The 70,994-nt window shown below is 42.1% G+C and overlaps 4 protein-coding genes, 1 long non-coding RNA gene and 2 pseudogenes across 5 annotated transcripts; all 7 read right to left on the bottom strand.

Moving 5' to 3' along the window:
- Positions 1-9,476: 9,476 nt before the first annotated feature.
- Positions 9,477-10,037, bottom strand: LOC139184529 (interferon beta-like). Its single transcript, XM_070794468.1, has one exon. The coding sequence runs from the start codon at positions 10,035-10,037 to the stop codon at positions 9,477-9,479; it is 561 nt and encodes a 186-aa protein (XP_070650569.1).
- Positions 10,038-15,975: 5,938 nt separating this feature from the next.
- LOC139184526 (interferon alpha-2-like) lies at positions 15,976-35,464 on the bottom strand. The gene is made up of 2 exons (XM_070794464.1): positions 33,770-35,464; positions 15,976-21,011 (listed from the first exon to the last, which is right to left on the bottom strand). Exon 2 carries the CDS (start codon positions 16,803-16,805, stop codon positions 16,245-16,247), a length of 561 nt encoding a protein of 186 aa, XP_070650565.1. The 5' UTR covers positions 16,806-21,011; positions 33,770-35,464; the 3' UTR covers positions 15,976-16,244.
- A 1,788-nt stretch (positions 35,465-37,252) lies between these two features.
- On the bottom strand, positions 37,253-37,813 carry LOC139184528 (interferon beta-like). The gene has a single exon (XM_070794466.1). The coding sequence runs from the start codon at positions 37,811-37,813 to the stop codon at positions 37,253-37,255; it is 561 nt and encodes a 186-aa protein (XP_070650567.1).
- A 6,208-nt stretch (positions 37,814-44,021) lies between these two features.
- On the bottom strand, positions 44,022-45,453 carry LOC139184527 (interferon alpha-2-like; annotated as a pseudogene).
- Positions 45,454-55,867: 10,414 nt separating this feature from the next.
- On the bottom strand, positions 55,868-61,097 carry LOC139184530 (uncharacterized). Its single transcript, XR_011568018.1, has 2 exons — positions 59,565-61,097; positions 55,868-58,625 (listed from the first exon to the last, which is right to left on the bottom strand). It is a non-coding gene; the product is annotated as an uncharacterized lncRNA (long non-coding RNA).
- Positions 61,098-63,068: 1,971 nt separating this feature from the next.
- LOC109562853 (interferon beta) lies at positions 63,069-63,629 on the bottom strand. The gene has a single exon (XM_070794467.1). It carries the CDS (start codon positions 63,627-63,629, stop codon positions 63,069-63,071), a length of 561 nt encoding a protein of 186 aa, XP_070650568.1.
- A 6,042-nt stretch (positions 63,630-69,671) lies between these two features.
- LOC109562668 (interferon alpha-2-like) lies at positions 69,672-70,400 on the bottom strand (annotated as a pseudogene).
- Positions 70,401-70,994: the final 594 nt, after the last annotated feature.

Below are 70,994 nucleotides of genomic sequence, written 5' to 3'. Positions count from 1 at the left end.
TTCACTAGTGAGTGATGCATTCACGAACAAACAGGAACTGGAGTTACACTTCCATCTATGGGCTGTAGTCAAATACTGGCTTCAGTTCAGTTCAGTTCAGTGGCTCAGCTCAGTCGTATCCTGCTCTTTGCGATCCCATGGACTGCAGCATGCCAGGCTTCCCTGTCCATCACCAACTCCCGGAGTTTACGCAAACTCATGTCCATTGAGTTGGTGATGCCATCCAACCATCTCATCTTCTGTCGTCCCCTTCTCCTCCCTCCATAAATCTTTCCCAGCATCAAGGTCTTTTCAAATTAGTCAACTCTTCAAATCAAGTGGCCAAAGTATTTGCGTTTCAGCTTCAATGTCAGTCCTTCCAATGAACATTCAACTGATTTCCTTTAGGATGGACTGATTTCATCTCCTTGCAGCCCAAGGGACTCTCAAGAATCTTCTCCAACACCACAGTTCAAGCACATCAGTTCTTCAGCGCTCAGCTTTCTTTATAGTCCAACTCTCACATTCATACATGACTACTGGAAAAACCATAGCTTTGACTAGATGGACCATTGTTGCCAAAGTATGTCTCTACTTTTTAATATGCTGTCTAGGTTGGTCATAACTTTTCTTCCAAGGAGTAAGCTTTTTATTCCATGTCTGCAGGCACCATCTGCAGTGGTTTTGGAGCCCCAGAAAATAAAGTCTGCCACAGTTTCCACTGTTTCTCCACTATGTGCCATGAAGTGATGAGACTGGATGCCATGATCTTAGTTTTCTGAAAGTTGAGGTTTAAGCCGACTCTTTCCTTTTTCATGTTCTCAAGAGATTCTTTTGTTCTTCACTTTCTGCCTTAAGGGTGGTGTTATCTGCATATCTGAGGTTATTGATCTTTCTCCCGGCAATCTTGATTCCAGCTTGTGCTTCATCTGGCCCAGTGTTTCTCATAATGTACTCTATATATAAGTTAAATAAGCAGGGTGATAATATACAGCCTTCGCGTACTCCTTTGCCTATTTGGAACCTGTCTGTTGTTCCATGTCCAGTTCTAACTGTTGCTTCCTGACCTCCATACAGATTTCTCAAGAGGCAGTCAGGTGGTCTGGGATTCCCATCTCTTTCAGAAGTTTCCACAGTTTATTGTGGTCCACATAGTCAAAGGCTTTGGCATAGTCAATAAAGCAGAAATAGATGTTTTTCTGGAACTCTCTTGCTTTTTCGATGATCCAGCGGATGTTGCCAATTTATTCTCTGGTTCCTCTGTCTTTTCTAAAACCAGCTCGAACATCTGGAAGTTCACAGTTCATGTATTGTTGAAGCCTGGCTTCGAGAATTTTGAGCATTCCTTTGCTAGCGTGTAAGATGAATGCAATTGTGCGGTAGTTTGCGCATTTTTGGCATTGCCTTTCTTAGGGACTGGAATGAAAACTGAGCTTTTCCAGTCCCGTGGCCACTGCTGAGTTTTCCAAATTTCCTGGCATATTGAGTTTAGAGATTGGCTATATTGGTTTCCTCTGAACTCCAGCTGGGAAGAAGGCAGGAAATTAGAAATCAAAGAACAGTGAGCTGTCCTGCCAATTTAAACACAAAGTAGCAAATACAGAAGTGAAGAAAAAACAATTCGCATTCACACTAGTCATTCTAGTAATGTGAAATGTATGTTCCTAGACGCACATATTCATCTTCTTTTTCAATAATGGGAAAAAATGGATTTTCATTATTACATGCATTAGCCATTTTCCCTCTATTTTTATATCCTTACCATGGACATTTTATGACCATATCATTTTTTTCCAGAGTATCAATTTCATACATTAAACCTATCCATTTTTTCACTTCCATAAAGTGAATTACATAGTTTTCTATTGTTTTATTATTTTTCTTGATGAAACATACGTGACTCATATATTTGTTTTTGATGAGCTACAAATGATGTACAATTTAAAAAATAAGGTAAGGTACTTTTCTCATGGTCTTGATATTATTTCAGATCTAACATGGTTTCCAAGGAGGATTATAAATTTTTTGAATTTTATTACACATATGAGACATGCTGGGCTGGAAAAAGCACAAGCTGGAATCAAGATTGCCAGGAGAAATATCAGTAACCTCAGATATGCAGATGACACCACCCTTATGACAGAAAGTGAAGAGGAGCTAAAAAGCCTCTTGATGAAAGTAAAAGAGGAGAGTGAAAAAGTTGGCTTTGAGTTCAACATTCAGAAAACAAAGATCATGGCATCTGGTCCCATCACTTCATGGCAAACAGATGGGGAAACAGTGGAAACAGTGTCAGAGTTTATTTTTGGGGGCTCCAAAATCACTGCAGATGGTGACTGCAACCATGAAATTAAAAGATGCTTACTCCTTGGAAGAAAAGTTATGACCGGCCTAGATAGCATATTCCAAAGCAGAGACATTACTTTGTCAACAAAGGTCCGTCTAGTCAAGGCTATGGTTTTTCCATTGGTCATTATGGATGTGAGAGTAGGATTGTGAAGGAAGCTGAGCACCAAAGAATTGATGCTTTTGAACTGTAGTGTTGGAGAAGACTCCTGAGAGTCCCCTGGACTGCAGGGAGATGCAACCAGTCCATTCTGAAGGAGATCAGCCCTGGGAGTTCTTTGGAGGGAATGATGCTAACGCTGAAACTCCAGTACTTTGGCCACCTCATTTGAAGTGTTGACTCATTGGAAAAGACTGTGATGCAGGATGGATTGGGGGCAGGAGGAGAAGGGGACAACATAGGATGAGACGGCTGGATGGCATCACTGACTTGATGGAGGTGATTTTAGTGAACTCCGCGGGATTTGGTGATGGACAGCGAGGCCTGGTGTGCGGCAGTTCATGGGTTTGTATAGAGTCAGAGACGACTGAGAGACTGAACTGTAGTCGGACACGAGTGAGCGACTGAACTGAACTGAACACATATAAGACACTGAATCATTTTCATTATTATATTTTAACTAAATGTAGAAACATTCCAGCATTGGGACTTCCAGTGATAACTTGCGAACTCCAGAGGTATATTGTTTTCTTATGTGAACCATGATAACATCGAAAATCACACACAAACTTTCCTTTGTGTTTCTCTAGTTTTATACTTTTCTGCATGGTTGTTGTTGTTTGGTCCATCAGTCGCTTCTGACTCTTTGTGTCCCCGTGAACAGTAGCCTGCCAGGGTCCTCTGACAAGAATACTGGAGTGGGTTGTCATTTCCTTATAGAGGGGATCTTCCCACCCTAGGGACGGAACCCGCATCGCCTGTCTCCTGCAGTGGCAGGCAGATTCTTTACCACTAGTGCCATCTCATCTGTTAAATTGTAAGTTCACATAGAGTTTCATTAATTTTAACTTAGAAAAGCTAAGGATTTCACATGGAACTGTTGTAGTCACAAATTCTATTTAAATGTTCTAATTGTTGAAACATTTCTTTTGTATTTACAATATTTCATTCTGTGTATCACAATTCAGATTGCATGCATGGAAAACAAAACAGAGAGGATTTTTTGGAATGAATTTGCCAATCGCAGTACATAAATTTTCCACCATAATAGCAATTTCAAAAATTCAAATTTTGAAAGTCTTCAGCCATCATGTAAAACAGAATCTCTATAACATCTATGGTTTCCCTGACCTAAATTAACCACATTTCTAGAGAACCAGTTTGAGGTACAGCTAAATCAGACCCCCCCAAAAAATACCTATACATATATAGTTGTATCAACATTCAAAAAATGAGGATCATGGCATAGAGTCCCTTCACTTCATGGCAAATAGATGGGGAAAAAGTGGCAACACTGTCAGATTTTATTTTCTTGGGGTCCAAAATTACTACGGACGGACAGTGAATGCAGCCACAAAATTAAAAGACTCTTTCTCCTTGGAAGAAATTTTATGAGAAATATAGACAGTGTGTTAAAAAGCAGAGATACCATGTTGCCAACAAACGTCCACGTAGTCAAAGTTATGGTTTTTCCAGTAGTCATGTATGGATGTCATTTGGACCAAAAAGAAAGCTGAGCGCCGAAGAATTCATGTTTTTGAACTGTGGTACTGAAGAAGATTCTTGAGAGTCTCTTGGACTGCAAGGACATCAAACCAGTCAATCCTAAAAGAGATCAACCCTGAATATGCATTGAAAGCACGGGTGCTGAAGCTGCAGCTCTAATGCTTTGGCCACCTGCTGAGAAGAAACCGACCCTTTGAAAATGACCCTGATGCTGTGGAAGATTGAGGGCAGGAGGAGAAGGGGGTGACAGAGGATGAGTTGGTTGCTTGGCATCACTGACTCAATGGACATGAGTTTGAGCAAACTTGGGAGATAGTGAAGGACAGGGAAGCCTGGCATGCTACAGTTCATGGGGTCACAGACAGTCAGATATAACTAAGCGACTGAACAAAAATACATACACATATATAAATACACACACTTGTACAATATATATTAAATAAGTATACACATGTGTCTTGCTACTTTAACATAAAAGGGTGAACAGCAAATGTTTACTTGAATTGCTATCTTATCCTCTATTATTTATTCTCCTGCACCATAAATGTTACCTCATCAGCAGGATAACAGCAAGACTAATTAGGTGACTGGTAGTGGTATTAATAGGCTAAGCATAGTAATGTGTCAAATATTTTATAAAGTTGTTCATCAATTGCAATTAATTTTATCTCTTAACTCTTTGTGGACACAAAAATTTGTTTTGTTTTGTTTTGTTTTTGTACTCTGCACACAGCATATGTGAGATATTTTTTGAAGCTCATTTTTAGGAAGACTGTCTTCAACTTTCCATTTCCAATATTTAGAAGATCAGGATGAGGCTCTTGGGCCTGGACCCAAATGGAAGACTCACTCATCACGTTTTCTTCAGTCATCCTCAAGTAGTTGCAAGGAACTGCCTGATTCTTCTTTTCTTGTCTCCCTCAGGTAGTAAGGAAACAGCCCGTAATGTGTCTACACTGTGGATATTTTCCAGTAGGCAATGACTTTGGGGATCAGCTTGAATGTTTCTTTCAAACAGTGGATGATACTGTGAACTATGACTGGCATTCTTGTCGTTCTCCCCAAAGCTGAACTTGGAGAAAAAGCATTTGGGTCAGATTGTATTTTAACGAAGTGTGTGGAAGCAACAACAATACTTATTCCCCTCGACCCCCATCAGAACTTCATTTGAACAAACAGTGCAAACGTGAACATGGTCTCATGCCCTGTCAAGTACAAACTAGCACGTGCCATTGGCACTTGCCATCTACCTACAAGGATTCAATCACGTGTTCTTGCAGCTGCTGATTTTTAACACCCCTGGAAAGGAATCTAAGGTGGAAAGCAGAAGTGAGGCATGCTGTGTGCAGCGAAAACTGACAGAACAAATCTTCAGAAGGTTAGCGATTTTCAGGAGCCCATTTTAAGAACTCAATTGTTCCTCTATCTCCTCATATCTAGAAAAGCATGGAAATCCTTCATGGTGATGACTGCTTCTTGTGACTCCAGGAAACCTTCATGACACTGGCAGAAAACTTCCACAAAAAAATAGGCACATGATTACATGTATTGCCCCTTCACCAAAATCACATGTATCCCTCTGTGTGTCTTTGGAACAGCTTCTCAGAGCTATCTGATGCGCTGTCTCCTGGGCTGCAGTCCTCATTTTGCCCCCCAGACACTTAACTTTCAACTATCATGTTGTGCATTTTTCAAAGTCAGCACCCTGAACTTATCTTTTCATCCATTCATCACCCAATAGTTTCCCAACTTGCTTGCAATGAGATTCCCATGAGGATAAATCCAGGCCATGGAACGTGAGAGGAAGTGCTGTCACCCTGTGTAGTCCTGGCACTTGGAAACATCCCCTGTGAGCCACCAGACTTCATCCCTTTACTGCCGGGTGTATTAGATCCAAGTACCACAGACAAACTTGGAGTCACATATTGATGATGGAAAAAGCCACAAAACAGAAGGCACCCATGTCCCTGAATCACCCTTTGAATGTGAGCAAACCAGAAGACTCACCTGATCCAGAAGGTGCTCTTCAGGAAGAAAAGATAAGTTTCTATTATGAGGAAAATCCACACAGTTTATTCTTTATCTCCATAGCACCTAGAATTAACTGAGAAAGATTTTTAAGAACAGAGGATCCTGAAGACCTGTCCATGAGAAAGAAACTCTGAACTCTGAGTATAGAAAATACTAGTCCCACAGACATCAAGAGATCTTTTAAAGGATGATCAAAAGATCTTTACAGAAGAAAAGACATTCTCTTCTGCTGTCCACACCTGTTTCTGAAAAATCATGATTTTCATTTCAGTTTTCAGTGCCTGAGGAAATAGGAGCTGCAATTGCTTTAGAACAGGAAGAAACGAAATGGAATTCATTAGCGAGAGTTACAAATATAAACACTTGCATTGTTGCCATTTCTTTGAGGATTCTTACATGAGGGAAAAGCACTTTTAATTTCCACTGTGACAGCGTCTCAGGCAAAGTGGCTGTATTCCAGCTCCCTGAGGTAGAGATGGATGTCATGGAAATACTCCCGGGCACCAAGTTCCAATGAGAACGGCACAGAATGTCTCCTTGCAGCTGCTCCAGTTGTTTCAGACTCTGATCCGGGCTACAGAGTAGCACGGCTGTCCTCCGTGGTGAAGAATTGGAAGCTCTGCTGGAGCCTCAGATAGTGGTTGCTGGGGCCCTGAGTCGTCTGCATTGGAGTGATCATCTCTCTTTTCCAAGGAAATCTGAAGTCGGCTTTGTCCTTTAGGCGCGACTGATGGCGGATCCTTTGCATCTATTTCAAGTGTTTGAAGATTTCCTTGTCTTTCTGGCAGTGGATCCCAGTCCAGCGAAGAGAGCAAGCAGGGATGCAGCAGAGTATCACTCCTTCCACCAGCAAGTGGATGTGGGCCCTAGAGAATGTCAGTGATTCTGCAGATGGCCGGAGGGGGCGCGCGAGCACCGCGAAACGAAGAGCAAAGAGCGCTGAGATGGAACCGCAGACAGCCTGTTTCTCCCGGCCACCGCGAGAGCGCGCACGCTGTGGTTCCATCGTTTTTGCTTTCGAATCGCAGTCTTGAGAATTAGCAGATGACTCTCGTGGTGGCGCTGGAGAGACAGAACGCAGTTTCCACAGAGCTTTTTATAGGAGCACTGATTCAAGGGTGCGCATATCATTAGCCCTTTGATGGAAAAGGGCTGGTTTCCGCTGTCCTGAGTAGGGAGCCAGAATATTGCATGTTCGGAAAGATCGCCTGAGTAGTGGGCTTTCTTTCCACACGTCAACCCGAACTGGCCATGTTTGAAGAAAAGAACCCCCAAGGCGGGGTTTCTGAGAGAGATGAGGCGCTGAGAAGTTGGAGGGCTTGAGGCAAGTGTAAAACAGCGCAGGCGATAATATTGGCGAGAGGACGCTGGGACAGAGTCCTGCACCACGTGAAATCCGGCGGGGTTGGCGGGTGGGTGAGGCTGGTGCGGTTAAGACGGTTGCAAAGTGCTGCGGACACAGTGAAAGCCGATGTCGCCACGACCAGAGGCTGTGGGGCACTGGGGGCGGTGTTGCGCTCACTCTAGATGCCGCGGTGGCTAAGATTATTCGCTGTCGGACGATGGGCCGGCTTGGTGCTCAAAGTGAAGCACAGCGGAAGCAAGGAGACTCTTGGCTATGGGGTGATGGGAGGGCGTTTCTCATACTGGGAACCTGCTTGGCTTTGAGACGCTGAGTCCGCGTTGCGGACACAGTGAAACGTGACGGTGGCGAAAAACTACTGGTGGTGGGACGATTGGACAGCTTTGCGACAAAGTTAAACCCGGCGAAGGGATGAGACTGCCGGACGATGGATGGGTGTGGTCCACACAGGGGAACCTGGAAGTGGCGACGAGACTATTCGCTGTGGCAAGACGGTAAGGCGTTGGGCACAAAATGAAACACGGTGGCAGAGCTGAGGCTTTTGGCTTAGAGTTGATGGGACGGCTTTGCGGACAGAGTGAAAGCGCGCATAGGTGATGAGACAATCGTCTTGGGGTGGTGGCACCGCGGTGTGGACCAAGAAAACCCGGCGTTGGGGGTGAGACTGTGAGAGATGGGACGGTGGGAGGACCTTGAGCACAAAGCGGAGCCAGGTGGAGTCAGTGAAACCACAGGCTTGGAGCTATTTTGGACAACGTGAGAAACAGCCAAGGCGACGAGACTGGCTAGGGGACCCTGGGAGTGCGTTGCAGACAGAGGAGAACTCAGCGGTGGCCAGGGGACAAATAACCATGGGACGGTTTGGGGGACTTTCTGGGGGTGAGACGGAACGCGGCCACCACCTGGGTCAGGGAGCAAAGAACTGTGCGCCCCTGGAATGCTCTGGAATTTTCAGGGTCTTTCAAGGATTCGGCCTTGAAGTGGGGGGAGTAAGTGTGGAATAGCTGAAAACTAGGAATATTTTAAAAAGCACACAGCACTTTCTTTTTTCGAATTTTATATTGAATTATATACTTATTTTAAATGAAATATCTCACGTTTCCAATTTTATAATAAATTTATAGAAAGTATTGTAAATACTAAGCATAGAATATTAAAATATATTTTGTATATAACAGTAGCATTTTATTAAACTTTATTTAAACTATATTTTCTGTGTACTAAAACAAGTATTTAATATCATTTTACTTTTCTATCTTTCATGGATGTAAACTTAATATTTTCAAGATGACCTTTCACTTATTTTTAATGGAGTGACTTAGCATTTTTTACAATTTCTAATGACCCCCAAAGACAGTCTTAAGTAATTCGACTCATGTTCCTGAAACCTCTTTGTCAGGACTACGTTGTTGGAAATAAGCGCTGGAGTGTACAAGCAACTGAGAACATTTAGAAGGTCTGAATTTTTCATTTACTTGAGTAAGAATTTTATAAATTAAGTGGCATTTGCCCAAATTTTATTGGCATAAAGAAGGCTTACTTTGTAAGACTCTCAAATGTAACGTGGTCTACATTTTCCCCAAAATGAAGGAAAAAAGAGAGAGGAAATAACCCCCACATCATATAGAGGGGCCCTCTGGCATGAGCTATCTGGTACATTTAAAGAAGTGAACAAGACAAGCGCAGGTAGACTGAATGGGTACATGGAGAGCATGCGTATAACTTGGACATTCCACACAGCTTCCTTGTATTTTAAATGCCTCAAAGGCAGGGCCAGAAACTCTACTACTCTGCAGGCTTGTTCTGCAATGAATGTCTCCAAGGTGCTCTGCAATTTTTAATATGTGTTGTCACATAAATCAAGTTGAGATTGAAACTGCCACGTTGACTTTTGTTTCATAAATAATTTATTTCTCATATAAAAGTTTAAATAAATAAATAATGCATAAATCAATTTAAAATAGCTTAGTCTTTAACTGTCCATTGAAATCCAGTGCATTCCATTGTCAGTTACTTTAAGAGCCTCTGCTGGCTGAAGAGTCTCACCTCAAAGTCACATTGTCCCTTCCCAGAGCCACAGGTGGGAGATGTTCAGTCACGGACGTAACCTGTTAGTCTCATCAGGAAAGAAAAGTTCGTGAGTATTTGCACTTGCACGACTGTCCAGGCACACCTGTCGTACTCCTTGGACTCCAGGTACTGCATGAGGTTGAAGTAATATTTCCCTAGGTGGGGAACGATTGTGTCTCCCGCTGTGGTGTTTTGCTTCTGCATTATTTCCTTCTGGATTGGCTGCAGACGATTCATCTGCCAATAGAGTTCCTTAAGGAGGTCCTCGATGATGGTCTCAGACCAGCCAGTGCTGGAGAAGTCTCTGGTGAGAATGCCGAAGATGTGCTGGAGCATCTCATACATGACCAATATGGCATCTTCCTTCTGGAACTGCTGTTCTTGCTTCATCTCCTCAGGCATCTGGAAGTCCATCCTGGCCTCGAGGCAATGTTGAGGAGTTGAAGGTAACTGCCCCAGGAGTTTCTGACACTCTTTAAGACTCTGACTTTGTTGGAATCGAAGCAAGCTGTAGCTCCTGGAAAGAGCTGTGGTGGAGAAACACAGCAGGAGAACCATCTGGAGGAGGCATCGGTAGGTCATGATGAAATCAGGCACAGGGCTACCTGTTCTGCTAGTAGGTGCTGAAGCTGAGTCTTCAAGGGTTTGCAGAGTGAATGTCCTTCGTCCTTGAGTGTGGTCTACTTATACAGCATGGCCCTCCATTCTTTCTATTTGAGAGGAATTTCCCACTTTCAGTTCTCCCTTTCATTTTCCCCATGTCATTTAAATTATTAGTTGCCTATAAAACTCTTTTCTTTAAGCTCCTTGCTATTTTAATGTATATATACCATGGGGAAAAAAGATATAGAAACCGAGAATATCTAATGTTTTGTAAAATTTCAATGAATTGCTGAATCTTAAAGAAAAATATAAGCCAAATAACTAGATTATTACAGGATTCTTTCATTTTGAAAAGATTGTTCTTTTTTTCTTTTCATATTATGAGATTTGGGGAGAGGGGGCCTTGTTTGTAAGACTTTTCTTTTTCATAAGAATTAGGTTTAATTCAGAAATCTGCTATTACCAAACAATAATACTTGCAGTTTGTGATTTTCAAAAAGATACCTATTTTTTTCTATCTAAAATAGAGTGATGTTCCTAGAGGCGGGGGTGGGGGCAGGGAGGTTCCAGAGGGAGGGGATATACGTATACCTATGGCTGATTCATGTTGATATATGGCAGAAACCAACACAATATTGTAAAGCAATTATCATTCAACTAAAAATAAATATATTTAAGTAAAAGAAAAAATAATGTATATAGAAAACAAAATAGAATGCCGTTGAACTAAGTTGTTCTGAATTTTTTTGGAGGCCTTAGCCATAAGGAGCAAGACATCACATAACTTTATCAACCTTGTTGTTGTTTTTCAGTTGCTAGGTCAGGTCCGACTTTTTGCGACCCCATGGAAGGCAGAATGCCAGGCTTCCCTGTCCTTCAGTACCTCCCGGAGTTTGTTCAAACTCATTATCACTTCATGGTAAATAGATGGGGAAACAATGGAAACAGTGACAGACTTTATTTGCTAGGGCTGCCAAACCAGTGCAGATGGTGACTGCAGCTAGGAAATTAAAAGACCACTTCTTTTTATATGAATGTGCAATTTAAATTTTTCTGAAGGCCACATCAAAAGAGTAAAAAGAAAAAAGTTAATTTGAACAGTATATTTTCTTTAACAATATATCTAAATGTTATCATTTCAACATAAAACAATACAAAACTAGCAATGAGATAGTTACATTCTTCTTTTTCATAGTGCCTTCAAAATACAGTGCATGCTGTTAGTCACAGTACAGCTCAGGCTGGACTAGGCAAGCGCTCAGTTGGCCACATGGGGTTGTCGGCTCCATGGTGACCAACACAGCTCAAGATGGAGGGAGCAGTAGGAAAACAAGATCAATATTAAAAATCAACCACTTCGTTTTATATGAGCTTAAAATTGGAAAACGACATTTAAAAATGATACCATTGACAATAACATAAAATGTCTACTACTGAGAAACTGTCATAGCCAGAGGTGCCTAAGAAGACATGGCAATTAAAGGTAATGGGGCATCCTAAATGACATCCCAGAACAGAAAAAGAACATTAGGTAAAAAAACGAAGGAGATCTGGGAATTCCCCGGAGATCTAGTGGTTGGGACTCTATGCTTTCAGGGCAGCAGGCCCGAGTTCCAGCCCTGGTCAGAGAACTAAGATCCCACAAGTCTCACAACCAAAAATAAGAAAATAAATAAAAAGTTGCTCCAACCAGACTGTGTGTGTGAGGGGGTGGGGGATGGGGGAGAGGCATTAAGGAGTTCTTAATAAAGTCTAGACTAGGTAATTTTTAATTAATTAATTTATGACTGGACTGGTTCTTTGTTGCAGCAGGTGGGCTTTCTCTAGTTGGAGCAAGCGTGGGCTGATCTCTAGTTGAGGTGCTCAGGCTTCTCACTGTGGAGCTTTCTCTTGCTGCAGAGCACAGACTCTAGGGCACGGGCTCAGTAGTTGGGGTGCACAGGCTTAGTTGCCTCACAGCACAGGTAATCCTCCCTGGCCGGGGGTGGAACCCATGTCCCCTGCATTGGCAGGTGGATTCCTAACCACTGGCCCACCAGGGAAGTCCCAGACTTTAATCCTTTGAATGTGGCATTGACAGGCACAATTACCTTCACTTTTGGCCTCTAAGTACAAGTCTATAATTGAAATTTGATTCAAATTAGATGGCCAGAAACTAATGAAGAATAGAAGCTTTTTCTGTTACATTCAGATTGTCTTATTTTTTCAATCTTGATGATCAATAAACATTAAGCAACTTGTCCAACTAATTCTTTTCTGAGAGAGCAAAAGATATGTAAGCATGTGATGAGGTGGTCAGCATCAGTGAGAAGGGAATACAGAGTCTACAATAGGAGACTGCCAAGGCCACCTCCTACTGAGACTCACACTGTCATTTAATGAGCAAATATTTATTTAGAAATGTTTCTTAACCACTTCATAAAAGAAGCAAATGCTGCCAACTTATTGGACTATTTTTAAAATGTCTCTCAATAAACCTTAACTAATGGCTGGATTATATATTTTTCACATTCTTTCTGGGGTGTTTTTTTTTCCCAACATATTTATTATTTAGTGTTTTTGCAAGAATGAATGAAACAGTTTTTTCATTATTTTCGACTTTTTAATGGACTGGGTTTTCCTTGCATTTTCATACACAAACACATAACAAAATAATTTTGGTTTTTAATCTGGCTAAGTTTACAAATGCTATATCTAAAAGTATTTGGTTGGATTTTCAAATGTTTAAATGAATGTATATTGTCTGCAAATAAAAATTTTAAAGGATTGAAAATGTCAAGGGTGATGTTCATATAGAGCAACTGCTACTTGGTGTATAAATCATAAATTAAAAACATTTTGTAGCATAGTTGAAATATGCATAGCCTATGATCTAGTAACTGCAGCAATCAGCCTGGAAAAAAAATCAAGTGCATATGCATCAGGATATAAGTAAAGAATACCTATACCAGCACTATTGATAACAGTACCAAACACGAAATGACGTAAAATCCCTTAAAATGACATAAATAAAGAAGTTGTTGTCTAGGCTTATAATAGGGTTGTTAATAACAAGATGTAAGAAGCACAATAAACCCAGAAACATAGTAGTGAGTAAGAGAAACTCAACTCAAAAGAAAACCAACCATTTGTATAAGTGTATACAAAATTAAAAATGGGCCAACCTAACTGGAGACATTTTGCTTGGCAACCTAGAGAGCTCCTGTGAAGCTTCAGGACCACAATGGAGAGTCTGTCTCCAGCTTGAGGGAAGAGCGTGTCTTCCCACCTTCCAGCTGCGGCCTCGCTCTCGCCCTCTCTCAGCGCCTGAGGCTGACTCTGCCCAGGCTGGGGTTGCCCTGTGCTCACAGCCAACAACTGGTGGTAGGCCCAGAGCCCCTGCTCAGGCCTCCCACCTGGTGTGGAGAGGGACAATATGCAGAGAGATCTAAGTGCCCCTGGTTGCAGTCTTCTTTCTTCCCTTTTCTCACACCCTGCACGTCTTGTCACAGGCCTTGGATAGACTCATTGTGCACTTTTTTTCTAGCTCACTTCAGGACGCAGCTGGAACTAGGTACTTGGCTGAAGGCCTCTCTGGCTAGCTCTCCTAACTCCTCCAGAACATACCCAACCAGAGGATCCCACACTGTGCTCCCCTGTCACTCTCAGAATGCGCCCATCAGAGGGTCGATGGCCCAGGAACAGGCAGGAGCAGCCCAGGCCTTGTTGTCACTGTTTGCTGCCAGGACCCGCTGCTGCTGCCCTTTCAGAACGTGCCCGTCAGCATCAAGCCTGCTTTTACTTCAGATCCCAGGCCGTTCTCTCAGCTGGACTTTAATTCTCAGAATCACTGTCGGGAGTGCAGTGAGTCAGGCTAACCCAAGGTTGAGAAAACGGTTAAAAGGGACAACACATTGGCTGCAGCTGCTGAACAAGCCTCAGAGGCCCCCCTCTGCTGACAGGTTAGCAGGTCCCACTGTGTGGGTTCTGGGTTAGTTTCCTGTCTCTGAGGCAGTTTCTGAATCTTCCTTAAAGTGAAACAGCCCAAAGCAAAGCCATCTACATACTCAAATCCGACAAGTGACTTGAGTTTTGTTACATCATCAGAGATTGCATAATGAACCCCAGAAGGCAAAAATAGCAACGAAGTTGATGCAACAAGTGAAAAGGAAATTTAATGCAAGCTGCCAAACGGGATTTCAGGATCCAGCCTGGGAATCCCCTCTGGCCTGGCCTCCTGACTGAGTTGAGTGTACAGAGCAGAGGATCCTCCTGACTGCCTGCCAGATGCCTGTGGCTTCCTGGCTGAAACTCTGAGCTCCTAAACTCCAGGGAAAACAAAAGAATCCAGTGAGGGTGGAGGTGAGTCCTTGTAGTAAGCTGGCCTGTGTGCCAGGTAGGAATGTTTCCGTCTAGAACTCTGGGTATTGTTGCAACAGGCTTGGCCTCGTCATCACAGTGAATGGCTATTTCCCCTCTCACTGAGTGGTGGGTGAGCTGCAGGAATCTGTCTCTGAACAGCTCTCTGCGAACTGCCTCATCTTCCTGAGCACAGACCCAGAACATCAGGAAATAATCTTCTAACCAGATTCAAACCCAAAAGTTATTACGTCTGGAGCACTTAGGAAGTGTCTGGTACCATTGTGAGCATGTGCTATAAATTAAGGCAATTAATCTTATCACACTTTCAAGATAAGCCTTTATGATTATCTTAGTTTTGCAGTTAAGACATAATGCAGCAATTTATAACTAGGCAATCTATTTTTATGTATAAATGAAGAAAAATCTCAAAGATCTATTTGCAAGGAAATATAAATAAATGAGAATCTGAAATATATGAAAAATGGATATTTATGTGATATACATTAGTCCATATCTGTCCATATGTACAGATTTATTAACTACATATGAAAATGTCTAGAAGGATACCCATTAAATTGTTAACAGTATAGGATCATGATGCATCCTCCAAGAAGTCAAGGGTAGGCATTCCTTTGTATGAGTTATTTAAAAGTTTAGCGATGACATGTGTGTGTTTAATATATATAAATAAGCTTAAGAAACCCTCTTTACTTCTTTAGAGTCACATTTATCATGACAGCTACTGGTTCTCACATCTCTTAGCTGTCTCTGCAATCCCCAGGCTGCCTTGTTCTTCTTGCCTCCATTTGAACAATTTAGGAAGACTCTTTTCTCAGGAGTGACCAAGTATAGAAAACTTACTGTCCCTTCCACATCCTACTCCAGGACCCTAGATTCCACATATGCAGATTGACCTCCCATGATGGATGTGCTGCTGCTGCTAAGTTGCTTCAGTCGTGTCCGACTCCGTGTGACCCCATACACGGCAGGCCACCAGGCTCCCCCGTCACTGGGATTCTTCAGGCAAGAACAATGGAGTGGGTTGCCATTTCCTTCTTCAATGCATGAAAATGAAAAATGAAAGTGAAGTCACTCAGTCGTGTCCAACTCCTAGAGACCCCATGGACTGCACCTACCAGGCTCCCCCATTACTGGGATTCTCCAGGCAAGAGTCCTGGAGTGGGTCGCCAGTGCCTTCTCCACATGATGTATATGGTTCTCCACTAATCCTTGAAGGCGCTCCAATTCTTACAGGCCCCCAGCAGGAAACTGTGTCCATGACCTGGGCTTTTCTCCACTCATCTCCCTCCCACTTCTAATCTATGTCTCAAGAATCACATTCATCCCTCCTCACATTGTCCATTGTTCTTTCTATGACCCTAGGTGGGTAACCCCATTCCCTTTTTATTCAGGTGACTTCAGTATAGGTTTATCTTGTAGGATCAGGCTTTGGGTTAGATTTTATTCAAAGATGTGTGCTAGTCCATTTGTTTTTTTCAAATTACTTTTATTTTCTCTACTGAAAAACAAGAGTAGTCTTATACAAAATATAAACAAAGCAAATGTGAATGATAAAGTTTAAATGCTATGAATGGCGTAAATATTTCCGATAATTTAAATAAATAAATAAACATTACAACTTTTTAAGATATGGAAAATGGATACTTACATCTGTTTTGAAAAGTTATGGTAACAAAACATTTAACATACATTTAAATAATCCCATATATTAGCTATTACTTATATGTCATCTGACACAAAACTAGAGTTAAAGGTTGCACTTTGAGTCTTAGAAAATAGCCATTTAGTTGACCAGATGAACTGTTTTCACATTCAACACCTTCTTTATTTCCTGAGTTTTCCAATGAGCTCATTGGCAAAGACCAAGCACCTTCTGATTTCCACACTGACAACCTCCCAGGCACAGTGGCTGTATTCTTTCTCTTTGAGATACACACTGATTCGCTGGAAGTAACTCTTCACAGCCAATCTGGAGTTCTCACTCCCAGGAGGTGACTGTTCCGGTGTCCTTCCCTCCCTCAGACACGTGTCCAGGTCCTCCAACTGCTGATCAAGTCCCACGAGGAATCTGTCCAGGAGGCTCTTGTCCCGACCTGCAGAAGAGCCTGTGGTGCTGAAGAGCTGGAAGGTCTGCTGGAGCAACTCGTGCACAACAGCTGTGGCTTCTGTCTCCTCAAGCCTGGTCCCATGCACCAGGGTCTGAGGAAATCTGAAGTCAGTCCTGTCCCTCAGACAGGACACAATGGGCACTCTCTCCATCTGACTCCAACGTGTGAAGCTTTCCAGATTGCTGTGGTGGCTCGCAGGCAGCTCACAGCCCAGGGAGCACATGGGGCTGGAGCAGAGCATCACCAGGGCCAGCAGCACAGTGACAGGGAGGGCCATTGGGACGCTGGGGGCTCGCAGGACTGCCTGCAGGGGAGGTCTAGGCAAATTCTGAGGGCTTGGGGTGATGGGTGGCTCTTAAAGAGTGAGTAGAGAAACTTTCATTTTCTGGGTTTTTCCACAGTTTGCCCTTTCCTTTCTTTTCCTACTCTTTGTAATGAAATCAATAAAAGTGCTAATTTTTGCCATGAATGCCTAGGTGGGGGACATCAAATCATGCGTGCCACTGTGGTTCATAGCTACACAGCCGTATGTTATGCTTTTTATACCTCCTTAGTTGTTCCTGGGAGAAGAGTCTGGTCAAAGTCAGAGAAGGAAGAAATATTCATACAAAACGTGGCTTTTCCAGGTCACCAAGAAATGCTCAGTACGAAAAGAGCTTATGAGAGAAGCTATTGATTTTTCTCATGTTTTCCTCATTTACCCTTTTCTCCCTTCTTTAAAAAATTTCAGTTGTGATTGTACCTTTACGACATCACCTGAGTAGGCCTTAAGCTCCCTGGAGACATTATAGGGAACACTATCACTAATATCATTTGTTAAAAATGAGTTATTTTGCAACTATAATCCACAAGTCACCTTTTAAGGTGTTGGTTGTCCTAAAACATTCATGTTTGCCTGTGCTTATTTCTCTTTCTCCTCTACCACTACAATATTTCACAGGATACTTTGCTTCAGTCTTTGTGAGATAGTACAGATAATCTCATCTCCTTAAATATTTCACTAGGAAGTGAACTAAGTAATCCCTTTAATTATGTAACATTTGACTGCCCTGATAGATTGTAAGCTCCCTAAAGGCAGTAATGGCACATGTGGGGAATCCAGGAAGGTGTCTGTCCCAGAGGAAGTGCACCAAGGGGTCTCTGTCCCATTGTTGTTGGTCACTAAGGCGTGTCCACTCTCTTTGATCCCATGGACTACAGCACGCCAGGCTTCCCTGTCCTTCTCTATCTCTCAGAGATTGTTAAAATTCATGTTCATTGAGTCGATCCAATGCAATCGAAACATCTCATCCTCTGATGACTCCTTCTCGTCCTGCCCTCAATCTTTCCCAGCATCAGGGTCTTTTCCAGTGAGTGGGCTCTTCCCATCAGGCGGCTGAAGTATTGGAGCTTCAGCTCTGTCCCAGAAGTAGTTCTAAGAGAACTATACACACCAAAGTTTGAGTAGACCTAGTATTTGAAGACTGTTTCAGAAAATGATAATCTGCAAACAGAGTAAGAGTAAATTTAAATGGATTTTTTAACTTTCTGGATAATTTCTCAAAATATTATCTCAGGTGGAAGCAGAGACTCTCAGAGTTGTTGTTTAATTGCCATAATCTGCCAGGCTCCTCTGTAGATCTCAACGTAACACCACTTGAAATATAGGATTGGAACTTATGAGGTGCAAAGGGAACTGTGTACTCAGCTGTCATCTACTGACTGTCATGTCCCTGGAATGAGCGAATGGCACTTTTGTGACAATGACGAATAGGAACTGGAAAGGAAGACCTTACTAAGTGTTCCTCTAAAATAGGAAGCACATTGTCAGAGCAGACAGCTCGGTCCGGTGCATGAGACAGTGGACATGGGGGCAAGACTCCTGGGTTGATGTCACAGCTGCAGCCTGCGCTGCCTGTGTGACCTTCGGCACTACGGTTGCCTCCTCTTATATGGAACTGATAATCATATAAGTTTCTCTGGATTTTTCTGAAGATTGTAGGACAGAACGTACTTCTGACAATGCTTGGACACATAAGATTTCAGTATCTGTTTACTGTTCCCACGAGGCAGAAAATATACACATCCAACTATGGAAACGGGATAGAATTTCCCTGAGATGACCTGCTTCCCTCCCCTTAATGCTCAGCTCACTGGTCAGCATTATAACATCTAATCTCATCTCTTGTGGGAACATGATGTGCTGTCCAAACACTACATCTAGTAGCTTCCAGCTAACAGCTGACCCCTCACACATGAATAAAATGACCGTCCAGTCTGTACCCCAGTCTCTTTTCAGGGTGAGTTAATAGGTTTACATCCTCAGAATCCAATACCATCCACGAAGAGTGAGAAATGTAAACAGACAAATAAAGATAAATAGACACTGGGAGTCAGCAAAGCTGTCCACTATCCTTTTAGGTAACACTGTGCCTAAGAGCCTGCTACCCTCCCCTGGCTCTGTCTGCAGCTAAGCCATTTCACATAAGCTGGTCTGAAATCTGTCACTCTGTAGAGCTCTTCATCCCTGTTTGTGTAGTTAAGTGACATTTGTCATTTGGACAGAGACGTCACTATAGTTTTTTCATTACATCATTTATTTGACCTTTGTGGGTTACTTCTTCACTCACTGCTTCCTTTTACTTTCTAGGAATGTTCATTGAGTGGAAAGTTTTGATCTCTTGAAATCGCGAAGGAAATACATTAACTATTCTATTCATTTACATTTCTGTTCCTTTTTTTGCCATAAACGTCAAAGTGGAAATTGAAAAGATTGTAGGAGCATTAGCACAGCTTTTACAAACTGAAATACACATGACAAAGAAGAGGTAGCAATATGAAAACCGTATAAAAGGACCTAATAAAAAAGTGGGTTGCTTGGACATGGCAAGGACAAGGACCTGGGATAAAAAAAGGGACATTCTCACCACTTGAACACTTGGACAGGAGCGGTGGTTACACTTTACTTTCATGAGAGTGACTTTGGAGGATTCATCATCTTGGTTATAGGCTTAGTTTGTAACCAGGAAGGGTCAATTTTGAATTTACACTGGATCTGCTTCTGTGACTTCAATTGTTTTTGTCCCAGAAATTCACATTTGGGAAGGCCAGAATCACAGATCGATACGACATCTTTGTTTGTTGACATGACATGAGATATTCCATTTCACACCACCCATGAAATGACTATCAGGAAGTACAACTAACACATCCGCCTACCTGAGGCTTGCTGGCTGTTCTGGGAGATATTTTCAGGAATTAAACCTCCTTTACTTTGTTTCCTCACCTCCCCCCATATCTGATTCATAAAAGAGTCTGATACCCAGGACCCCCACAAGACGGTTATTTTGAGGCACTAGCCTTTCCTCTTCTCAGTCAGCCAGTTCCCGAATAAAGCCCTTTCCTGCTCCCAACACCTCGTCTTGGATTCATTGATTTACCCAGCTGCAAGCAGAGCAACTTGGACTCTGTAACAAGCTCAGCATTTTGACTGGCACATAATAAATGTTTAGTAATTTCCTCAGTTATGGAGAGTAAATAAAACCAAAATTGACAAATTAAAAGTTCTGCTGAGGAGAATAAGGTGAGATCCATGCATATAAAGCTCAGATATTTTTCACGTCTGATCAAGTCTTTCAAGAGGAATATGCAGAGGCAGCAAAAGAAGATTTGAAAAAGAAGTCTAACAAAGTTTCCTTAAAAGTTGATCTTAGCATCAGGGAGAAAGATCCAATAGCTCTTAATATATCATTAGTTCCAAGTTACTGACATAGTAAGCATTCCATGGAATTAGAACATCTACGTTTTTAATGAATACATTTTACTTCAATGTAAGGATACAGAAGAGCAGAAACTCATGACAGATTTCCAGGCTGTTGAAGTGAAAGGCAAGCCCAAAATGAGGTAGTACATGTATCTGGGTAAACTCAGAATATGAACATTTTGGACTTAATATTTAAGAGGCACACAACAGAAGATCCTTAGATGAAGATGAAGCAATGCTCACAATTGCTCATCTCAACTGGAATGCTTCCTTGAGGAATTGACCAATGGTTCTTCATCTCCTCAATGATGATACTGATGATGCTCATCTCTAACCCCATCTCTTCCTCTGAATCCACGAACTGCCTCAGAGCCTTGACTTGGAAAAGCAGGAGACCTTCACATTTGCATCAAATAAACACAATCTCTCTCTTTCCTGTCTGGGCTACAGGAAAGACTTCAGATTCCCTCAGGAGCAGGTGAGTGGCGGCCAGCTCCAGAGGCCCAGGCCTTTTCTGTGCTCCACGAGATGCTCCAGCAGAGCTTCAACCTCTTCCACACAGAGCACGCCTCTGCTGCCTGGGACACCACCCTCCTGGAGCAGCTCTGCACTGGACTCCATCAGCAGCTGGACGACCTTGACGCCTGCCTGGGGCAGGTGATGGAAGAGGAAGACCCTGCCCTGGGAAGGACGGGCCCCACACTGGCCGTGAAGAGGTACTTCCAGGGCATTCATGTCTACCTGAAAGAGAACGAACACAGTGACTGGGGCTGGGAAACTGTCAGAGTGGAAATCACGAGGCGCTTTCTGTGTTAACTGTTTCCTAAGAAAACTCAGGAAGTAAGAAGGAACCTGATTCTCAGTGACTCGTGTCCTAGCACAGACTCTTCATTTTCAGTCATTTCCAAAACTCTGATTTCTGCCTTAGCTATGAAATAGTTTGAGTGACATTTGATATTGGCATTAATATTGAGAATATCAATATCCATCTGCTTTTAGAATTAGAGGAAATATATCTGATGCCCTGTGGCTGAATGTTATGGAATAACATGTTTTTCTATGAATGTACCTCATTTATTGGAGAAGGGGACCGACAGAGGATGAGATGGCTGGATGGCATCACTGACTCGATGGAGGTGAGTCTGAGTGAACTTCGGGAGTTGGTGATGGACAGGGAGGCCTGGCATGCTGCGATTCATGGGATTGCAAAGAGTCGGTCACGACTGAGCGACTGAACTGAACTGACTGAACTCATTTATTTATATTAATTTATTTACTTTTATGGTACTTGCATTTATGTTATATTTATTACATGCACGCGTGCTATTCATGCTAAGTCACTTCAGTCGTGTCCGACTCTATGCGATCCTATGGACAGCAGCCCCCCAGGCTCCTCTGTCCACAGGATTCTTGAGGCAAGAATACTGGAGTGGGTTGCCATTTCCTTCTCCAATTTATTCCATAAGAATATAGAATTTTCTTTAATACAAACGTACCTTTTATTTACTCATGAAATGTATTTGAAGACATGTTTCTTCCTCTTCCTTTTGAATCTTTTCCCAGAGGCCTAATGCTGTAAAACTACATATAGAAAGATGTTGTGCAGTGTGTTCCTTTATTTGCTGGCCTTGTGGAGAGTTTTCAGTATGAGAGGCAGAGGTCCTGACCTTACAGAGCTCACACTGAAGCAAGGACATTGCCACGAAAGAAGTAGTTATAAGATAATTAGGTATTTACATTTGGGCCCTGGGCTACACAGAAGTATCAGATGCTGATGGCAGTGAGTATCCTGGGAAGCTCATTTAGACCACCTTTAAATGACTTAGCAGCAGCAGCAGCAGTCTCCCCAGGGAAGTAATCCGATGTATGAGACTTGAAGAATGAGCATGAAATTTGTTAAGTAACTCATGAAGAGCAAAATTTACCAGAATAAAAAAAAAACTAATAATACAAAACAAAGCATAGCATATAGAGTGTCCCTGCACAGGAATGGTTCTGGTACTTTTAGAGACGTGAACAAGACCGAAGTCGGTAGACTGTATTCATGCATGTAGGGGCTATCATGACATGAGCCTGGAGATATGGAAAAGGGCCCAGAGATAGACTTTTGAATGATGTTAGATTTTATCTTAAGAACCAAGGAAATTACTTGCGAATTTAAAGCTACAGAGCCACTCGGACCAAAGCAGATGCAGGGAAATTCATGAAACCAGCAGTTCTCAAAGTGTGGTCTGTGGGCCCCTGCAGATCCCCAGGACACTCTACAGGGATTCATGAGGAAAAATAATTACTATAGTGATATCAAGATCTTATCTGTCTTTTCCACCACAGTAACAACTTCTGCTGGTGGTGCAAATACAGCGCTGGGCAAGACTACAGAGCTGCAGTGTGGATCTGAGCAGGGGCACCTCAGTGCCTAGTCATTGTCATGCTTTTACGTATCATATACTTGAAGTTCGAAAAAAGGACAGTTTTACGTAAGAAGATCCTTCGTGAAACAGCAAGATGAGGAATTTTATGAAATCTTAACTTTGGAGTACACATTTACAAATATTCTCCGTTGTAGTCTTTTTAACATGTTGTGTGACAGGCACGTCTGCTGCATGCCTGGTGATTGTTCTAAGGAGAAGCACTTGGATGATGATTATGTGACTTATGAGCTAGACTACCACTCTCTTGAGAAGATCAAGCTTTACTCCACAGAATGACAGTCAAATCATGGTCACTCAGAAGTGCACATTTGACAGATACTTTCTTATACTATTTCTATTAATGTTATATGAATATTCTTGTTGACTTTAATGAATGAGGCCAATCTATTTTCTATTCATGTCTCCAGGATATGAATTCATCTCAGTGTGTATCTTTGCTTCTGAAAATTTGACACGTAGTGATTTAATTTCCATTACTTACAAAATTTCTAATTCTATGGTTTAATTTTGACCTGACATAATTTATCAGGATGATGTTACATCTTTAAATGATGCTTTAAAATAATATTAAAATTAATTGTAGGCATTGTGATCTGGGCACACAACTTAAAACAATATTTTTCCCCTGGAGGAATTATGGATATTTTCTGTGAAGTCTAATGTATGATAATTTTCATGGATGGTTTATAGATATTTGAAAGAAGTTATATTTCCTATTGTAGGTTAAGGGCCCAAGAGTGTTAATTGCTAATTTCCTCCTCTAAATGATAGTTTCCATTCTTCTCTTTACTACTTTATGTATGGTGTTTTACAGACTAGTAGCATTGTACTGTGGAGAAGGTACTGGCACCCCACTCCAGTACTCTTGCCTGGAAAATCCCATGGACAGAGGAGTCTAGTAGGCTGCAGTCCATGGGGTCAGTAAGAGTCGTGTCACTTTCCCTTTTCCCTTTCATGCATTGGAGAAGGAAATGGCAACCCACTCCAGTGTTCTTGCCTAGAGAATCCCAGGGATGGGGGAGCCTGGTGGGCTGCCGTCTATGGGGTCGCACAGAGTTGGACACGAATGAAGTGACTTAGCAGCAGCAGCATTCTACTGGGCTTCCCAGGTGGAGCTAATGGTAGAGAACCTGCCTGCCAATTCAGGAGACAAGAGGAGACACCAGTTTGATGCCTGGGTCAGGAAGATCCCCTGGAGGAGGGCATGGCAACCCACTCCAGTATTCTTGCCTGGAGAATCCCATGGACAGAAGAGCCTGGCACCCTATGGTCCACAGAGTCACAGAGAGTCAGACACGACTGAAGCAACTGGGCTCGCAGGCACAGCATTGAGGTAAAACTTCAGTGCTCCAGTGTTTCTGTTCACATTGCTATATAACGTTATATTTTTTACTCATTGTTTTATACTATTTGAAATTTAGCTCAAGCATTTTTAAAATTTAATTATAGATTCAATGTGTTTCCTATGTATATTGAACTTCTTTCTCACAAAGAATAATTTCTTTCTCACGTGATTGTTTCTGGAATTCTCAAATGTATGAATATTGATATGAATGACAAAGATCTCATTGATGTTAACATTGCCACCTCTAATTATTTCCTACATTGTATTTTCGGGCTGTGTATTGGCCCCCTTCTGTGTTGCCCCTGTTTTGGTATTAAGTATTTAGTATTATTGCCAAATTCAGACATAAATTGAAGAAAGTAGGGAAAACCACTAGACCATTCAGGTATGACCTAAATCAAATCTCTTATGATTATACAGTGGAAATAAGAAATAGATTTAAGAGCCTAGATCTGATAGATAGAATGCCTGATGAACTATGGAATGAGGTTCGTGACATTGTACAGGAGACAGGGATGAAGACCATTCCCATAGAAAAGAAATGCAAAAAAGCAAAAAGCCTGTCTGGGGAGGCCTTACAAATAGCTGTGAAAAGAAGAGAAGCGAAAAGCAAAGGAGAAAAGGAAAGATATAAACATCTGTGTTCAGAGTTCCAAAGAACAGCAGGAGGAGATTAGAAAGCTTTCTTCAGCGATCAATGCAAAGAAATAGAGGAAAACAACAGAATGGGAAAGACTAGGGATCTCTTCAAGAAAATCAGAGATGCCAAAGGAACATTTCATGCAAAGATGAGCTCAATAAAGGACAGAAATGGTATGGACCTAATAGAAGCAGAAGATATTAAGAAGAGATGGCAAGAATACACAGAAGAACTGTACAAAAAAGATCTTCACGACCCAGATAATCACGATGGTGTGATCACTGACCTAGAGCCAGACATCCTGGAATGTGAAGTCATGTAGGCCTTAGAAAGCATCACTACAAACAAACCTAGTGAAGGTGATGGAATTCCAGTTGAGCTATTCCAAATCCTGAAAGATGATGCTCTGAAAGTGCTGCACTCAATATGCCAGCAAATTTGGAAAACTCAGCAGTGGCCACAGGACTGGAAAAGCTCAGTTTTCATTCCAATCCCAAACAAAGGCAATGCCAAAGAATGCTCAAACTACCGCACAATTGCATTCATCTCACATGCTAGTAAAGTAATGCTCAAAATTCTCCAAGCCAGGCTTTAGCAATATGTGAACCGTGAACTTTCTGATGTTCAAGCTGGTTTTAGAAAAGGCAGAGGAACCAGAGACCAAATTGCCAACATCCGCTGGATCATGGAAAAAGCAAGAGAGTTCCAGAAAAACATCTATTTCTGCTTCATTGACTATGCCAAAGCCTTTGACTATGTGGATAACAATAAACTTGGAAAATTCTGAAAAAGATGGGAATCCCAGACCACCTGATCTGCCTCTTGAGAAATTTGTATGCAGGTCAGGAAGGAACAGTTAGAACTGGACATGGAACAACAGACTGGTTCCAAACAGGAAAAGGAGTATGTCAAGGCTGTATATTGTCACCCTGTTTATTTAACTAATATGAAGAGTACATCATGAGAAACGCTGGACTGGAAGAAACACAAACTGGAATCAAGATTGCCGGGAGAAATATCAATAACCTCAGGTATGCAGCTGACACCACCCTTATGGCAGAAAGTGAAGAAGAATTCAAAGCCTCTTGATGAAAGTGAAAGTGGAGAGTGAAAAAGTTGGCTTAAAGCTGAACATTCAGAAAACGAAGATCATGGCATCCGGTCCCATTACTTCATGGGAAATAGATGGGGAAACAGTGGAAACAGTGTCAGACTTTATTTTTCTCGGCTCCAAAATCACTACAGATGGTGACTGCAGCCATGAAATTCAAAGACGCTTACTCCTTGGAAGGAAAGTTATGACCAAGCTAGATAGCATATTCCAAAGCAGAGACATTACTTTGCCAACAAATGTTCGTCTAGTCAAGGCTATGGTTTTTCCTGTGGTCATGTATGGATGTGAGAGTTGGACTGTGAAGAAAGCTGAGCGCCAAAGAATTGATGCTTTTGAACTGTGGTGTTGGAGAAGACTCTTGAGAGTCCCTTGGACTGCAAGGAGATCCAACCAGTCCATCCTAAAGGAGACCAGTCCTGGGTGTTCATCAGAAGGAATGATGCTAAAGCTGAAACTCCAGTACTTTGGCCACCTCATGTGAAGAGTTGACTCATTGGAAAAGGCTCTGATGCTGGGAGGGCTTGGGGGCATGAGGAGAAGAGGAAGACAGAGGATGAGATGGCTGGATGGCATCACTGACTCGATGGACGTGAGTCTGAGTGAACTCCGGGAGTTGGTGATGGACAGGGAGGCCTGGCGTGCTTCGATTCATGGGGTCGCAAAGAGTCGGACACGACTGAGCGACTGATCTGATCTGATCTGATTATTTGATTTTAGGTTTTTCTTCCTCTTCCAAGTAATAATGGAGTTTGTGTATTAAATCAATCGATAGCATCTTTAACGTGTAAGCAGATTCTATGAATTTTTTATTATTTTAACCTTTTTTATCATTTTGTGTCTCAAATGTGTTGGATTTATGCTTTACTTTTAACATGACTTTTACATGGGTTTTGACTCTTGTCATACGCCATTCAGTTCTCCAACAGTCATTTATTTTAGTAAATATGTAATGGTAAAGCAATTTAGACTTTCTCTGAATCCTTGAATGAAAAACTAAAGAACGAATACTGCAAAATTTAAAGTAATTTGAGACTTCCTTGGCCGTCAGTGGTTAGGACTCAAAGTTTTCATTGCTGTGGGCCTGGGTTCGATCCCCAGTCAGGAAACTAATGCCTCTTAAACCACGTGGCACAGCCAAAATAATAACAAACTCTTTAAAGTACCTTCCACTCATGTGACTACTCACTTGTAGTTCTTACTAGCACTGTTGCTTTTCATCAACACAGCAAATGCTCACAAGAGACTTGATAGGACTAGAGATGCATGTGAAGCTATGGTCAAGTGTAAACCCAGGGGAATGTCTAAAAGTTAAAGGAAAACACATTGTTTACTTAAGAAAATGAAAACACATTAAGTTTGAATGCTGTTAGAATGGTGGAAAGTGGATGCAGTTTGCAAAATGAGTGCCATGTATTCCAAATATAATGATTGGCACTTTTTGGAGTCCTGTGGTTACTAGGGCCCTAATCAATTTGAATGAAACAATTCTCACTTTAAGGTGAAGCATATGAGAATATAGCAAAGAGTTTCATCTTCTTATCTAGCTTGTAAACTAGCTGTGAAGGCAGTTCTCATCCTGCGAGTCAAAATCTTTTTGAATGATGATGATGCTCCTGCCATCATTAGACATCAGGTCTCCTGACCTGTTCTTCAACACGTCTATAGAGACTGCATCCAGGTACATGTACAACTAAGGAAAGCACGGGGAAATCTACATTCAGTGTCACATAGACTCTCTCATAAAACTACCCCGCAAGCTTTAACCAAGAAAGCAGGTGAACCAGGTGAGGTCTGAGAGGAGAGTTTAAGCGGCAGGGGTTACTTCGTCACACCAGGCTCTCCATCTGTCCCTGGAAGTCTTTGATGGCCTTTCTTCAGGGATCCGTTATCGAGCATTGGACTAGAGCAAGGAGCAAGCTACAGTACTGAGAGAATGAAGAGCTGAGGCAACCTCCATCTCTGTGTTCTAGGTCCTCAGCCTTGTAGTCTTGGTTGACTACTGAGTGATGCATTCATGAACAAACAGGAACTGGAGTTACACTTCCATCTATGGGCTGTAGTCAAATACTGGCTTCAGTTCAGTTCAGTTCAGTGGCTCAGCTCAGTCTTATTCTGCTTGTTGCGATCCCATGGATTGCAGCATGCCAGGCTTCCCTGTCCATCACCAACTCCCGGAGTTTACGCAAACTCATGTCCATTGAGTTGGTGATGCCATCCAACCATCTCATCTTCTGTGGTCCCCTTCTCCTCCCTCCATAAATCTTTCCCAGCATCAAGGTCTTTTCAAATTAGTCAACTCTTCGAATCAAGTGGCCAAAGCATTCGCGTTTCAGCTTCAATGTCAGTCCTTCCAATGAGCATTCAACTGATTTCCTTTAGGATGGACTGGTTTCATCTCCTTGCAGCCCAAGGGACTCAAGAATCTTCTCCAACACCACAGTTCAAGCACATCAGTTCTTCAGCGCTCAGCTTTCTTTATAGTCCAACTCTCACATTCATACATGACTACTGGAAAAACCATAGCTTTGACTAGATGGACCATTGTTGCCAAAGTATGTCTCTACTTTTTAATATGCTGTCTAGGTTGGTCATAACTTTTCTTCCAAGGAGTAAGCTTTTTATTCCATTTCTGCAGGCACCATCTGCAGTGGTTTTGGAGCCCCAGAAAATAAAGTCTGCCACAGTTTCCACTGTTTCTCCACTATGTGCCATGAAGTGATGAGACTGGATGCCATGATCTTAGTTTTCTGAAAGTTGAGGTTTAAGTGGACTCTTCCCTTTTTCATGTTCTCAAGAGATTCTTTTGTTCTTCACTTTCTGCCTTAAGGGTGGTGTTATCTGCATATCTGAGGTTATTGATCTTTCTCCCCGCAATCTTGATTCCAGCTTGTGCTTCATCTGGCCCAGTGTTTCTCATGATGTACTCTATATATAAGTTAAATAAGCAGGGTGATAATATACAGCCTTCACGTACTCCTTTTCCTATTTGGAACCTGTCTGTTGTTCCATATCCAGTTCTAACTGTTGCTTCCTGACCTCCATACAGATTTCTCAAGAGCAGTCAGGTGGTCTGGGATTACCATCTCTTTCAGAAGTTTCCACAGTTTATTGTGGTCCACATAGTCAAAGGCTTTAGCATAGTCAATAATGCAGAAATAGATGTTTTTCTGGAACTCTCTTGCTTTTTCGATGATCCAGCGGACGTTGCCAATTTATTCTCTGGTTCCTCTGTCTTTTCTAAAACCAGCTCGAACATCTGGAAGTTCACAGTTCATGTATTGTTGATGCCTGGCTTCGAGAATTTTGAGCATTCCTTTGCTAGTGTGTAAGATGAATGCAATTGTGTGGTAGTTTGAGCATTTTTGGCATTGCCTTTCTTAGGGACTGGAATGAAAACTGAGCTTTTCCAGTCCCGTGGCCACTGCTGAGTTTTCCAAATTTCCTGGCATATTGAGTTTAGAGATTGGCTATATTGGTTTCCTCTGAACTCCAGCTGGGAAGAAGGCAGGAAATTAGAAATCAAAGAACAGTGAGCTGTCCTGCCAATTTAAACACAAAGTAGCAAATACAGAAGTGAAGAAAAAACAATTCACATTCACACTAGTCATTCTAGTAATGTGAAATGTATGTTCCTAGACGCACATATTCATCTTCTTTTTCAATAATGGGAAAAAATGGATTTTCATTATTACATGCATTAGCCATTTTCCCTCTATTTTTATATCCTTAGCCATGGACATTTTATGACCATATCATTTTTTCCAAAGTATGAATTTCATACATTAAACCTATCCATTTTGTCCCATCCATAAAGTGAATTACATAGTTTTCTATTGTTTTATTATTTTTCTTGATGAAACATACTTGACTCATATTTGTTTTTGATGATTTACAAATGATGTACAATTTAAAAAATAAGGTAAGGTACTTTTCTCATGGTCTTGATATTATTTCAGATCTAACATGGTTTCCAAGGAGGATTATAAATTTTTTGAATTTTATTACACATATGAGAAACGCTGGGCTGGAAAAAGCACAAGCTGGAATCAAGATTGCCAGGAGAAATATCAGTAACCTCAGATATGCAGATGACACCACCCTTATGACAGAAAGTGAAGAGGAGCTAAAAAGCCTCTTGATGAAAGTAAAAGAGGAGAGTGAAAAAGTTGGCTTTGAGCTCAACATTCAGAAAACAAAGATCATGGCATCTGGTCCCATCACTTCATGGCAAACAGATGGGGAAACAGTGGAAACAGTGTCAGACTTTATTTTTCTCGGCTCCAAAATCACTGCAGATGGTGACTGCAATCATGAAATTAAAAGACACTTACTCCTTGGAAGAAAAGTTATGACCAGCCTAGATAGCATATTCCAAAGCAGAGACATTACTTTGTCAACAAAGGTCCGTCTAGTCAAGGCTATGGTTTTTCCATTGGTCATTATGGATGTGAGAGTAGGTTTGTGAAGGAAGCTGAGCGCCGAAGAATTGATGCTTTTGAACTGTAGTGTTGGAGAAGACTCCTGAGAGTCCCCTGGACTGCAGGGAGATCCAACCAGTCCATTCTGAAGGAGATCAGCCCTGGGAGTTCTTTGGAGAGAATGATGCTAACGCTGAAACTCCAGTACTTTGGCCACCTCATGTGAAGTGTTGACTCATTGGAAAAGACTCTGATGCAGGATGGATTGGGGGCAGGAGGAGAAGGGGATGACAGAGGATGAGATGGCTGGATGGCATCACTGACTTGATGGACATGATTTTAGTGAACTCCAAGATTTGGTGATGGACAGCAAGGCCTGGTGTTCGGCAGTTCATGGGGTCGTATAGAGTCAGACACGACTGAGCGACTGAACTGTAGTCGGACACGAGTGAGCGACTGAACTGACTTGAACACATATAAGACACTGAATCATTTTCATTATTATATTTTAACTAAATGTAGAAACATTCCAGCATTGGGACTTCCAGTGATAACTTGGGAACTCCAGGATGTATATTGTTTTCTTATGTGAACCATGATAACATCGAAAATCACACACAAACTTTCCTTTGTGTTGCTCTAATTTTATACATGGTTGTTGTTGTTTGGTCCATCAGTTGCTTCTGACTGTTTGTGTCCCCATGAACAGTAGCCTGCCAGCGTCCTCTGACAAGAATACTGGAGTGGGTTGTCATTTCCTTATAGAGGGGATCTTCCCACCCTAGGGATGGAACCCGCATCGCCTGTCTCCTGCAGTGGCAGGCAGATTCTTTACCACTAGTGCCATCTCATCTGTTAAATTGTAAGTTCACATAGAGTTTCATTAATTTTAACTTAGAAAAGCATCAGGATTTCACATGGAACTGTTGTAGTCACAAATTCTATTTAAATGTTCTAATTGTTGAAACATTTCTTTTGTATTTAGAATATTTCATTCTGTGTATCACAATTCAGATTGCACGCATGGAAAACAAAACAGAGAGGATTTTTTGGAATGAATATGCCAATCGCAGTACATAAATTTTCCACCATAATAGCAATTTCAAAAATTCAAATTTTGAAAATCTTCAGCCATCATGTAAAACAGAATCTCTATAACATCTATGGTTTCCCTGACCTAAATTAACCACGTTTCTAGAGAACCAGTTTGAGGTACAGCTAAATCAGACCCCCCCAAAAAATACCTATACATATATAGTTGTATCAACATTCAAAAAATGAGGATCATGGCATACAGTCCCTTCACTTCATGGCAAATAGATGCAGAAAAATTGGCAACACTGTCAGATTTTATTTTCTTGGGGTCCAAAATTACTATGGACAGATGGTGAATGCAGCCACAAAATTAAAAGACTCTTTCTCCTCGGAAGAAATTTTATGAGAAATATAGACAGTGTGTTAAAAAGCAGAGATACCATGTTGCCAACAAACGTCCATGTAGTCAAAGTTATGGTTTTTCCAGTAGTCATGTATGGATGTCATTTGGACCAAAAAGAAAGCTGAGCGCCGAAGAATTCATGTTTTTGAACTGTGGTACTGAAGAAGATTCTTGAGAGTCTCTTGGACTGCAAGGACATCAAACCAGTCAATCCTAAAAGAGATCAACCCTGAATATGCATTGAAAGCACGGGTGCTGAAGCTGCAGCTCTAATGCTTTGGCCACCTGCTGAGAAGAAACCGACCCTTTGAAAATGACCCTGATGCTGTGGAAGATTGAGGGCAGGAGGAGAAGGGGGTGACAGAGGATGAGTTGGTTGCTTGGCATCACTGACTCAATGGACATGAGTTTGAGCAAACTTGGGAGATAGTGAAGGACAGGGAAGCCTGGCATGCTACAGTTCATGGGGTCACAGACAGTCAGATATAACTAAGCGACTGAACAAAAATACATACACATATATAAATACACACACGTGTACAATATATATTAAATAAGTATATACATGTGTCTTGCTACTTTAACATAAAAGGGTGAACAGCAAATGTTTACTTGAATTGCTATCTTATCCTCTATTATTTATTCTCCTGCACCATAAATGTTACCTCATCAGCAGGATAACAGCAAGACTAATTAGGTGACTGGTAGCGGTATTAATAGACTAAGCATAGTAATGTGTCAAATATTTTATAAAGTGTTTCATCAATTGCGATTAATTTTCTCTCTTAACTCTTTGTGGATACAAAAATTTGTTTTTGTTTTTTTGTCCTCTCACAGAGCATATGTGAGATATTTTTTGAAGCTCATTTTTAGGAAGACTGACTTCAACTTTCCATTTCCAATATTTAGAAGATCAGGATGAGGTTCTTGGGCCTGGACCCAAATGGAAGACTCACTCATCACGTTTTCTTCAGTCATCCTCAAGTAGTTGCAAGGAACTGCCTGATTCTTCTTTTCTTGTCTCCCTCAGGTAGTAAGGAAACAGCCTGTAATGTGTCTACACTGTGGATATTTTCCTGTAGGCAATGCCTTTGGGGATCAGCTTGAATGTTTCTTTCAAACAGTGGATGATACTGTGAACTATGACTGGCATTCTTGTCGTTCTCCCCAAAGCTGAACTTGGAGAAAAAGCATTTGGGTCAGATTGTATCTTAAGGAAGTGTGTGGAAGCAACAACAATACTTATTCCCCTCGACCCCCATCAGAACTTCATTTGAACAAATAGTGCAAACGTGAACGCGGTCTCATGCCCTGTCAAGTACAAACTAGCACGTGCCATTGGCACTTGCCATCTACCTACAAGGATTCAATCACGTGTTCTTGCAGCTGCTGATTTTTAACACCCCTGGAAAGGAATCTAAGGTGGAAAGCAGAAGTGAGGCATGCTGTGTGCAGGGAAAACTGGCAGAACAAGTCTTCAGAAGGTTAGCGATTTTCAGGAGCCCATTTTAAGAACTCAATTGTTCTTCTATCTCCTCATATCTAGAAAAGCATGGAAATCCTTCATGGTGATGACTGCTTCTTGTGACTCCAGGAAACCTTCATGACACTGGCAGAAAACTTCCACAAAAAATAGGCACATGATTACATGTATTGCCCCTTCACCAAAATCACATGTATCCCTCTGTGTGTCTTTGGAACAGCTTCTCAGAGCTATCTGAGGTGCTGTCTCCTGGGCTGCAGTCCTCATTTTGCCCCCCAGACACTTAACTTTCAACTATCATGTTGTGCATTTTTGAAAGTCAGCACCCTGAACTTATCTCTTCATCCATTCATCACCCAATAGTTTCCCAACTTGCTTGCAATGAGATTCCCATGAGGATAAATCCAGGCTGTGGAACGTGAGAGGAAGTGCTCTCACCCTGTGTAGTCCTGGCCCTTGGAAACATCCCCTGTGAGCCACCAGACTTCATCCCTTTACTGCCGAGTCTACTAGATCCAAGTACCACAGACAACCTTGGAGTCACATATTGATGATGGAAAAAGCCACAAAACAGAAGGTACCCATGTCCCTGAATCACCCTTTGAATGTAAGCAAACCAGAAGACTCACCTGATCCAGAAGGTGCTCTTCAGGAAGAAAAGATAAGTTTCTATTATGAGGAAAATCCACACAGTTTATTCTTTATCTCCATAGCACCTAGAATTAACTGAGAAAGATTTTTAAGAACAGAGGATCCTGAAGACCTGTCCATGAGAAAGAAACTCTGAACTCTGAGTATAGAAAATATAGTCCCGCAGACATCAAGAGATCTTTTAAAGGATGATCAAAAGATCTTCATAGAAGAAAAGACATTCTCTTCTGCTGTCCACACCTGTTTCTGAAAAATCATGATTTTCATTTCAGTTTTCAGTGCCTGAGGAAATAGGAGCTGCAATTGCTTTAGAACAGGAAGAAACGAAATGGAATTCATTAGCGAGAGTTACAAATATAAACACTTTCATTGTTGCCATTTCTTTGAGGATTCTTACATGAGGGAAAAGCACTTTTAATTTCCACTGTGACAGCGTCTCAGGCAAAGTGGCTGTATTCCAGCTCCCTGAGGTAGAGATGGGTGTCATGGAAATACTCCCGGGCACCAAGTTCCAACGAGAACAGCACAGAATGTCTCCTTGCATCTGCTCCAGTTGTTTCAGACTCTGATCCGGGCTGCCGAGTAGCACGGCTGTCCTCCGTGGTGAAGAATTGGAAGCTCTGCTGGAGCCTCAGATAGTGGTTGCTGGGGCCCTGAGTCATCTGCATTGGAGTGATCATCTCTCTTTTCCAAGGAAATCTGAAGTCGGCTTTGTCCTTTAGGCGCGACTGATGGCGGATCCTTTGCATCTATTTCAAGTGTTTGAAGATTTCCTTGTCTTTCTGGCAGTGGATCCCAGTCCAGCGAAGAGAGCAAGCAGGGATGCAGCAGAGTATCACTCCTTCCACCAGCAAGTGGATGTGGGCCCTAGAGAATGTCAGTGATTCTGCAGATGGCCGGGAGGGGGCGCGCGAGCACCGCGAAACGATGAGCAAAGAGCGCTGAGATGGAACCGCAGACAGCCTGTTTCTCCCGGCGACCGCGAGAGCGCGCACGCTGTGGTTCCATCGTTTTTGCTTTCGAATCGCAGTCTTGAGAATTAGCAGATGACTCTCGTGGTGGTGCTGGAGAGACAGAACGCAGTTTCCACAGAGCTTTTTATAGGAGCACTGATTCAAGGGTGCGCATATCATTAGCCCTTTGATGGAAAAGGGCTGGTTTCCGCTGTCCTGAGTAGGGAGCCAGAATATTGCATGTTCGGAAAGATCGCCTGAGTAGTGGGCTTTCTTTCCACACGTCAACCCGAACTGGCCATGTTTGAAGAAAAGAACCCCCAAGGCGGGGGTTCTGAGCGAGATGAGGCGCTGAGAAGTCGGAGGGCTTGAGGCAAGTGTAAAACAGCGCAGGCGATGAGAATATTGGCGAGAGGACGCTGGGACAGAGTCCTGCACCACGTGAAATCCGGCGCGGGTGGCGGGTGGGTGAGGCTGTTGCGGTTAAGACGGTTGCAAAGTGTTGCGGACAGAGTGAAAGCCGATGTCGCCAGGAGACCAGAGGCTGTGGGGCACTGGGGGCGGTGTTGCGCTCACTCTAGATGCCGCGGTGGCTAAGATTATTCGCTGTCGGACGATGGGCGGGCTTGGTGCTCAAAGTGAAGCACAGCGGAAGCGAGGAGACTATTGGCTATGGGGTGATGGGAGGGCGTTTCTCATACTGGGAACCTGCTTGGCTTTGAGACGCTGAGTCCGCGTTGCGGACACAGTGAAACGTGACGGTGGCGAAAAACTACTGGTGGTGGGACGATTGGACAGCTTTGCGACAAAGTTAAACCCGGCGAAGGGATGAGACTACCGGACGATGGATGGGTGTGGTCCACACAGGGGAACCTGGAAGTGGCGACGAGACTATTCGCTGTGGCAAGACGGTAAGGCATTGGGCACAAAATGAAACACGGTGGCAGAGCTGAGGCTTTTGGCTTCGAGTTGATGGGACGGCTTTGCGGACAGAGTGAAAGCGCGCATAGGTGATGAGACAATCGTCTTGGGGTGGTAGCACCGCGGTGTGGACCAAGAAAACCCGGCGGTGGGGGTGAGACTGTGAGAGATGGGACGATGGGAGGACCTTGAGCACAAAGCGGAGCCAGGTGGAGTCAGTGAGACTACAGGCTTGGAGCCATTTTGGACAACGTGAGAAACAGCCAAGGCGACGAGACTGGCTAGGGGACCCTGGGAGTGCGTTGCAGACAGAGGAGAACTCAGCGGTGGCCAGGGGACAAATAACCATGGGACGGTTTGGGGGACTTTCTGGGGGTGAGACGGAACGCGGCCACCACCTGGGTCAGGGACCAAAGAACTGTGCGCCCCTGGAATGCTCTGGAATTTTCAGGGTCTTTCAAGGATTCGGCCTTGAAGTGGGGGGAGTAAGTGTGGAATAGCTGAAAACTAGGAATATTTTAAAAAGCACACAGCACTTTCTTTTTTCGAATTTTATATTGAATTATATACTTATTTTAAATGAAATATCTCACGTTTCCAATTTTATAATAAATTTATAGAAAGTATTGTAAATACTAAGCATAGAATATTAAAATATATTTTGTATATAACAGTAGCATTTTATTAAACTTTATTTAAACTATATTTTCTGTGTACTAAAACAAGTATTTAATATCATTTTACTTTTCTATCTTTCATGGATGTAAACTTAATATTTTCAAGATGACCTTTCACTTATTTTTAATGGAGTGACTTAGCATTTTTTACAATTTCTAATGACCCCCAAAGACAGTCTTAAGTAATTCGACTCATGTTCCTGAAACCTCTTTGTCAGGACTACGTTGTTGGAAATAAGCGCTGGAGTGTACAAGCAACTGAGAACATTTAGAAGGTCTGAATTTTTCATTTACTTGAGTAAGAATTTTATAAATTAAGTGGCATTTGCCCAAATTTTATTGGCATAAAGAAGGCTTACTTTGTAAGACTCTCAAATGTAACGTGGTCTACATTTTCCCCAAAATGAAGGAAAAAAGAGAGAGGAAATAACCCCCACATCATATAGAGGGGCCCTCTGGCATGAGCTATCTGGTACATTTAAAGAAGTGAACAAGACAAGCGCAGGTAGACTGAATGGGTACATGGAGAGCATGCATGTAACTTGGACATTCCACACAGCTTCCTTGTATTTTAAATGCCTCAAAGGCAGGGCCAGAAACTCTACTACTCTGCAGGCTTGTTCTGCAATGAATGTCTCCAAGGTGCTCTGCAATTTTTAATATGTGTTGTCACATAAATCAAGTTGAGATTGAAACTGCCACGTTGACTTTTGTTTCATAAATAATTTATTTCTCATATAAAAGTTTAAATAAATAAATAATGCATAAATCAATTTAAAATAGCTTAGTCTTTAACTGTCCATTGAAGTCCAGTGCATTCCATTGTCAGTTACTTTAAGAGCCTCTGCTGGCTGAAGAGTCTCACCTCAAAGTCACATTGTCCCTTCCCAGAGCCACAGGTGGGAGATGTTCAGTCACGGACGTAACCTGTTAGTCTCATCAGGAAAGAAAAGTTCGTGAGTATTTGCACTTGCACGACTGTCCAGGCACACCTGTCGTACTCCTTGGACTCCAGGTACTGCATGAGGTTGAAGTAATATTTCCCTAGGTGGGGAACGATTGTGTCTCCCGCTGTGGTGTTTTGCTTCTGCATTATTTCCTTCTGGATTGGCTGCAGACGATTCATCTGCCAATAGAGTTCCTTAAGGAGGTCCTCGATGATGGTCTCAGACCAGCCAGTGCTGGAGAAGTCTCTGGTGAGAATGCCAAAGATCTGCTGGAGCATCTCATACATGACCAATATGGCATCTTCCTTCTGGAACTGCTGTTCTTGCTTCATCTCCTCAGGCATCTGGAAGTCCATCCTGGCCTCGAGGCAATGTTGAGGAGTTGAAGGTAACTGCCCCAGGAGTTTCTGACACTCTTTAAGGCTCTGACTTTGTTGGAATCGAAGCAAGCTGTAGCTCCTGGAAAGAGCTGTGGTGGAGAAACACAGCAGGAGAACCATCTGGAGGAGGCACCGGTAGGTCATGATGAAATCAGGCACAGGGCTGCCTGTTCTGCTAGTAGGTGCTGAAGCTGAGTCTTCAAGGGTTTGCAGAGTGAATGTCCTTCGTCCTTGAGTGTGGGCTACTTATACAGCATGGCCCTCCATTCTTTCTATTTGAGAGGAATTTCCCACTTTCAGTTCTCCCTTTCATTTTCCCCATGTCATTTAAATTATTAGTTGCCTCTAAAACTCTTTTCTTTAAGCACCTTGCTATTTTAATGTATATATACCATGGGGAAAAAAAATATAGAAACCAAGAATTTCAAATGTTTTTTAAAATTTCAATGAATTGCTGAATCTTAAAGAAAAATATAAGCCAAATAACTAGATTATTACAGGATTCTTTCATTTTGAAAAGATTGTTCTTTTTTTCTTTTCATATTATGAGATTTGGGGAGAGGGGGCCTTGTTTGTAAGACTTTTCTTTTTCATAAGAATTAGGTTTAATTCAGAAATCTGCTATTACCAAACAATAATACTTGCAGTTTGTGATTTTCAAAAAGATACCTATTTTTTTCTATCTAAAATAGAGTGATGTTCCTAGAGGCGGGGGTGGGGGCAGGGAGGTTCCAGAGGGAGGGGATATACGTATACCTATGGCTGATTCATGTTGATATATGGCAGAAACCAACACAATATTGTAAAGCAATTATCATTCAACTAAAAATAAATATATTTAAGTAAAAGAAAAAATAATGTATATAGAAAACAAAATAGAATGCCGTTGAACTAAGTTGTTCTGAATTTTTTTGGAGGCCTTAGCCATAAGGAGCAAGACATCACATAACTTTATCAACCTTGTTGTTGTTTTTCAGTTGCTAGGTCAGGTCCGACTTTTTGCGACCCCATGGAAGGCAGAATGCCAGGCTTCCCTGTCCTTCAGTACCTCCCGGAGTTTGTTCAAACTCATTATCACTTCATGGTAAATAGATGGGGAAACAATGGAAACAGTGACAGACTTTATGTGCCAGGGCTCCAAAACCAGTGCAGATGGTGACTGCAGCTAGGAAATTAAAAAACTACTTCTTTTTATATGAATGTGCAATTTAAATTTTTCTGGAGGCCACATCAAAAGAGTAAAAAGAAAAAAGTTAATTTGAACAGTATATTTTCTTTAACAATATATCTAAATGTTATCATTTCAACATAAAACAATACAAAACTAGCAATGAGATAGTTACATTCTTCTTTTTCATAGTGCCTTCAAAATACAGTGCATGCTGTTAGTCACAGTACAGCTCAGGCTGGACTAGGCAAGCGCTCAGTTGGCCACATGGGGTTGTCAGCTCCATGGTGACCAACACAGCTCAAGATGGAGGGAGCAGTAGGAAAACAAGATCAATATTAAAAATCAACCACTTCGTTTTATATGAGCTTAAAGTTGGAAAACGACATTTAAAAATGATACCATTGACAATAACATAAAATGTCTACTACTGAGAAACTGTCATAGCCAGAGGTGCCTAAGAAGACATGGCAATTAAAGGTAATGGGGCATCCTAAATGACATCCCAGAACAGAAAAAGAACATTAGGTAAAAAAACGAAGGAGATCTGGGAATTCCCCGGAGATCTAGTGGTTGGGACTCTATGCTTTCAGGGCAGCAGGCCCGAGTTCCAGCCCTGGTCAGAGAACTAAGATCCCACAAGTCTCACAACCAAAAATAAGAAAATAAATAAAAAGTTGCTCCAACCAGACAGTGTGTGTGAGGGGGTGGGGGATGGGGGAGAGGCATTAAGGAGTTCTTAATAAAGTGTAGACTAGGTAATTTTTAATTAATTAATTTATGACTGGACTGGCTCTTTGTTGCAGCAGGTGGGCTTTCTCTAGTTGGAGCAAGCGTGGGCTGATCTCTAGTTGAGGAGCTCAGGCTTCTCACTGTGGAGCTTTCTCTTGCTGCAGAGCACAGACTCTAGGGCACGGGCTCAGTAGTTGGGGTGCACAGACTTAGTTGCCTCACAGCACATGTAATCCTCCCTGACCAGGGATGGAACCCATGTCCCCTGCATTGGCAGGTGGATTCTTAACCACTGGCCCACCAGGGAAGTCCCAGACTTTAATCCTTTTGAATGTAGCATTGACAGGCCCAATTACCTTCACTTTTGACCTCTAAATACAAGTCTATAATTGAAATTTGATTCAAACTAGATGGCCAGAAACTAATGAAAAATAGAAGGTTTCTCTGTTCCATTGAGATTGTCTTATTTTTTCAATCCTGATGATCAATAAGCATTAAGCAACTTGTCCAACTAATTCTTTTCTGAGAGAGCAAAAGATATGTAAGCATGTGATGAGGTGGTCAGCATCAGTGAGAAGGGAATACAGAGTCTACAATAGGAGACTGCCAAGGCCACCTCCTACTGAGACTCACACTGTCATTTAATGAGCAAATATTTATTTAGAAATGTTTCTTAACCACTTCATAACAAAAGAAGCAAATGCTGCCAACTTATTGGACTATTTTTAAAATGTCTCTCAATAAACCTTAACTAATGGCTGGATTATATATTTTTCACATTCTTTCTGGGGTGTTTTTTTTCCCCAACATATTTATTATTTAGTGTTTTTGCAAGAATGAATGAAACAGTTTTTTCATTATTTTCTACTTTTTAATGGACTGGGTTTTCCTTGCATTTTCATACACAAACACATAACAAAATAATTTTGGTTTTTAATCTGGCTAAGTTTACAAATGCTATATCTAAAAGTACTTGGTTGGATTTTCAAATGTTTAAATGAATGTATATTGTCTGCAAATAAAAATTTTAAAGGATTGAAAATGTCAAGGGTGATGTTCATATAGAGCAACTGCTACTTGGTGTATAAATCATAAATTAAAAACATTTTGTAGCATAGTTGAAATATGCATAGCCTATGATCTAGTAACTGCAGCAATCAGCCTGGAAAAAAAATCAAGTGCATATGCATCAGGATATAAGTAAAGAATACCTATACCAGCACTATTGATAACAGTACCAAACACGAAATGACGTAAAATCCCTTAAAATGGCATAAATAAAGAAGTTGTTGTCTAGGCTTATAATAGGGTTGTTAATAACAAGATGTAAGAAGCACAATAAACCCACAAACATAGTAGTGAGTAAGAGAAACTCAACTCAAAAGAAAACCAATCATTTGTATAAATATACAAAATTAAAAATGGGCCAACCTAACTGGAGACATTTTGCTTGGCAACCTAGAGAGCTCCTGTGAAGCTTCAGGACCACAATGGAGAGTCTGTCTCCAGCTTGAGGGAAGAGCGTGTCTTCCCACCTTCCAGCTGCGGCCTCGCTCTCGCCCTCTCTCAGCACCTGAGGCTGACTCTGCCCAGGCTGGGGTTGCCCTGTGCTCACAGCCAACAACTGGTGGTAGGCCCAGAGCCCCTGCTCAGGCCTCCCACCTGGTGTGGAGAGGGACAATATGCAGAGAGATCTAAGTGCCCCTGGTTGCAGTCTTCTTTCTTCCCTTTTCTCACACCCTGCACGTCTTGTCACAGGCCTTGGATAGACTCATTGTGCACTTTTTTTCTAGCTCACTTCAGGACGCAGCTGGAACTAGGTACTTGGCTGAAGGCCTCTCTGGCTAGCTCTCCTAACTCCTCCAGAACATATCCAACCAGAGGATCCCACACTGTGCTCCCCTGTCACTCTCAGAATGCGCCCATCAGAGGGTCGATGGCCCAGGAACAGGCAGGAGCAGCCCAGGCCTTGTTTTCACTGTTTGTTGCCAGGACCCGCTGCTGCTGCCCTTTCAGAACGTGCCCGTCAGCATCAAGCCTGCTTTTACTTCAGATCCCAGGCCGTTCTCTCAGCTGGACTTTAATTCTCACAATCACTGTCGGGAGTGCAGTGAGTCAGGCTAACCCAAGGTTGAGAAAACGGTTAAAAGGGACAACACATTGGCTGCAGCTGCTGAACAAGCCTCAGAGGCCCCCCTCTGCTGACAGGTTAGCAGGTCCCACTGTGTGGGTCTGGGTTAGTTTCCTGTCTCTGAGGCAGTTTCTGAATCTTCCTTAAAGTGAAACAGCCCAAAGCAAAGCCATCTACATACTCAAATCTGACAAGTGACTTGAGTTTTGTTACAGCATCAGAGATTGCATAATGAACCCCAGAAGGCAAAAATAGCAACGAAATTGATGCAACAAGTGAAAAGGAAAGTCAATGCAAGCTGCCAAACGGGATTTCAGGATCCTGCCTGGGAATCCCCTCTGGCCTGGCCTCCTGACTGAGTTGAGTGTACAGAGCAGAGGATCCTCCTGACTGCCTGCCAGATGCCTGTGTCTTCCTGGCTGAAACTCTGAGCTCCTAAACTCCAGGGAAAACAAAAGAATCCAGTGAGGGTGGAGGTGAGTCCTTGTAGACAGCTGGCCTGTGTGCCAGGTAGGAATGTTTCCGTCTAGAACTCTGGGTATTGTTGCAACAGGCTTGGCCTCGTCATCACAGTGAATGGCTATTTCCCCTCTCACTGAGTGGTGGGTGAGCTGCAGGAATCTGTCTCTGAACAGCTCTCTGCGAACTGCCTCATCTTCCTGAGCACAGACCCAGAACATCAGGAAATAATCTTCTAACCAGATTCAAACCCAAAAGTTATTACGTCTGGAGCACTTAGGAAGTGTCTGGTACCATTGTGAGCATGTGCTATAAATTAAGGCAATTAATCTTATCACACTTTCAAGATAAGCCTTTATGATTATCTTAGTTTTGCAGTTAAGACATAATGCAGCAATTTATAACTAGGCAATCTATTTTTATGTATAAATGAAGAAAAATCTCAAAGATCTATTTGCAAGGAAATATAAATAAATGAGAATCTGAAATATATGAAAAATGGATATTTATGTGATATACATTAGTCCATATCTGTCCATATGTACAGATTTATTAACTACATATGAAAATGTCTAGAAGGATACCCATTAAATTGTTAACAGTATAGGATCATGATGCATCCTCCAAGAAGTCAAGGGTAGGCATTCCTTTGTATGAGTTATTTAAAAGTTTAGCGATGACATGTGTGTGTTTAATATATATAAATAAGCTTAAGAAACCCTCTTTACTTCTTTAGAGTCACATTTATCATGACAGCTACTGGTTCTCACATCTCTTAGCTGTCTCTGCAATCCCCAGGCTGCCTTGTTCTTCTTGCCTCCATTTGAACAATTTAGGAAGACTCTTTTCTCAGGAGTGACCAAGTATAGAAAACTTACTGTCCCTTCCACATCCTACTCCAGGACCCTAGATTCCACATATGCAGATTGACCTCCCATGATGGATGTGCTGCTGCTGCTAAGTTGCTTCAGTCGTGTCCGACTCCGTGTGACCCCATACACGGCAGGCCACCAGGCTCCCCCGTCACTGGGATTCTTCAGGCAAGAACAATGGAGTGGGTTGCCATTTCCTTCTCCAATGCATGAAAATGAAAAATGAAAGTGAAGTCACTCAGTCGTGTCCAACTCCTAGAGACCCCATGGACTGCACCTACCAGGCTCCCCCATTACTGGGATTCTCCAGGCAAGAGTCCTGGAGTGGGTCGCCAGTGCCTTCTCCACATGATGTATATGGTTCTCCACTAATCCTTGAAGGCGCTCCAATTCTTACAGGCCCCCAGCAGGAAACTGTGTCCATGACCTGGGCTTTTCTCCACTCATCTCCCTCCCACTTCTAATCTATGTCTCAAGAATCACATTCACCCCTCCTCACATTGTCCATTGTTCTTTCTATGACCCTAGGTGGGTAACCCCATTCCCTTTTTATTCAGGTGACTTCAGTATAGGTTTATCTTGTAGGATCAGGCTTTGGGTTAGATTTTATTCAAAGATGTGTGCTAGTCCATTTGTTTTTTTCAAATTACTTTTATTTTCTCTACTGAAAAACAAGAGTAGTCTTATACAAAATATAAACAAAGCAAATGTGAATGATAAAGTTTAAATGCTATGAATGGCGTAAATATTTCCGATAATTTAAATAAATAAATAAATATTACAACTTTTTAAGATATGGAAAATGGATACTTACATCTGTTTTGAAAAGTTATGGTAACAAAACATTTAACATACATTTAAATAATCCCATATATTAGCTATTACTTATATGTCATCTGACACAAAACTAGAGTTAAAGGTTGCACTTTGAGTCTTAGAAAATAGCCATTTAGTTGACCAGATGAACCGTTTTCACATTCAACACCTTCTTTATTTCCTGAGTTTTCCAATGAGCTTGCTGGCAAAGACCAAGCACCTTCTGATTTCCACGCTGAGAACCTCCCAGGCACAGCGGCTGTATTCTTTCTCTTTGAGATACACACTGATTCGCTGGAAGTAACTCTTCACAGCCAATCTGGAGTTCTCACTCCCTAGAGGTGACTGTTCTGGTGTCCTTCCTTCCCTCAGTCACGTGTCCAGGTCCTCCAGCTGCTGATCAAGTCCCACGAGGAATCTGTAGGAGGCTTTCGTCCCGACCTGCAGAAGAGCTCATGGTGCTGAAGAGGTGGAAGATCTGCTGGAGCAACTCGTGCACAACAGCTATGGCTTCTGTCTTCTCAAGCCTGGTCCCATGCACCAGGGTCTGAGGAAATCTGAAGTCAGTCCTGTCCCTCAGACAGGACACAATGGGCACTCTCTCCATCTGACTCCAACGTGTGAAGCTTTCCAGATTGCTGTGGTGGCTCGCAGGCAGCTCACAGCCCAGGGAGCACATGGGGCTGGAGCAGAGCATCACCAGGGCCAGCAGCACAGTGACAGGGAGGGCCATTGGGACGCTGGGGGCTCGCAGGACTGCCTGCAGGGGAGGTCTAGGCAAATTCTGAGGGCTTGGGGTGATGGGTGGCTCTTAAAGAGTGAGTAGAGAAACTTTCATTTTCTGGGTTTTTCCACAGTTTGCCCTTTCCTTTCTTTTCCTACTCTTTGTAATGAAATCAATAAAAGTGCTAATTTTTGCCATGAATGCCTAGGTGGGGGACATCAAATCATGCGTGCCATTTCACATAAGCTGGTCTGAAATCTGTCACTCTGTAGAGCTCTTCATCCCTGTTTGTGTAGTTAAGTGACATTTGTCATTTGGACAGAGACGTCACTATAGTTTTTTCATTACATCATTTACTTGACCTTTGTGGGTTACTTCTTCACTCACTGCTTCCTTTTACTTTCTAGGAATGTTCAATGAGTGGGAAGTTTTGATCTCTTGAAAAATCGCGAAGGAAATACATTAACTATTCTATTCATTTACATTTCTGTTCCTTTTTTTGCCATAAACGTCAAAGTGGAAATTGAAAAGATTGTAGGAGCATTAGCACAGCTTTTACAAACTGAAATACACATGACAAAGAAGAGGTAGCAATATGAAAACCGTATAAAAGGACCTAATAAAAAAGTGGGTTGCTTGGACATGGCAAGGACAAGGACCTGGGATAAAAAAGGGACATTCTCACCACTTGAACACTTGGACAGGAGCGGTGGTTACACTTTACTTTCATGAGAGTGACTTTGGAGGATTCATCATCTTGGTTATAGGCTTAGTTTGTAACCAGGAAGGGTTAATTTTGAATTTACACTGGATCTGCTTCTGTGACTTCAATTGTTTTTGTCCCAGAAATTCACATTTGGGAAGGCCAGAATCACAGATCGATATGACATCTTTGTTTGTTGACATGACATGAGATATTCCATTTCACACCACCCATGAAATGACTATCAGGAAGTACAACTAACACATCCGCCTACCTGAGGCTTGCTGGCTGTTCTGGGAGATATTTTCAGGAATTAAACCTCCTTTACTTTGTTTCCTCACCTCCCCCCATATCTGATTCATAAAAGAGTCTGGTACCCAGGACCCCCACAAGATGGTTATTTTGAGGCACTAGCCTTTCCTCTTCTCAGTCAGCCAGTTCCCGAATAAAGCCCTTTCCTGCTCCCAACACCTCGTCTTGGATTCATTGATTTACCCAGCTGCAAGCAGAGCAACTTGGACTCTGTAACAAGCTCAGCATTTGGATTGGCACATAATAAATGTTTAGTAATTTCCTCAGTTATGGAGAGTAAATAAAACCAAAATTGACAAATTAAAAGTTCTGCTGAGGAGAATAAGGTGAGATCCATGCATATAAAGCTCAGATATTTTTCACGTCTGATCAAGTCTTTCAAGAGGAATATGCAGAGGCAGCAAAAGAAGATTTGAAAAAGAAGTCTAACAAAGTTTCCTTAAAAGTTGATCTTAGCATCAGGAAGAAAGATCCAATAGCTCTTAATATATCATTAGTTCCAAGTTACTGACATAGTAAGCATTCCATGGAATTAGAACATCTACTTTTTTAATGAATACATTTTACTTCAATGTAAGGATACAGAAGAGCAGAAACTCATGACTGATTTCCAGGCTGTTGAAGTGAAAGGCAAGCCCAAAATGAGGTAGTACATGTATCTGGGTAAACTCAGAATATGAACATTTTGGACTTAATATTTAAGAGGCACACAACAGAAGATCCTTAGATGAAATGAAGATGAAGCAATGCTCACAATTGCTCATCTCAACTGGAATGCTTCCTTGAGGAATTGACCAATGGTTCTTCATCTCCTCAATGATGATACTGATGATGCTCATCTCTAACCCCATCTCTTCCTCTGAATCCATGAACTGCCTCAGAGTCTTGACTTGGAAAAGCAGGAGACCTTCACATTTGCATCAAATAAACACAATCTCTCTCTTTCCTGTCTGGGCTACAGGAAAGACTTCAGATTCCCTCAGGAGCAGGTGAGTGGCGGCCAGCTCCAGAGGCCCAGGCCTTTTCTGTGCTCCACGAGATGCTCCAGCAGAGCTTCAACCTCTTCCACACAGAGCACGCCTCTGCTGCCTGGGACACCACCCTCCTGGAGCAGCTCTGCACTGGACTCCATCAGCAGCTGGACGACCTTGACGCCTGCCTGGGGCAGGTGATGGAAGAGGAAGACCCTGCCCTGGGAAGGACGGGCCCCACACTGGCCGAGAAGAGGTACTTCCAGGGCATTCATGTCTACCTGAAAGAGAACGAACACAGTGACTGGGGCTGGGAAACTGTCAGAGTGGAAATCACGAGGCGCTTTCTGTGTTAACTGTTTCCTAAGAAAACTCAGGAAGTAAGAAGGAACCTGATTCTCAGTGACTCGTGTCCTAGCTCAGACTCTTCATTTTCAGTCATTTCCAAAACTCTGATTTCTGCCTTAGCTATGAAATAGTTTGAGTGACATTTGATATTGGCATTAATATTGAGAATATCAATATCCATCTGCTTTTAGAATTAGAGGAAATATATCTGATGCCCTGTGGCTGAATGTTATGGAATAACATGTTTTTCTATGAATGTACCTCATTTATTGGAGAAGGGGACCGACAGAGGATGAGATGGCTGGATGGCATCACTGACTCGATGGATGTGAGTCTGAGTGAACTTCGGGAGATGGTGATGGACAGGGAGGCCTGGCATGCTGCGATTCATGGTATCGCAAAGAGTCGGTCACGACTGAGCGACTGAACTGAACTGACTGAACTCATTTATTTATATTAATTTATTTACTTTTATGGTACTTGCATTTATGTTATATTTATTACATGCACTCGTGCTATTCATGCTAAGTCACTTCAGTCGTGTCCGACTCTATGCGATCCTATGGACAGCAGCCCCCCAGGCTCCTCTGTCCACAGGATTCTTGAGGCAAGAATACTGGAGTGGGTTGCCATTTCCTTCTCCAATTTATTCCATAAGAATATAGAATTTTCTTTAATACAAACATACCTTTTATTTACTCATGAAATGTATTTGAAGACATGTTTCTTCCTCTTCCTTTTGAATCTTTTCCCAGAGGCCTAATGCTGTAAAACTACATATAGAAAGATGTTGTGCAGTGTGTTCCTTTATTTGCTGGCCTTGTGGAGAGTCTTCAGTATGAGAGGCAGAGGTCCTGACCTTACAGAGCTCACACTGAAGCAAGGACATTGCCACGAAAGAAGTAGTTATAAGATAATTAGGTATTTACATTTGGGCCCTGGGCTACACAGAAGTATCAGATGTTGATGGCAGTGAGTATCCTGGGAAGCTCATTTAGACCACCTTTAAATGACTTAGCAGCAGCAGCAGCAGTCTCCCCAGGGAAGTAATCCGATGTATGAGACTTGAAGAATGAGCATGAATTTGTTAAGTAACTCATGAAGAGCAAAATTTCCCAGAATAAAAAAAAACTAATAATACAAAACAAAGCATAGCATATAGAGTGTCCCTGCACAGGAATGGTTCTGGTACTTTTAGAGACGTGAACAAGACCGAAGTCGGTAGACTGTATTCATGCATGTAGGGGCTATCATGGCATGAGCCTGGAGATATGGAAAAGGGCCCAGAGATAGACTTTTGAATGATGTTAGATTTTATCTTAAGAACCAAGGAAATTACTTGCGAATTTAAAGCTACAGAGCCACTCGGACCAAAGCAGATGCAGGGAAATTCATGAAACCAACAGTTCTCAAAGTGTGGTCTGTGGGCCCCTGCAGATCCCCAGGACACTCTACAGGGATTCATGAGGAAAAATAATTCCTATAGTGATATCAAGATCTTATCTGTCTTTTCCACCACAATAACAACTTCTGCTGGTGGTGCAAATACAGCGCTGGGCAAGACTACAGAGCTGCAGTGTGGATCTGAGCAGGGGCACCTCAGTGCCTAGTCATTGTCATGCTTTTACGTATCATATACTTGAAGTTGGAAAAAAGGACAGTTTCACGTAAGAAGATCCTTCGTGAAACAGCAAGATGAGGAATTTTATGAAATCTTAACTTTGGAGTACACATTTAAAAATATTCTCCGTTGTAGTCTTTTTAACATGTTGTGTGACAGGCACGTCTGCTGCATGCCTGGTGATTGTTCTAAGGAGAAGCACTTGGATGATGATTATGTGAGTTATGAGCTAGACTACCACTCTCTTGAGAAGAGCAAGCTTTACTCCACAGAATGACAGTCAAATCATGGTCACTCAGAAGTGCACATTTGACAGATACTTTCTTATACTATTTCTATTAATGTTATATGAATATTCTTGTTGACTTTAATGAATGAGGCCAATCTATTTTCTATTCATGTCTCCAGGATATGAATTCATCTCAGTGTGTATCTTTGCTTCTGAAAATTTGACACGTAGTGATTTAATTTCCATTACTTACAAAATTTCTAATTCTATGGTTTAATTTTGACCTGACATAATTTATCAGGATGATGTTACATCTTTAAATGATGCTTTAAAATAATATTAAAATTAATTGTAGGCATTGTGATCTGGGCACACAACTTAAAACAATATTTTTCCCCTGGAGGAATTATGGATATTTTCTGTGAAGTCTAATGTATGATAATTTTCATGGATGGTTTATAGATATTTGAAACAAGTTATATTTGCTATTGTAGGTTAAGGGCCCAAGAGTGTTAATTGCTAATTTCCTCCTCTAAATGATAGTTTCCATTCTTCTCTTTACTACTTTATGTATGGTGTTTTACAGACTAGTAGCATTGTACTGTGGAGAAGGTACTGGCACCCCACTCCAGTACTCTTGCCTGGAAAATCCCATGGACAGAGGAGTCTAGTAGGCTGCAGTCCATGGGGTCAGTAAGAGTTGTGTCACTTTCCCTTTTCCCTTTCATGCATTGGAGAAGGAAATGGCAACCCACTCCAGTGTTCTTGCCTAGAGAATCCCAGGGACAGGGGAGCCTGGTGGGCTGCCGTCTATGGGGTCGCACAGAGTTGGACACGAATGAAGTGACTTAGCAGCAGCAGCATTCTACTGGGCTTCCCAGGTGGAGCTAATGGTAGAGAACCTGCCTGCCAATTCAGGAGACAAGAGGAGACACCAGTTTGATGCCTGGGTCAGGAAGATCCCCTGGAGGAGGGCATGGCAACCCACTCCAGTATTCTTGCCTGGAGAATCCCATGGACAGAAGAGCCTGGCAGCCTATGGTCCACAGAGTCACAGAGAGTCAGACACGACTGAAGCAACTAGGCTCCCAAGCACAGCATTGAGGTAAAACTTCAGCGCTCTGGTGTTTCTGTTCACATTGCTATATAACGTTATATTTTTTACTCATTGTTTTGTACTATTTGAAATTTAGCTCTAGCATTTTTAAAATTTAATTATAGATTCAATGTGTTTCCTATGTATATTGAACCTCTTTCTCACAAAGAATAATTTCTTTCTCACGTGATTGTTTCTGGAATTCTCAAGTGTATGAATATTGATATGAATGACAAAGATCTCATTGATGTTAACATTGCCACCTCTAATTATTTCCTACATTGTATTTTCGGGCTGTGTATTGGCCCCCTTCTGTGTTGCCCCTGTTTTGGTATTAAGTATTTAGTATTATTGCCAAATTCAGACATAAATTGAAGAAAGTAGGGAAAACCACTAGACCATTCAGGTATGACCTAAATCAAATCTCTTATGATTATACAGTGGAAATAAGAAATAGATTTAAGAGCCTAGATCTGATAGATAGAATGCCTGATGAACTATGGAATGAGGTTCGTGACATTGTACAGGAGACAGGGATGAAGACCATTCCCATAGAAAAGAAATGCAAAAAAGCAAAAAGCCTGTCTGGGGAGGCCTTACAAATAGCTGTGAAAAGAAGAGAAGCGAAAAGCAAAGGAGAAAAGGAAAGATATAAACATCTGAATGCAGAGTTCCAAAGAATAGCAACAAGAGATAAGAAAGCCTTCTTCAGCGATCAATGCAAAGAAATAGAGGAAAACAACAGAATGGGAAAGACTAGGGATCTCTTCAAGAAAATCAGAGATGCCAAAGGAACATTTCATGCAAAGATGAGCTCAATAAAGGACAGAAATGGTATGGACCTAATAGAAGCAGAAGATATTAAGAAGAGATGGCAAGAATACACAGAAGAACTGTACAAAAAAGATCTTCACGACCCAGATAATCACGATGGTGTGATCACTGACCTAGAGCCAGACATCCTGGAATGTGAAGTCATGTAGGCCTTAGAAAGCATCACTATAAACAAACCTAGTGAAGGTGATGGAATTCCAGTTGAGCTATTCCAAATCCTGAAAGATGATGCTCTGAAAGTGCTGCACTCAATATGCCAGCAAATTTGGAAAACTCAGCAGTGGCCACAGGACTGGAAAAGCTCAGTTTTCATTCCAATCCCAAACAAAGGCAATGCCAAAGAATGCTCAAACTACCGCACAATTGCATTCATCTCACATGCTAGTAAAGTAATGCTCAAAATTCTCCAAGCCAGGCTTTAGCAATATGTGAACCGTGAACTTTCTGATGTTCAAGCTGGTTTTAGAAAAGGCAGAGGAACCAGAGACCAAATTGCCAACATCTGCTGGATCATGGAAAAAGCAAGAGAGTTCCAGAAAAACATCTATTTCTGCTTCATTGACTATGCCAAAGCCTTTGACTATGTGGATAACAATAAACTTGGAAAATTCTGAAAAAGATGGGAATCCCAGACCACCTGATCTGCCTCTTGAGAAATTTGTATGCAGGTCAGGAAGGAACAGTTAGAACTGGACATGGAACAACAGACTGGTTCCAAACAGGAAAAGGAGTATGTCAAGGCTGTATATTGTCACCCTGTTTATTTAACTAATATGAAGAGTACATCATGAGAAACGCTGGACTGGAAGAAACACAAACTGGAATCAAGATTGCCGGGAGAAATATCAATAACCTCAGGTATGCAGCTGACACCACCCTTATGGCAGAAAGTGAAGAAGAATTCAAAGCCTCTTGATGAAAGTGAAAGTGGAGAGTGAAAAAGTTGGCTTAAAGCTGAACATTCAGAAAACGAAGATCATGGCATCCGGTCCCATTACTTCATGGGAAATAGATGGGGAAACAGTGGAAACAGTGTCAGACTTTATTTTTCTCGGCTCCAAAATCACTACAGATGGTGACTGCAGCCATGAAATTCAAAGACGCTTACTCCTTGGAAGGAAAGTTATGACCAAGCTAGATAGCATATTCCAAAGCAGAGACATTACTTTGCCAACAAATGTTCGTCTAGTCAAGGCTATGGTTTTTCCTGTGGTCATGTATGGATGTGAGAGTTGGACTGTGAAGAAAGCTGAGTGCCAAAGAATTGATGCTTTTGAACTGTGGTGTTGGAGAAGACTCTTGAGAGTCCCTTGGACTGCAAGGAGATCCAACCAGTCCATCCTAAAGGAGACCAGTCCTGGGTGTTCATCAGAAGGAATGATGCTAAAGCTGAAACTCCAGTACTTTGGCCACCTCATGTGAAGAGTTGACTCATTGGAAAAGGCTCTGATGCTGGGAGGGCTTGGGGGCATGAGGAGAAGAGGAAGACAGAGGATGAGATGGCTGGATGGCATCACTGACTCGATGGACGTGAGTCTGAGTGAACTCCGGGAGTTGGTGATGGACAGGGAGGCCTGGCGTGCTTCGATTCATGGGGTCGCAAAGAGTCGGACACGACTGAGCAACTGATCTGATCTGATCTGATTATTTGATTTTAGGTTTTTCTTCCTCTTCCAAGTAATAATGGAGTTTGTGTATTAAATCAATCGATAGCATCTTTAACGTGTAAGCAGATTCTATGAATTTTTTATTATTTTAACCTTTTTTATCATTTTGTGTCTCAAATGTGTTGGATTTATGCTTTACTTTTAACATGACTTTTACATGGGTTTTGACTCTTGTCATACGCCATTCAGTTCTCCAACAGTCATTTATTTTAGTAAATATGTAATGGTAAAGCAATTTAGACTTTCTCTGAATCCTTGAATGAAAAACTAAAGAACGAATACTGCAAAATTTAAAGTAATTTGAGACTTCCTTGGCCGTCAGTGGTTAGGACTCAAAGTTTTCATTGCTGTGGGCCTGGGTTCGATCCCCAGTCAGGAAACTAATGCCTCTTAAACCACGTGGCACAGCCAAAATAATAACAAACTCTTTAAAGTACCTTCCACTCATGTGACTACTCACTTGTAGTTCTTACTAGCACTGTTGCTTTTCATCAACACAGCAAATGCTCACAAGAGACTTGATAGGACTAGAGATGCATGTGAAGCTATGGTCAAGTGTAAACCCAGGGGAATGTCTAAAAGTTAAAGGAAAACACATTGTTTACTTAAGAAAATGAAAACACATTAAGTTTGAATGCTGTTAGAATGGTGGAAAGTGGATGCAGTTTGCAAAATGAGTGCCATGTATTCCAAATATAATGATTGGCACTTTTTGGAGTCCTGTGGTTACTAGGGCCCTAATCAATTTGAATGAAACAATTCTCACGTTAAGGTGAAGCATATGAGAATATAGCAAAGAGTTTCATCTTCTTATCTAGCTTGTAAACTTGCTGTGAAGGCAGTTCTCATCCTGCGAGTCAAAATCTTTTTGAATGATGATGATGCTCCTGCCATCATTAGACATCAGGTCTCCTGACCTGTTCTTCAACACGTCTATAGAGACTGCATCCAGGTACATGTACAACTAAGGAAAGCACGGGGAAATCTACATTCAGTGTCACATAGACTCTCTCATAAAACTACCCCGCAAGCTTTAACCAAGAAAGCAGGTGAACCAGGTGAGGTCTGAGAGGAGAGTTTAAGCGGCAGGGGTTACTTCGTCACACCAGGCTCTCCATCTGTCCCTGGAAGTCTTTGATGGCCTTTCTTCAGGGATCCGTTATCGAGCATTGGACTAGAGCAAGGAGCAAGCTACAGTACTGAGAGAATGAAGAGCTGAGGCAACCTCCATCTCTGTGTTCTAGGTCCTCAGCCTTGTAGTCTTGGTTGACTACTGAGTGATGCATTCATGAACAAACAGGAACTGGAGTTACACTTCCATCTATGGGCTGTAGTCAAATACTGGCTTCAGTTCAGTTCAGTTCAGTGGCTCAGCTCAGTCTTATTCTGCTTTTTGCGATCCCATGGATTGCAGCATTCCAGGCTTCCTGTCCATCACCAACTCCCGGAGTTTACGCAAACTCATGTCCATTGAGTTGGTGATGCCATCCAACCATCTCATCTTCTGTGGTCCCCTTCTCCTCCCTCCATAAATCTTTCCCAGCATCAAGGTCTTTTCAAATTAGTCAACTCTTCGAATCAAGTGGCCAAAGCATTCGCGTTTCAGCTTCAATGTCAGTCCTTCCAATGAACATTCAACTGATTTCCTTTAGGATGGACTGGTTTCATCTCCTTGCAGCCCAAGGGACTCAAGAATCTTCTCCAACACCACAGTTCAAGCACATCAGTTCTTCAGCGCTCAGCTTTCTTTATAGTCCAACTCTCACATTCATACATGACTACTGGAAAAACCATAGCTTTGACTAGATGGACCATTGTTGCCAAAGTATGTCTCTACTTTTTAATATGCTGTCTAGGTTGGTCATAACTTTTCTTCCAAGGAGTAAGCTTTTTATTCCATGTCTGCAGTCACCATCTGCAGTGGTTTTGGAGCCCCAGAAAATAAAGTCTGCCACAGTTTCCACTGTTTCTCCACTATGTGCCATGAAGTGATGAGACTGGATGCCATGATCTTAGTTTTCTGAAAGTTGAGGTTTAAGTGGACTCTTCCCTTTTTCATGTTCTCAAGAGATTCTTTTGTTCTTCACTTTCTGCCTTAAGGGTGGTGTTATCTGCATATCTGAGGTTATTGATCTTTCTCCCCGCAATCTTGATTCCAGCTTGTGCTTCATCTGGCCCAGTGTTTCTCATGATGTACTCTATATATAAGTTAAATAAGCAGGGTGATAATATACAGCCTTCACGTACTCCTTTTCCTATTTGGAACCTGTCTGTTGTTCCATGTCCAGTTCTAACTGTTGCTTCCTGACCTCCATACAGATTTCTCAAGAGGCAGTCAGGTGGTCTGGGATTACCATCTCTTTCAGAAGTTTCCACAGTTTATTGTGGTCCACATAGTCAAAGGCTTTAGCATAGTCAATAATGCAGAAATAGATGTTTTTCTGGAACTCTCTTGCTTTTTCGATGATCCAGCGGATGTTGCCAATTTATTCTCTGGTTCCTCTGTCTTTTCTAAAACCAGCTCGAACATCTGGAAGTTCACAGTTCATGTATTGTTGACGCCTGGCTTCGAGAATTTTGAGCATTCCTTTGCTAGTGTGTAAGATGAATGCAATTGTGTGGTAGTTTGAGCATTTTTGGCATTGCCTTTCTTAGGGACTGGAATGAAAACTGAGCTTTTCCAGTCCCGTGGCCACTGCTGAGTTTTCCAAATTTCCTGGCATATTGAGTTTAGAGATTGGCTATATTGGTTTCCTCTGAACTCCAGCTGGGAAGAAGGCAGGAAATTAGAAATCAAAGAACAGTGAGCTGTCCTGCCAATTTAAACACAAAGTAGCAAATACAGAAGTGAAGAAAAAACAATTCACATTCACACTAGTCATTCTAGTAATGTGAAATGTATGTTCCTAGACGCACATATTCATCTTCTTTTTCAATAATGGGAAAAAATGGATTTTCATTATTACATGCATTAGCCATTTTCCCTCTATTTTTATATCCTTAGCCATGGACATTTTATGACCATATCATTTTTTCCAAAGTATGAATTTCATACATTAAACCTATCCATTTTGTCCCATCCATAAAGTGAATTACATAGTTTTCTATTGTTTTATTATTTTTCTTGATGAAACATACTTGACTCATATTTGTTTTTGATGATTTACAAATGATGTACAATTTAAAAAATAAGGTAAGGTACTTTTCTCATGGTCTTGATATTATTTCAGATCTAACATGGTTTCCAAGGAGGATTATAAATTTTTTGAATTTTATTACACATATGAGAAACGCTGGGCTGGAAAAAGCACAAGCTGGAATCAAGATTGCCAGGAGAAATATCAGTAACCTCAGATATGCAGATGACACCACCCTTATGACAGAAAGTGAAGAGGAGCTAAAAAGCCTCTTGATGAAAGTAAAAGAGGAGAGTGAAAAAGTTGGCTTTGAGCTCAACATTCAGAAAACAAAGATCATGGCATCTGGTCCCATCACTTCATGGCAAACAGATGGGGAAACAGTGGAAACAGTGTCAGACTTTATTTTTCTCGGCTCCAAAATCACTGCAGATGGTGACTGCAATCATGAAATTAAAAGACACTTACTCCTTGGAAGAAAAGTTATGACCAGCCTAGATAGCATATTCCAAAGCAGAGACATTACTTTGTCAACAAAGGTCCGTCTAGTCAAGGCTATGGTTTTTCCATTGGTCATTATGGATGTGAGAGTAGGTTTGTGAAGGAAGCTGAGCGCCGAAGAATTGATGCTTTTGAACTGTAGTGTTGGAGAAGACTCCTGAGAGTCCCCTGGACTGCAGGGAGATCCAACCAGTCCATTCTGAAGGAGATCAGCCCTGGGAGTTCTTTGGAGGGAATGATGCTAACGCTGAAACTCCAGTACTTTGGCCACCTCATGTGAAGTGTTGACTCATTGGAAAAGACTCTGATGCAGGATGGATTGGGGGCAGGAGGAGAAGGGGATGACAGAGGATGAGATGGCTGGATGGCATCACTGACTTGATGGACATGATTTTAGTGAACTCCAAGATTTGGTGATGGACAGCAAGGCCTGGTGTTCGGCAGTTCATGGGGTCGTATAGAGTCAGACACGACTGAGCGACTGAACTGACTTGAACACATATAAGACACTGAATCATTTTCATTATTATATTTTAACTAAATGTAGAAACATTCCAGCATTGGGACTTCCAGTGATAACTTGGGAACTCCAGGAGGTATATTGTTTTCTTATGTGAACCATGATAACATCGAAAATCACACACAAACTTTCCTTTGTGTTGCTCTAATTTTATACATGGTTGTTGTTGTTTGGTCCATCAGTTGCTTCTGACTGTTTGTGTCCCCATGAACAGTAGCCTGCCAGCGTCCTCTGACAAGAATACTGGAGTGGGTTGTCATTTCCTTATAGAGGGGATCTTCCCACCCTAGGGATGGAACCCGCATCGCCTGTCTCCTGCAGTGGCAGGCAGATTCTTTACCACTAGTGCCATCTCATCTGTTAAATTGTAAGTTCACATAGAGTTTCATTAATTTTAACTTAGAAAAGCATCAGGATTTCACATGGAACTGTTGTAGTCACAAATTCTATTTAAATGTTCTAATTGTTGAAACATTTCTTTTGTATTTAGAATATTGTATTCTTTGTATCACAATTCAGATTGCACGCATGGAAAACAAAACAGAGAGGATTTTTTGGAATGAATATGCCAATCGCAGTACATAAATTTTCCACCATAATAGCAATTTCAAAAATTCAAATTTTGAAAATCTTCAGCCATCATGTAAAACAGAATCTCTATAACATCTATGGTTTCCCTGACCTAAATTAACCACGTTTCTAGAGAACCAGTTTGAGGTACAGCTAAATCAGACCCCCCCAAAAAATACCTATACATATATAGTTGTATCAACATTCAAAAAATGAGGATCATGGCATACAGTCCCTTCACTTCATGGCAAATAGATGCAGAAAAATTGGCAACACTGTCAGATTTTATTTTCTTGGGGTCCAAAATTACTATGGACAGATGATGAATGCAGCCACAAAATTAAAAGACTCTTTCTCCTCGGAAGAAATTTTATGAGAAATATAGACAGTGTGTTAAAAAGCAGAGATACCATGTTGCCAACAAACGTCCACGTAGTCAAAGTTATGGTTTTTCCAGTAGTCATGTATGGATGTCATTTGGACCAAAAAGAAGGCTGAGCGCCGAAGAATTCATGTTTTTGAACTGTGGTACTGAGGAAGATTCTTGAGAGTCTCTTGGACTGCAAGGACATCAAACCAGTCAATCCTAAAAGAGATCAACCCTGAATATGCATTGAAAGCACGGGTGCTGAAGCTGCAGCTCTAATGCTTTGGCCACCTGCTGAGAAGAAACCGACCCTTTGAAAATGACCCTGATGCTGTGGAAGATTGAGGGCAGGAGGAGAAGGGGGTGACAGAGGATGAGTTGGTTGCTTGGCATCACTGACTCAATGGACATGAGTTTGAGCAAACTTGGGAGATAGTGAAGGACAGGAAAGCCTGGCATGCTACAGTTCATGGGGTCACAGACAGTCAGATATAACTAAGTGACTGAACAAAAATACATACACATATATAAATACACACACTTGTACAATATATATTAAATAAGTATATACATGTGTCTTGCTACTTTAACATAAAAGGGTGAACAGCAAATGTTTACTTGAATTGCTATCTTATCCTCTATTATTTATTCTCCTGCACCATAAATGTTACCTCATCAGCAGGATAACAGCAAGACTAATTAGGTGACTGGTAGCGGTATTAATAGACTAAGCATAGTAATGTGTCAAATATTTTATAAAGTGTTTCATCAATTGCGATTAATTTTCTCTCTTAACTCTTTGTGGATACAAAAATTTGTTTTTGCTTTTTTGTCCTCTCACAGAGCATATGTGAGATAGTTTTTGAAGCTCATTTTTAGGAAGACTGTCTTCAACTTTCCATTTCCAATATTTAGAAGATCAGGATGAGGCTCTTGGGCCTGGACCCAAATGGAAGACTCACTCATCACATTTTCTTCAGTCATCCTCAAGTAGTTCAAGGAACTGCCTGATTCTTCTTTTCTTGTCTCCCTCAGGTAGTAAGGAAACAACCTGTAATGTGTCTACACTGTGGATATTTTCCTGTAGGCAATGCCTTTGGGGATCAGCTTGAATGTTTCTTTCAAACAGTGGATGATACTGTGAACTATGACTGGCATTCTTGTCGTTCTCCCCAAAGCTGAACTTGGAGAAAAAGCATTTGGGTCAGATTGTATTTTAACGAAGTGTGTGGAAGCAACAACAATACTTATTCCCCTCGACCCCCATCAGAACTTCATTTGAACAAACAGTGCAAACGTGAACGTGGTCTCATGCCCTGTCAAGTACAAACTAGCACGTGCCATTGGCACTTGACATCTACCTACAAGGATTCAATCACGTGTTCTTGCAGCTGCTGATTTTTAACACCCCTGGAAAGGAATCTAAGGTGGAAAGCAGAAGTGAGGCATGCTGTGTGCAGGGAAAACTGGCAGAACAAGTCTTCAGAAGGTTAGCGATTTTCAGGAGCCCATTTTAAGAACTCAATTGTTCTTCTATCTCCTCATATCTAGAAAAGCATGGAAATCCTTCATGGTGATGACTGCTTCTTGTGACTCCAGGAAACCTTCATGACACTGGCAGAAAACTTCCACAAAAAATAGGCACATGATTACATGTAATGCCCCTTCACCAAAATCACATGTATCCCTCTGTGTGTCTTTGGAACAGCTTCTCAGAGCTATCTGAGGTGCTGTCTCCTGGGCTGCAGTCCTCATTTTGCCCTCCAGACACTTAACTTTCAACTATCATGTTGTGCATTTTTGAAAGTCAGCACCCTGAACTTATCTCTTCATCCATTCATCACCCAATAGTTTCCCAACTTGCTTGCAATGAGATTCCCATGAGGATAAATCCAGGCTGTGGAACGTGAGAGGAAGTGCTCTCACCCTGTGTAGTCCTGGCGCTTGGAAACATCCCCTGTGAGCCACCAGACTTCATCCCTTTACTGCCGAGTGTACTAGATCCAAGTACCACAGACAACCTTGGAGTCACATATTGATGATGGAAAAAGCCACAAAACAGAAGGTACCCATGTCCCTGAATCACCCTTTGAATGTAAGCAAACCAGAAGATTCACCTGATCCAGAAGGTGCTCTTCAGGAAGAAAAGATAAGTTTCTATTATGAGGAAAATCCACACAGTTTATTCTTTATCTCCATAGCACCTAGAATTAACTGAGAAAGATTTTTAAGAACAGAGGATCCTGAAGACCTGTCCATGAGAAAGAAACTCTGAACTCTGAGTATAGAAAATATAGTCCCGCAGACATCAAGAGATCTTTTAAAGGATGATCAAAAGATCTTTATAGAAGAAAAGACATTCTCTTCTGCTGTCCACACCTGTTTCTGAAAAATCATGATTTTCATTTCAGTTTTCAGTGCCTGAGGAAATAGGAGCTGCAATTGCTTTAGAACAGGAAGAAACGAAATGGAATTCATTAGCGAGAGTTACAAATATAAACACTTTCATTGTTGCCATTTCTTTGAGGATTCTTACATGAGGGAAAAGCACTTTTAATTTCCACTGTGACAGCGTCTCAGGCAAAGTGGCTGTATTCCAGCTCCCTGAGGTAGAGATGGGTGTCATGGAAATACTCCCGGGCACCAAGTTCCAACGAGAACAGCACAGAATGTCTCCTTGCATCTGCTCCAGTTGTTTCAGACTCTGATCCGGGCTGCCGAGTAGCACGGCTGTCCTCCGTGGTGAAGAATTGGAAGCTCTGCTGGAGCCTCAGATAGTGGTTGCTGGGGCCCTGAGTCATCTGCATTGGAGTGATCATCTCTCTTTTCCAAGGAAATCTGAAGTCGGCTTTGTCCTTTAGGCGCGACTGATGGCGGATCCTTTGCATCTATTTCAAGTGTTTGAAGATTTCCTTGTCTTTCTGGCAGTGGATCCCAGTCCAGCGAAGAGAGCAAGCAGGGATGCAGCAGAGTATCACTCCTTCCACCAGCAAGTGGATGTGGGCCCTAGAGAATGTCAGTGATTCTGCAGATGGCCGGGAGGGGGCGCGCGAGCACCGCGAAACGATGAGCAAAGAGCGCTGAGATGGAACCTCAGACAGCCTGTTTCTCCCGGTGACCGCGAGAGCGCACACACTGTGGTTCCATCGTTTTTGCTTTCGAATCGCAGTCTTGAGAGTTAGCAGATGACTCTCGTGGTGGTGCTGGAGAGACAGAACGCAGTTTCCACAGAGCTTTGTATAGGAGCATTGATTCAAGGGTGCGCATATCATTAGCCCTTTGATGGAAAAGGGCTGGTTTCCGCTGTCCTGAGTAGGGAGCCAGAATATTGCCATGTTCGGAAAGATCGCCTGAGTAGTGGGCTTTCTTTCCACACGTCAACCCGAACTGGCCATGTTTGAAGAAAAGAACCCCCAAGGCGGGGTTTCTGAGAGAGATGAGGCGCTGAGAAGTCGGAGGGCTTGAGGCAAGTGTAAAACAGCGCAGGCGATGAGAATATTGGCGAGAGGACGCTGGGACAGAGTCCTGCACCACGTGAAATCCGGCGGGGGTGGCGGGTGGGTGAGGCTGTTGCGGTTAAGACGGTTGCAAAGTGTTGCGGACAGAGTGAAAGCCGATGTCGCCAGGAGACCAGAGGCTGTGGGGCACTGGGGGCGGTGTTGCGCTCACTTTAGATGCCGCGGTGGCTAAGATTATTCGCTGTCGGACGATGGGCGGGCTTGGTGCTCAAAGTGAAGCACAGCGGAAGCGAGGAGACTTGGCTATGGGGTGATGGGAGGGCGTTTCTCATACTGGGAACCTGCTTGGCTTTGAGACGCTGAGTCCGCGTTGCGGACACAGTGAAACGTGACGGTGGCGAAAAACTACTGGTGGTGGGACGATTGGACAGCTTTGCGACAAAGTTAAACCCGGCGAAGGGATGAGACTACCGGACGATGGATGGGTGTGGTCCACACAGGGGAACCTGGAAGTGGCGACGAGACTATTCGCTGTGGCAAGACGGAAAGGCGTTGGGCACAAAATGTAACACGGTGGCAGAGCTGAGGCTTTTGGCTTCGAGTTGATGGGACGGCTTTGCGGACAGAGTGAAAGCGCGCATAGGTGATGAGACAATCGTCTTGGGGTGGTGGCACCGCGGTGTGGACCAAGAAAACCCGGCGGTGGGGGTGAGACTGTGAGAGATGGGACGATGGGAGGACCTTGAGCACAAAGCGGAGCCAGGTGGAGTCAGTGAAACCACAGGCTTGGAGCCATTTTGGACAACGTGAGAAACAGCCAAGGCGACGAGACTGGCTAGGGGACCCTGGGAGTGCGTTGCAGACAGAGGAGAACTCAGCGGTGGCCAGGGGACAAATAACCATGGGACGGTTTGGGGGACTTTCTGGGGGTGAGACGGAACGCGGCCACCACCTGGGTCAGGGACCAAAGAACTGTGCGTTCCTGGAATGCTCTGGAATTTTCAGGGTCTTTCAAGGATTCGGCCTTGAAGTGGGGGGAGTAAGTGTTGAATAGCTGAAAACTAGGAATATTTTAAAAAGCACAGCACTTTCTTTTTTCGAATTAATTTTATGTTGAATTATATACTTATTTTAAATGAAATATCTCACGTTTCCAATTTTATAATAAATTTATAGAAAGTATTGTAAATACTAAGCATAGAATATTAAAATATATTTTGTATATAACAGCATTTTAGTAAACTTTATTTAAACTATATTTTCTGTGTACTAAAACAAGTATTTAATATTTTACTTTTCTATCTTTCATGGATGTAAACAATATTTTCAAGACAACTTTTCACTTATTTTTAATGAGTGACTTAGCATTTTTTACAATTTCTTATGACCCCCAAAGACAGTCTTAAGTAATTCGACTCATGTTCCTGAAACCTCTTTGTCAGGACTACGTTGTTGGAAATAAGCGCTGGAGTGTACAAGCAACTGAGAACATTTAGAAAGTCCGAATTTTTCATTTACTTGAGTAAGAATTTTATAAATTAAGTGGCATTTGCCCAAATTTTATTGATATAAAGAAGGCTTACTTTGTAAGGCTCTCAAATGTAACGTGGTCTACATTTTCCCCGAATTGAAGAAAAAAACAGAGAGGAAATAACCCCCACATCATATAGAGGGGCCCTCCGGCATGAGCTATCTGGTACATTTAAAGAAGTGAACAAGACAAGCGCAGGTAGACTGTATGGGTACATGGAGAGCATGCATATAACTTGGACATTCCAAACAGCTTCCTTGTATTTTAAATTCCTCAAAGGCAGGGCCAGAAACTCTACTACTCTGCAGGCTTGTTCTGCAATGAATGTCTCCAAAGTGCTCTGCAATTTTTAATATGTGTTGTCACATAAATCAAGTTGAGATTGAAACTGCCACGTTGACTTTTGTTTCATAAATAATTTATTTCTCATTAAATAAATTTTGTTTCATAAATAATTTATTTCTCATTAAATAAATAAATAATGCATAAATCAATTTAAAAATAGCTTAGTCTTTAACTGTCCATTGAAATCCAGTGCATTGCATTGTCAGTTACTTCAAGAGCCTCTGCTGGGTGAAGAGTCTCACCTCAAAGTCACATTGTCCCTTCCCAGAGCCACAGGTGGGAGATGTTCAGTCACGGACGTAACCTGTTAGTCTCATCAGGAAAGAAACGTTCGTGAGTATTTGCACTTGCACGACTGTCCAGGCACACCTGTCGTACTCCTTGGACTCCAGGTACTGCATGAGGTTGAAGTAATATTTCCCTAGGTGGGGAACGATCGTGTCTCCCGTAGTGGAGTTTTGCTTCTGCATTATTTCCTTCTGGATTGGCTGCAGACGATTCATCTGCCAATAGAGTTCCTTAAGGAGGTCCTCGATGATGGTCTCAGACCAGCCAGTGCTGGAGAAGTCTCTGGTGAGAATGCCAAAGATGTGCTGGAGCACCTCATACATGACCAATATGGCATCTTCCTTCTGGAACTGCTGTTCTTGCTTCATCTCCTCAGGCATCTGGAAGTCCATCCTGGCCTCGAGGCAATGTTGAGGAGTTGAAGGTAACTGCCCCAGGAGTTTCTGACACTCTTTAAGGCTCTGACTTTGTTGGAATCGAAGCAAGCTGTAGCTCCTGGAAACAGCTGTGGTGGAGAAACACAGCAGGAGAACCATCTGGAGGAGGCACTGGTAGGTCATGATGAAATCAGGCACAGGGCTACCTGTTCTGCTAGTAGGTGCTGAAGCTGAGTCTTCAAGGGTTTGCAGAGTGAATGTCCTTCGTCCTTAAGTGTGGGCTACTTATACAGCATGGCCCTCCATTCTTTCTATTTGAGAGGAATTTCCCACTTTCAGTTCTCGCTTTCATTTTTCCCATGTCATTTAAATTATTAGTTGCCTCTAAAACTCTTTTCTTTAAGCTCCTTGCTATTTTAATGTTTATATACCATGGGGAAAAAAGATATAGAAACCGAGAATATCTAATGTTTTTTAAAATTTCAATGAATTGCTGAATCTTAAAGAAAAATATAAGCCAAATAACTAGATTATTACAGGATTCTTTCATTTTGAAAAGATTGTTCTTTTTTTCTTTTCATATTATGAGATTTGGGGAGAGGGGGCCTTGTTTGTAAGACTTTTCTTTTTCATAAGAATTAGGTTTAATTCAGAAATCTGCTATTACCAAACAATAATACTTGCAGTTTGTGATTTTCAAAAAGATACCTATTTTTTTCTATCTAAAATAGAGTGATGTTCCTAGAGGCGGGGGTGGGGGCAGGGAGGTTCCAGAGGGAGGGGATATACGTATACCTATGGCTGATTCATGTTGATATATGGCAGAAACCAACACAATATTGTAAAGCAATTATCATTCAACTAAAAATAAATATATTTAAGTAAAAGAAAAAATAATGTATATAAAAAACAAAACAGAATGATGTTAAACTAAGTTGTTCTGAATTTTTTTGGAGGCCTTAGCCATAAGGAGCAAGACATCACATAACTTTATCAACCTTGTTGTTGTTTTTCAGTTGCTAGGTCAGGTCCGACTTTTTGCGACCCCATGGAAGGCAGAATGCCAGGCTTCCCTGTCCTTCAGTACCTCCCGGAGTTTGTTCAAACTCATTATCACTTCATGGTAAATAGATGGGGAAACAATGGAAACAGTGACAGACTTTATGTGCCAGGGCTGCCAAACCAGTGCAGATGGTGACTGCAGCTAGGAAATTAAAAAACTACTTCTTTTTATATGAATGTGCAATTTAAATTTTTCTGGAGGCCACATCAAAAGAGTAAAAAGAAAAAAGTTAATTTGAACAGTATATTTTCTTTAACAATATATCTAAATGTTATCATTTCAACCTAAAACAATACAAAATTAGTAGTGAGACAGTTACATTCTTCTTTTTCATAGTGCCTTCAAAATACAGTGCATGCTGTTAGTCACAGTACAGCTCAGGCTGGACTAGGCAAGCGCTCAGTTGGCCACATGGGGTTGTCGGCTCCATGGTGACCAACACAGCTCAAGATGGAGGGAGCAGTAGGAAAACAAGATCAATATTAAAAATCAACCACTTCGTTTTATATGAGCTTAAAGTTGGAAAACGACATTTAAAAATGATACCATTGACAATAACATAAAATGTCTACTACTGAGAAACTGTCATAGCCAGAGGTGCCTAAGAAGACGTGGCAATTAAAGGTAATGGGGCATCCTAAATGACATCCCAGAACAGAAAAAGAACATTAGGTAAAAAAACGAAGGAGATCTGGGAATTCCCCGGAGATCTAGTGGTTGGGACTCTATGCTTTCAGGGCAGCAGGCCCGAGTTCCAGCCCTGGTCAGAGAACTAAGATCCCACAAGTCTCAGAACCAAAAATAAGAAAATAAATAAAAAGTTGCTCCAACCAGAGTGTGTGGGGGAGGGGGGTGGGGGGTGGGGAAGAGGCATTAAGGAGTTCTTAATAAAGTGTAGACTAGGTAATTTTTAATTAATTAATTTATGACTGGACTGGCTCTTTGTTGCAGCAGGTGGGCTTTCTCTAGTTGGAGCAAGCGTGGGCTGATCTCTAGTTGAGGTGCTCAGGCTTCTCACTGTGGAGCTTTCTCTTGCTGCAGAGCACAGACTCTAGGGCACGGGCTCAGTAGTTGGGGTGCACAGGCTTAGTTGCCTCACAGCACAGGTAATCCTCCCTGGCCGGGGATGGAACCCATGTCCCCTGCATTGGCAGGTGGATTCCTAACCACTGGCCCACCAGGGAACTCCCAGACTTTAATCCTTTTAATGTAGCATTGACAGGCCCAATTACCTTCACTTTTGGCCTCTAAGTACAAGTCTATAATTGAAATTTGATTCAAACTAGATGGCCAGAAACTAATGAAAAATAGAAGGTTTCTCTGTTCCATTCAGATTGTCTTATTTTTTCAATCTTGATCATCAATAAGCATTAAGCAACTTGTCCAACTAATTCTTTTCTGAGAGAGCAAAAGACATGTAAGCATGTGATGAGGTGGTCAGCATCAGTGAGAAGGGAGTACAGAGTCTACAATAGGAGACTGCCAAGGCCACCTCCTACTGAGACTCACACTGTCATTTAATGAGCAAATATTTATTTAGAAATGTTTCTTAACCACTTCATAAACAAAAGAAGCAAATGCTGCCAACTTATTGGACTATTTGTAAAATGTCTCTCAATAAACTTTAACTAATGCCTAGATTATATATTTTTCACATTCTTTCTGGGGTGTTTTTTTTTCCAACATATTTATTATTTAGTGTTGTTGCAAGAATGAATGAAACAGTTTTTTCATTATTTTCTACTTTTTAATGGACTGGGTTTTCCTTGCATTTTCATACACAAACACATAACAAAATAATTTTGGTTTTTAATCTGGCTAAGTTTACAAATGCCATATCTAAAAGTATTTGGTTGGATTTTCAAATGTTTAAATGAATGTATATTGTCTGCAAATAAAAATTTTAAAGGATTAAAAATGTCAAGGGTGATGTTCATATAGAGCAACTGCTATTTGGTGTCTAAATTGTAAATTAAAAACATTTTGTAGCATAGTTGAAATATGCATAGCCTATGATCTAGTAACTCCAGCAATCAGCCTGGGAAAAAAATCAAGTGCATATGCATCAGGATATAAGTAAAGAATACTTATACCAGCACTATTGATAACAGTACCAAACATGAAATGATGTAAAATCCCTTAGAATGGCATAAATAAAGAAGTTGTTGTCTAGGCTTATAATATGTTTGTTAATAACAAGATGTAAGAAGCACAATAAACACACATAGTAGTGAGTAAGAGAAACTCAACTCGAAAGAAAACCAACCATTTGTATAAATATACAAAATTAAAAATGGGCCAACCTAACTGGAGACTTTTTGCTTGGCAACCTAGAGAGCTCCTGTGAAGCTTCAGGACCACAGTGGAGAGTCTGTCTCCAGCTTGAGGGAAGAGCGTGTCTTCCCACCTTCCAGCTGCGGCCTCGCTCTCGCCCTCTCTCAGCACCTGAGGCTGACTCTGCCCAGGCTGGGGTTGCCCTGTGCTCACAGCCAACAACTGGTGGTGGGCCCAGAGCCCCTGCTCAGGCCTCCCACCTGGTGTGGAGAGGGACAATATGCAGAGAGATCTAAGTGCCCCTGGTTGCAGTCTTCTCTCTTCCCTTTTCTCACACCCTGCACATCTTGTCACAGGCCTTGGATAGACTCATTGTGCACTTTTTTTCTAGCTCACTTCAGGATGCAGCTGGAACTAGGTACTCGGCTGAAGGCCTCTCTGCCTAGCTCTCCTAACTCCTCCAGAACATACCCAACCAGAGGATCCCACACTGTGCTCCCCTGTCACTCTCAGAATGCGCCCATCAGAGGGTCGATGGCCCAGGAACAGGCAGGAGCAGCCCAGGCCTTGTTGTCACTGTTTGCTTCCAGGACCTGCTGCTGCTGGACACTCAGACCTGCCCTTTCAGAAAGTGCCCGTCAGCATCAAGCCTGCTTTTACTTCAGATCCCAGGCCATTCTCTGAGCTGGACTTTAATCCTCAGAATCACTATCAGGGGTGCAGTGAGTCAGGCTAACCCAAGATTGAGAAAACCGTTAAAATTACAACACATTGGCTGCAGCTGCTAAACAAGCCTCAGAGGCTCTCTGCTGACAGGTGAGCAAGTCTCACTATGTTGGTTCTGGGTTAGTTTCCTTTTCTCTGAGGCAGTTTCTGAATCTTCCTTAAAGAGAAACAGCCCAAAGCAAAGCCATCTGCATACTCAAAACTGACAAGTGACTTGAATTTTGTTACATCATCAGAGATTGCGTAATGAATCCCAGAATGAAAAAATAGCAATGAAGTTGATGCAACAAGTGAAAAGGAAAGTCAATGCAAGCTGCCAAAACGGGATTTCAGGATCCAGCCTGGGAATCCCCTCTGGCCTGGCCTCCTGGCTGAGTTGAGTGCACAGAGCAGAGGATCCTCCTGACTGCCTGCCAGATGCCTGTGGCTTCCTGGCTGAAACTCTGAGCTCCTAAAGTCCAGGGAAAACAAAGAATCCAGTGAGGGTGGGGGTGAGTCCTTGTAGACAGCTGGCCTGTGTGCCAGGTAGGAATGTTTCCATCTAGAACTCTGGGTATTGTTGCAACAGGCTTGGCCTCGTCATCCCAGTGAATGGCTATTTCTCCTCTCACTGAGTGGTGGGTGAGCTGCAGGAATCTGTCTCTGAACAGCTCTCTGGGAACTGCCTCATCTTCCTGAGCACAGACCCAGAACATCAGGAAATAATCTTCTAACCAGATTCAAACCCAAAGAGTTTGTAGGTCACGAGCACTTGGAAAGTGTCTGGTAGCACATTCTGAGCATGTGCTATAAATTAAAGCAATTAATCTTACCACACTGTCAAGAGGAGCCTTTATGATTATCTTAGTTTTGCAGTTAAGACATAATGCAGGATTTTATAACTAGGCAATCTATTTTGATGTATAAATGAAGAAAAATCTCAAAGATCTATTTGCAAGGACATATAAATAAATGAGAAACTGAAGTATATGAAAAATGGATATTTATGTGATATACATTAGTATGTCCATATGTATAGATTTATTAACAACATACAAAAATGTTTAGAAGGATATACATTAAATTGTTAACAGTATTGGATTTGGGTGCATCCTCCTAGAAGCCAAGGGTAGGCATTCCTTTGTATGAGTTATTTAAAAGTTTAGCGATGATGTGTGTTTAATATATATAAATAAGCTTAAGAAACCCTCTTTACTTCTTTAGAGTCACATTTATCATGACAGCTACTGGTTCTCACATCTCTTAGCTGTCTCTGCAATCCCCAGGCTGCCTTGTTCTTCTTGCCTCCATTTGAACAATTTAGGAAGACTCTTTTCTCAGGAGTGACCAAGTATAGAAAACTTACTCTGCCTTCCACATCCTACTCCAGGATCCTAGATTCCACATATGCAGATTGACCTCCCATGATGGATGTGCTGCTGCTGCTAAGTTGCTTCAGTCGTGTCCGACTCCGTGTGACCCCATACATGGCAGGCCACCAGGCTCCCCCGTCACTGGGATTCTTCAGGCAAGAACAATGGGGTGGGTTGCCATTTCCTTCTCCAATGCATGAAAATGAAAAGTGAAAGTGAAGTCACTCAGTCGTGTCCAACTCCTAGAGACCCCATGGACTGCACCTACCAGGCTTCCCCATTACTGGGATTCTCCAGGCAAGAGTCCTGGAGTGGGTCGCCAGTGCCTTCTCCGCATGATGTATGTGGTTCTCCACTAATCCTTGAAGGCGCTCCGATTCTTACAGGCCCCAAGCAGGAAACTGTGTCCATGACCTGGGCTTTTCTCCACTCATCTCCCTCCCACTTCTAATCTATGTCTCAAGAATCACATTCAATCCCTCCTCACATTGTCCATTGTTCCTTCTATGACCCTAGGTGGGTAACCCCATTCCCTTTTTATTCAGGTGACTTCAGTATAGGTTTATCTTGTAGGATCAGACTTTGGGTTAGATTTTATTCAAAGGTGTGTGCTAGTCCATTTGTTTCCTTCAAATTACTTTTATTTTCTCTACTGAAAAACAAGAGTAGTCTTATACAAAATATAAACAAAGCAAATGTGAATGATAAAGTTTAAATGCTATGAACGGCGTAAATATTTCCGATAATTTAAATAAATAAATAAATATTCCAACTTTTTAAGATATGGAAAATGGATACTTACATCTGTTTTGAAAAGTTATGGTAACAAAACATTTAACATACATTTAAATAATCCCATATATTAGCTATTACTTATATGTCATCTGACACAAAACTAGAGTTAAAGGTTGCACTTTGAGTCTTAGAAAATAGCCATTTAGTTGACCAGATGAACTGTTTTCACATTCAACACCTTCTTTATTTCCTGAGTTTTCCGATGAGCTTGCTGGCAAAGACCAAGCACCTTCTGATTTCCAGGCTGACAACCTCCCAGGCACAGTGGCTGTATGCTTTCTCTTTGAGATACACACTGATTTGCTGAAAGTAATGCTTCACAGCCAATCTGGAGTTCTCACTCCCTAGAGGTGACTGTTCTGGTGTCCTTCCTTCCCTCAGTCACGTGTCCAGGTCCTCCAACTGCTGATCAAGTCCCACGAGGAATCTGTCCAGGAGGCTCTCGTCCCGACCTGCAGAAGAGCCTGTGGTGCTGAAGAGCTGGAACATCTGCTGGAGCAACTCATGTACAACAGCTATGGCTTCTGTCTTCTCAAGCCTGGTCCCATGCACCAGGGTCTGAGGAAATCTGAAGTCAGTCCTGTCCCTCAGACAGGACACAACGGGCAGTCTCTCCATCTGACTCCAATGTGTGAAGCTTTCCAGATTGCTGTGGTGGCTCGAAGGCAGCTCACAGCCCAGGGAGCACATGGGGCTGGAGCAGAGAATCACCAGGGCCAGCAGCACAGTGACAGGGAGGGCCATTGGGACGCTGGGGGCTCACAGGACTGCCTGCGCGGGAGGTCTAGGCACGGTCTGAGGGCTTGGGGTGATGGGTGGCTCTTAAAGAGTGAGTAGAGAAACTTTCATTTTCTGAGTTTTTCCACAGTTTGCCCTTTCCTTTCTTTTTCTACTCTTTGTAATGAAATCAATAAAAGTGCTAATTTTTGCCCTGAGTGCCTAGGTGGGGGACATCAAATCATGCGTGCCACTGTGGTTGATAGCTACACAGCCATATGTTATGCTTTTTACACCTCCTTAGTTGTTCCTGGGAGAAGAGTCTGGTCACAGTCAGAGAAGGAAGAAATATTCATACAAAAGGTGGCTTTTCCAGGTGACCAAGAAATGCTCAGTACGAAAAGAGCTTATGAGACAAGCTTTTGATTTTTCTCATGTTTTCCTCATTTACCCTTTTCTCCCTTCTTTAAAAAATTTCAGTTGTGATTGTACCTTTACGACATCACCTGAGTAGGCCTTAAGCTCCCTGGAGACATTATAGGGAACACTATCACTAATATCATTTGTTAAAAATGAGTTATTTTGCAACTATAATACACAAGTCACCTTTTAAGGTGTTGG

This window comes from Bos indicus, chromosome 8 (assembly GCF_029378745.1).
Source record: "Bos indicus isolate NIAB-ARS_2022 breed Sahiwal x Tharparkar chromosome 8, NIAB-ARS_B.indTharparkar_mat_pri_1.0, whole genome shotgun sequence".
Classification (NCBI taxonomy): domain Eukaryota; kingdom Metazoa; phylum Chordata; class Mammalia; order Artiodactyla; family Bovidae; genus Bos; species Bos indicus.
The sequence above is the reverse complement of the archived record's forward strand: the minus strand, read 5'-3'. Positions and strand labels throughout refer to the sequence as shown.

What these genes read in the sequence shown, in the direction of transcription:
- LOC139184526 (XM_070794464.1), bottom strand. Translation starts at nt 16,805, where the DNA reads ATGGCCCTCCCTGTCACTGTGCTGCTGGCCCTGGTGATGCTCTGCTCC.
- LOC139184529 (XM_070794468.1), bottom strand. Translation starts at nt 10,037, where the DNA reads ATGACCTACCGATGCCTCCTCCAGATGGTTCTCCTGCTGTGTTTCTCC.
- LOC109562853 (XM_070794467.1), bottom strand. Translation starts at nt 63,629, where the DNA reads ATGACCTACCAGTGCCTCCTCCAGATGGTTCTCCTGCTGTGTTTCTCC.
- LOC139184528 (XM_070794466.1), bottom strand. Translation starts at nt 37,813, where the DNA reads ATGACCTACCGGTGCCTCCTCCAGATGGTTCTCCTGCTGTGTTTCTCC.